This window comes from Myxine glutinosa, chromosome 2 (genome assembly GCF_964187855.1).
Source record: "Myxine glutinosa chromosome 2, kmMyxGlut1.1, whole genome shotgun sequence".
In the NCBI taxonomy this organism is placed as follows: domain Eukaryota; kingdom Metazoa; phylum Chordata; class Myxini; order Myxiniformes; family Myxinidae; genus Myxine; species Myxine glutinosa.
The window spans coordinates 90,218,578-90,290,666 of record NC_136262.1 but is presented as its reverse complement, the minus strand read 5'-3'; the positions used below and the strand labels follow the sequence as shown (position 1 = coordinate 90,290,666).

The window sequence follows — 72,089 nt, the reverse complement described above, 5'->3', positions numbered from 1 at the left end:
CTTTTTAAAAAAACAAGAGAACACTTTCAACCCAAATATCAACAAATCAGTATGGCTATCAATTTTCAGCAAAAAAAGTTTCCGAACTTTTTTCAGTTTGTGTCCCTATTCACCTTGCTGTTTGCCTATTCACCCCATTTCACGGTACTGGTAGTATGGGTCACCCAGAGTGTGATATGTGGCCAACAATGAATTAAGTGAAATGTCAATCGCTGTTCATTATTGCCAGGATAGCTTATGTGGACCTAATGCCGAGTATGTTAAGAAAGAAGATAACGCTGACTGACATCCTAAAGGTACTTCCGCAAGATGGAGGAAATGACGTAAAATCAGAAATGATTCAAAGTACATTTCATTCGATTTACTTTGAGGTCTTTGGAAAACTATTTAACAAGTAATAAAAACATTTAAAAATCGAAAAAGAATGTAGGGATATTACTGGAAAAAGTATGGAAACAAGAAGAAATTAAAACTGCTAGCAGTGATGCCCCGGGGACCAAGCCACCCCATTCTGATTGGACAATTGTGCAACAACGGCAGCCCGGACCCAATTATGCAAAGGTTGAACTGAATCGATCTGAAACATGGAGGAGGTCCATTTTACAGGTTTTTCATGAAATCCAATATGGCCACAATGCTATGTGACCTATGACGTCATCCAGAGGATATACATTAACTCCAGTGGCATATACTATAAGTGGTGCAAGTTTCAACTCTATCTCGAAAAATTAAGGCGGAGATGCATTTTAAAGGTTTTCATGAAATCCAATATAGCCGCTTGGTCACGTGACATATGACATCAATTTTGATCAATTTTGTTTTCTTTTTCATTGCCAGACCATGTGACCAATCAAAAAATTTTGGATATTCAAGTTCTTATTGATGAATAGTTGCCACAAAAATATTTTGTGCTAATCGGATATAAAAATTTTTTTTATCTCAACGTCGCTGCCAAACCGGTTCACCAATGACGTCATCTCATACAACTTTTTTGCACCATGGGTAGTCGATCATAACATGACAATATTCAAATCGATAGCATTTGCGGTTTCGGAGAAGAAGATCTTTAAAGTTTTCGCTAAAATACAAGCTAGTTGCCATGGTGATTGCAAAATCAAAATTCGGAAAAAAGATGGCATCAATTCCCATTGGCCCCAACATTCCTGGAAAGTTTCAACTTGATCGTTGATCAGAGCAACAGTGCCGACGCTGCAGCTTCCACAAAATTTGGCGCAAAGAATAATAAGAAGTCCAATAACAAAAGGAGACCAAGTCTCTTATAGACTTGGTCCCCTAATGATCGATTATACTTGTCTGTCAATGTCTGTTTTGTCAAAAAATCAATGTCTGTTTTAAACATAAAGATACAGGTTTCTATTTTAAAAGTCCGTCTATCTTTCTGAATTGGATGAAGAAGATGTTTAGTGTATGGTAACAGAAACCATTTAAGATTTTAAAATAAAGCATGATGGACACGGAAGGAGCACAAAAACAACAACAACAACAACAACAATCCCTCTGCCACGAAAGGTCCGGTTTTCGAGTGTTTCACTGTATTTTTCATCTTCTTTGAGATTTACAGATAGATATGCCATGTGGTTGTGAAGTGCAACATGATGTCTGATTAAATCCGTCAGTGAAGCGATTGGTAGCCGGTAGATATGCATGACTAGTGTTATTGGAAACATCTATGTTACACAACTGGACTTTCAATATGCTGTGGCTGATGTGAGAGGCCCCTCTTTGGTGGTGGCCCCCAGTGGCTGCTCGCTCCACGGGCGCCTAACGGAGGCTCCGATTTTACTGATAATCTCCTCTTTCTCTTCTCGCGTCTGCTTCTTGTTCTTGTTCTTCTTCTTCTGGTTTGTCTGCCTCTTTCAATCCTGAAGATTCTTGCAGAACATTTCTCTCTTTCATTGCTTCATTTTACTTGCTCCACTTTGTTTTTCACCGACTTCACCATCCTAATTAAAGTTAAAATATTATGAGTATCATGTTGTAATCAATAATTGTAATTATTTGGAATATGTCATCAGAGTAATAAACTAGAAGGGCACTTGGTAGAGCGCATACCCCCGTTAGGCTGAGTAGTTTACATTTTGTATCCCACGGAGGCGGATCCGTACTCGGACCTGAACTAAAATATAATCGCTTGTTCTCATCACCTAACCAACTCTTCCACCAAGTTTTGCCAAAACATTTTGAGATATCATACGACACATATATTGTTTTGGGTCCCATCTCTCAAATTATGGTGAAGAATCACTTCAAACATTTTTTTTAAAAATATCGTATCCCGATCCAGATTCAGATCTTCACCAAAATCGAATCGATTCATCCTTGTCACACACCCAACCTGACCACCACGTTTTGTCCGAATCTGTCCATAACTTTTTGAGATATCTTGCTATACATGGTTTTGAGCCCGATCACTCAAATGGTAAAGAATCACTTTAAAAATAGCAGATTCAGATCTTTACCAAAATTGAATTGATTCTACCTTGTACACACCCAACGTGTCCACCAAGTTTTGTCCGAACCCGTCCACAACTCTTTTGAGATATCATGCTTTATATCGTTTTTGGCCCTGTGTCTCAATGGTGAAGAATCACTAAAAAATGATCGTTGGATCTGCACCAACATCCAATCAATTCATCCTTGTCACACACCCAACCTGTCCCCCAAATGTCATCCGAATCCATCCATAGCTTTGTGAGATAACCTGCTTACAGACAGACAGACAAACACAGACACAACCTCCGTCCATCTCTCAAAATTAGGAGGTGGACATGCATTGATCACTTGTTACAAATGCATGATCAAGATGTATCGAAAAGAGCAATATGCTGGACACCTGACGGGAAGAGAAAGATTGGACGGCCAAGAGATACCTGGCGACACACCGTTGAGAAGGAAATGAAAGGAGTGAAGGTCACCTGGGATAAAATCGGAATGTGGGCCCAAGACTGACAAAAGTGGTGAAAGTTCATTGAAGAGGCTCCACATGCCAGGTGAAATGAATGGATAATAAGCAATTTAAATGCCACAGAATGAAAGATTTGGAATAATTACGCAGATTGAGCTGGAGATGTTTAACACAAGAGACTTCATCCAAATGCAGTTTATCTGCTATGCCACAAAAGCCATTCATTCGTTCTTTTCCTGCTCTTCAATGGTGAAACAAAACAAATAACATTTTCTTTCCAATGCCTTTTACTGTTGTTCCTACTGACGTCATGCACACCCTGATGTATGTTGCCTGATGCTTAAGGGTGGGCCTTATTTGATTGTGGTGCATGCAGCTTGGGAATCGCAACTTATGGACACCTTACCTCTTTTATTCAATTATTGTCAAAAATGGGGTTGGAAACCCTCAACTTCCATGTGAAAAACAAATTCTACAAATTTCATAAAATTAATTTAAAATACAAAACTATAATATTTTGGTTGGATAAGTGTCCACCCCCCTCAGTTAATACTTGGTGGAAGCACCTTTGACAGCAATTACAGCTGTGAGTGTGTTGGGATAGGTCTCTACCAACTTTGCACACCTTAATTGAGCAATATTTGCCCATTTTTCTATACAAAACTGTGCAAGATCAGTCAAGGTGCGTGGAGAGTGTTGATGGACAGCAATCTCCAAATCATGTAACAGATTTTTGATTGGATTTAGGTCGGGGCTCTGATTGAGCCACTCAAGGACATTTATCTTTTTGTTCCTTAGCCACTCCAGTGTAGCTTTGGCTATGTGCTTTTGGTCGTTGTCATGCTTAAAGGTGAACTTCCGTCCCAATTTCAGCTTCCTTGCAGAGGGCAGCAGGTTTTCCTCTATAATGTGCTTTTTTGGATTCTTATGTATTTTGCTCCATCCATTTTCCCTTCTATCCTGACAAGTGCCACAGTCCCTGCTGATGAGAAACATCCCCATAACATGATGATGCCACCACCATGCTTCACAGTTGGGATGGTGTTCTTTGGGTGATGTGCTGTGTTGGGTTTGCACCAAACGTAACGTTTTGTATTCAGGCCAAAATGTTCAATCTTAGTTTCGTCAGACCACAAAACATTTTGCCACATGGCTTCAGAATCTCCAGAGTAGTTTTTGCATACCTCAAACGAGACTCCAGGTGGGCTTTTTTGAGTAATGGCTCCCTTCTTGCCACCATACCGTACAGGCCAGACTTGTGGAGTGCTTGGGATATTGTTGTCACATGCACACAGTGAGCAGTCTTTGCCATTAAGGCCTGTTGCTCTTTCAAAGATGCCAGTGGCCTCTTGGTGGCCTCTCTGATCAGTCTCCTCTTTGCTTGGTCATCCAGTTTGGAGGGACGGCCTGATGTAGGCAGGGTCTTGGTGGTACCATACGCCTTCCACTTCTTAATGATTCTTTTGACTCCAAGGGATATTCAAGACCTTTGAAATATTTTTATACCCATCCCCTGATCTGTGCCTTTCCACAACTTTATCCCGGAGTTTTTTTGATAGCTCCTTGGTGCTCATGGTTGAGTCTTTGCTGTGAAATGCACGACCCAGCAGAGGAAACATACAGGAACAGCTGATTTTATTCGGAAATAATCGTAATAACTACAATTTAACACAGGTGGAGGCCAATTAACTTAGTGTGTGATTTTGAAAGTGATTGGTTACATCTGAGCTAATTTACAATTGGTATTATAAAGGGGGTGGACACTTATCCAGACAAGATATTCTAGTTTTGTATTTTTAATTAATTTTCTGAAATTTGTGGAATTTGTTTTTCACTTGAAAGTTGTTGGTTATGATGTGTAAATAAAGGTGGAAAAAGTTTGATTTAATGAAATTTAATTCCAGGCTATAAGGTAACAAAGGGTGAAAAAATTGAAAGCTTTCTATAGGCACTGTATGTATGTATGTATGTATGTATGTATGTATGTATGTATGTATGTATACACATACATACAGGGTTATTCAAATACAAGTAAACCTTTTCAAAAATTATTTTACTATTGAACATATGGCAATGTGCTTTATATAGACTGAAGGGAGACATTTAAAAGTTATTTTCACACCTTACAAGCTCTCGATATGACTTCCACGTGTGACGCGGCATACGTCGAGTCAATAATCCAGTTATTTCCACACTCTTCGCAGTATGTCACAGGTGACAGCAGCCACGGCCTCAGTCATGAGCGCTTCAGATCATCGATATATTTTGGCAATGGGAGTACATATACAGCATATCCGACAAAATCCCACAAAAACAAGTCACAGGGTGTCATATCCGACAATCTCGGTGGCCATCTGAACAAAGGCAGGTCTCTTGCCACAGCACGTACAATCCATCGACGTGATAGGTTGGAATTCAGGCAATGGGCGCACACCCGAATGGAAATGAGGGGGTGCACCATCTTGTTGGAAAATAAAGTAATGTGAATCAGCATGAAGCTGGGGGAGGCATCAGCCAGTTTATCAACATATCCAAAGAGGACATACCAGAAACTGTGTTTCCGATGAAGAAGAATGGTCCATAAACTGTTTTGTTGGAAATGTTGGAAAACATTAACTTTTGGTGAATTGCATTCATGTTTGATGACAACATGTGGATTTTGAGAGCCCTTCACACTGATAATGTGGCGGTTGACCTTTCCTCCTAAGTGGAAAATTGCTTCATCAGAGAAAATTAACCTTTCTGCAAACTCTTCATCCTCCAGTCTCTCTTGCATTTCACAGCATAAATCGTAACGAATGACTTTGTCACTGGCCTTCCAGGCTTACCGTAACTCCAGCTCGTAAGGTTTCATGATTAGGAGCTTCCACAGTACACGACAAACTGTCGTCTGTGGAATCTGTAGCTCACTGCTTGTTCTATTGGTTGACGTTTTTGGACTGTTGACTCCCGCATTCGCTGCACAGTCTTCTCTGAAGTCGCAGCACAGCGCCCGGTGCTCTTTCTCTCGCGGAGACAACCTGAGCCTTCGAACTGTTTGTACCAGTCGTAGATGGACTTCCTGGTTGGGTTTTTTTTTTCATAACCTGTCTGGAAATGTCGTTGCACAATTGTTTCTGATTTTATCTTGAATTCCATGATGCAGGAAGCTTTCTCCAGTTTGCTTGCCGCCATTTTGAACATAACCCATGGTGTCAATGTTGCACCACTGCATCGGTGACAAACACTCACGACACAGGACCAGGACATGAGAATGTATACACAAGAAGCCAAATAATTGGCATGGACAGCTGGACGTGGACAAATCCACGGTCACACTGACATGCACTTACTGCCTCTGAGGAAGGAAATGAGGTTGTTCTTGAAACATCAGGCAACAATAAAAAAATTTCATTCTTTACGGCTCGGCGTGCTGCTTTTTTTCCTGCAATTATGAATCCTGAGCGGCAGATGTTCCACCGTATACATATGTCTATGTATGTACATACATACATACATGCTCCTCTATAATCGGCCTTAACTCTTAGATGCAGGCATCAAAAATACTACATAAACACAGCCATTGGGCCTCGGAGGCCCAACGGATGTATTCGTGTCATTTTTTTTTTTTTTTATAGATTTATTTCTTTCATATCCTTTTTCAATCCAAGTCGAAGCTAATGGATGTCTATTTGCTCAGAAAATGTGAATCATTGATCCTATTAGTTGGAAGAATCCCATACAAGTCATAAATCTTTTTAAAAATATTTTTGCAAAAAATAATTTTTGTTCTTGGTTTTTCAACTTTTTTTTCTCGAAAACGTTGAGGCTCATGGAGGAGTATTTGCTCAAAAAATATGATTCACTGATCATTTTATTTAGAATGCATATGTCCACAACTGTCAAAAATCTTTCAGACCGAACTTTCAAAAAAAAATCAGACCGAACTCTCTTATCTGTCTCCCTCTTCCAAATCCTGGTGGCGTCTGGTCAAATCCGTTTCTGGTGTTTGTTCCCCCTCCATCCCCTCCCTTACCTCAAACGGCTACACAGCTGACTCCGCACGTGAAAAAGCTGAATGCCTCAACTCTGTGTTTGCCTCTAAATCTTGTGTCCCAAACCCATCCCTCTCTGTACCTACCATGCCCAGTCGTACCCTGCTGCTCCTGGACTCCGTGTCCTTTCCTCCTGACAAGGTGGAAAAGTTTCTGTCAACCCTCGACTCTGATTCTGCAACTGGACCCGACGGCATCAGCCCACGGGTCCTAAAATCCTGCTCTGCTGCTCTATCTCACCCTCTCTCTGTTCTCTTCACCCTCTCTTTTGCTCAAGGTCAACTGCCATCTGCTTGGAAATCAGCCAACATCACCGCTTTGCACAAAAAAGGTGCAAAAACAGATCCTAGCAACTACAGACCAATCAGCCTTCTCCCAATTATCAGCAAAGTCATGGAATCCATCATTGCTTCGGATATGAAATCTTTCCTCTTCTCCAATGGCTTGATCTCTGATCATCAATTTGGTTTCAGACCAGGTCACTCTACTCTGGACATGCTGCTTCTGCTGTCTCAACAATGGATGGAGGTCCTCAATGCCAAACAGGAAATTAGAGCTGTCTCCCTCGACATATCACGTGCCTTCGACACGGTCTGGCACCCCGCTCTGCTCACCAAACTCTCCTCCTTTGGTATCCATGGAAATCTCCACGCATGGCTGGCGGACTTCCTCTCTAGTCGTCGTCAACGTGTGGCCCTGAATGGGTTTCTCTCATCTCCTCTTCCTGTTCAGGCTGGAGTTCCCCAAGGCAGTGTTCTGGGCCCCGTGCTTTTTCTGGTCTTCATCAATGATCTCTCTGACTCTCTCGAAAATCCTCTCTATCTCTTTGCTGATGACTCCACTCTCTGCCGCTCCATTCCTCTTCCCTCAGATCGGCAGTCTGCTGCCTCCTCACTCTCTGAAGACCTGGACAAAATCACAGACTGGTCAAACAAGTGGAACATGTCTTTCAATCCTGACAAATCTCACACTCTTACTATGTCTCTCCGAAAAGATCGACTGGACAACCCTCCCATCTACTTTCTCAACAATCCTCTCCAAGAAGTTCTGTCGCTCAAGATTTTGGGTCTCACTATCTGCCATGATCTTTCTTGGGAAAACCACATTTCCAAGCTGGCCTCCAAAGCCAGTCGCCGACTGGGCATCCTCCGTCGTGCGAAGTCCTTCCTCGGCACACCTGAGCTCCTCACCACATACAAGGCTTTCATCCGCAGCTCAATGGAATACTGTTCTCCCCTATGGGCCGGTGCTCCTGCCTCACACCTAGCTCGGCTTCACGCTGTTGAAACCAAAGCTTTCAGAATTATTGGAATTTCCCGCGATGAAGCTATCTCTGAGGGCCTTTCACTCACTCACCGCAGGCAGGTAGGTGGTCTTTCTGTCTTCTACCGACTCCTCTCCGGCCTTGCACCCCCAGCTCTCTCTGTGCTCTGTCCCCCAAATATTCCTACAGGTCGCACAAGATCTGCCAGCAACCCTCTGATGGTTAAACTGCCGAAATCTCGGCTCTCTGCTCACCTTCACTCTTTCATTCCTCTTTTCTCCCGCCTCTGGAACAAACTCCCTCACTCCCTTCAATCCCACTCCTCCCTCCAGGTCTTTAAAACAGCTGTTCACCACCATCTCTTATCTTCCCCCATCCAAAACCTTGATCTTTTCTACCCCCGCTAATTCACCCCAGATCCACCTTGTTTGAAATTCCAACTTCTTTCCTGGAAGTCCTGGCAGTGTCCATATGTTTTATACCTCTCCCACCGCCCCCTTCCCATGCCCCCCCCCCCCAAAGCCCTCGCCCTCTCTCAGATCTCTCGATGTCTCCATGTCTCTCGGTCCCTGCTCTCAAATGTTGTGTTTGTGTCCTTCCCCCTCTCTCCCCATCTTGTCTACCGCTCCCGATGTTATATGTTTTATGTGTCGGTTTGTCTTTCTGTGTGATTAATGTTCGCTCTTTCACGAGCCTCGATCTTGTATACAAAAAAAAAAAAAAAAAAAAAAATCCGACACCTGTGCAGCCATTGGGCCTCTTAGGCCCCACGAATGTATTCGTGGAAAGTTTTTAAATTTTCACATTTTTGTCACTGAATTATTTGTAACCAAGTTATAGGAGCATATAATGAGGCTCATATCAAGAAAATAATGATATAACATAGTAGTACACCAACATTTATGAGGGGCCTCGAAGGCCCCAGGCCTGCATTCATTTCGAATTTTCGGGTTATAAGTGGAGAATGAAGATTTTCCCACGAGCCTGAATGAAATTTTTATTTATGTCACTGAATTTTGTGTAACAACATGAAAGTCGGTGAAAATGAGGCTCATTCCAAAAAAAAATTGTACAGCATAGTTTTTGCAACAAAAAAAACCATGTGGGCCTCTGAGGCCCAATCACTGCATCCAAGGGTTAAAATCGTATTATTTTTTAAAAACTTTTTCGGGAATTTGTATCACCGAATTTGTCTTGATCAGAGTGGTAATTATAAACGACGTGCTATTCATCTTGTCGAATATGTCTTTCAGAAAATATCCTTCCTAATGAGATTCTACCAGACAAAACTTATCAACAATTATCTTAGCCAATCAAAATAACAATCGCCATTGCTTGTGGGCATGCAGGTCGTGACGGGGAGCCTAGCACCTCATTTCCTGTCTGTGTGTCGTCCCAATCTGTCGGCTTTGGTTTGCCGCGACCCTCCTGCCTTCGCCCCTGGTCCTTCTGCCTGCTCCGGCCAGCCAGGGCCTGTGGCAATGGCCGCTCGATCTTTTCCCTGCAAGGAGGCTGCCATTGCCATGTATAGTGCACTGTTTACTGCGGTAAGGTTTGTTGGTGTTGAGAAGTAGATATGAGATTATGATTATTCTTGTTATTATTTTTACTGTTATTATATTATTACTTATATTGTTATACTATCAAGCCTGGTGTTGGCTTAGCGGTTAGGGTGCCAGCTTGGAATCCTAAGATCCTGGGTTCAGAATCCCGGTCAGCGGTTAGGGTGCCAGCTTGGGATCCTAGGATCCTGGGTTTGAATCCCAGTCAGCGGTTAGGGTGCCAGCTTGGGATCCTAGGATCCTGGGTTTGAATCCCGGTCAGCGGTTAGGGTGCCTGCTTGGGATCCTAGGATCCTGGGTTTGAATCCCAGTCAGCGGTTAGGGTGCCAGCTTGGGATCCTAGGATCCTGGGTTTGAATCCCAGTCAGCGGTTAGGGTGCCAGCTTGGGATCCTAGGATCCTGGGTTTGAATCCCGGTCAGCGGTTAGGGTGCCTGCTTGGGATCCTAGGATCCTGGGTTTGAATCCCGGTCGATCGCTGAATTAACACCAGGGGGGTTGACTCAGCCTGTCATCCTTCCGAGGTCGGCAAATTGAGTACCAGGTCACTGGTAATTCCCTGTGTGTCACAAGGGGCGACTAACAGGGTTGGCAGCAGGAAGGGCATCCGGCCATAAAACATTGCTTCAAAAAGGGGGCCACGGTGTCCGAAAAAGGCCAACCCCCGCCCTGCGGGGAAAAACGGCCTCTAAAGGTGGTTGGTGATGATGATTGTTATACTGTCACCATTGTGAGTACTAGGGCATGCCCGTACTATATATAAGCTAGGACGTGCCCGTACGTGGGTGCCCGTTCCTTGCCAAAAAAAAAAAAAAAAAAAATTTGTGTAGGGGTGTGTGTGTGTAAACATCCTAGGGCGTGCCCGTACGTGGGTGCAAAAAAACATGCGTGCAAACAACAACAACAAAAAAAAACTTTGAAACCACGTGGCAGTAACGACCACAGAACCCCCCCCCCCCTCTATTTACATGAATGGTTTGGTCCATTCGCAACGACCACAGAACCCCCCCCCTCTATTTACATGCAATGGTTTGGTCCAAAGCGAACGGTTTGGTCCATTCGATGTGATTCGATGATTCGATGTGAATGGTTTGGTCCATTCGCAACGACCACAGAACCCCCCCCCCCCCCTCTATTTACATGAATGGTTTGGTCCATTCGCAAAGCCAAAGCGAACGACCACAGAACCCCCCCCTCTATTTACATGAATGGTTTGGTCCATTCGCAAAGCCAAAGCGAACGACCACAGAACCCCCCCCCCCCCCCCCTCTATTTACATGAATGGTTTGGTCCATTCGCAACGCCAAAGCGAACGGCGAACGGCTAAATCGCCATAGCTCGGTAAGTACTTGTCCGATTAATTTCAAACCTTGAAAAGGCACATCCTCGGGTCCCCAGCAATATACCTGGCAAGTTTCAAGTATATCGGACCGGTAGTTGTCGAGAAACAGCGGTCACAGACAAACGTACAAACGTACAAACGTACAGAGATTACTGGAATTATAGATAGACTAGGGCATGCCCGTACTATATATATATCTAAAATTATATCCCCCCCCCTCTATTTACATGAAATGGTTTGGTCCAAAGCGAACGGCTTGCGAGTGGTGACAATCCCCCCCCCCCTCTATTTACATGCAATGGTTCGGTCCAAAGCGAACGGCTTCCGGAGTTTGGTAAAGAAATCGCCATCGCGTACACAAACGCGCAGGAAAGCGAATGAATCGCAAATTCGTTTTTATTAGTTGTAAAACATAGTTTAACGCCAACATAGTTTGCAAACGTGAAATAAATGAATACGCTCTCAAATGTGCCATCCGAGGCAGAGTGTGCCCGCCACGTTCGGCACACGCGATCGTTCGCTGCTCTCTGATTGGTTGAATCGTTTTTTGGACATAGCTCGGTAAGTAATTGTCCGATTAATATGAAACCTTGAAAAGGCACATCCTCGGGTCCCCAGCAATATACCTGGCAAGTTTCAAGTATATCGGACCGGTAGTTGTCGAGAAACAGCGGTCACAGACAAACAAACAAACGTACAGACAGACAGACAGAGATTACTGGAATTATAGATAGATATCTAAAATTATATCCCCCCCCTCTATTTACATGAAATGGTTTGGTCCAAAGCGAACGGCTTGCGAGTACGGTGACAATCCCCCCCCTCTATTTACATGCAATGGTTTGGTCCAAAGCGAACGGCTTCCGGAGTTTGGTAAAGAAATCGCCATCGCGTGCACAAACGCGCAGGAAAGCGAATGAATCGCAAATTCGGTTTTATTAGTTTTAAAACATAGTTTAACGCCAACATAGTTTGCAAACGTGAAATAAATGAATACGCTCTCAAATGTGCCATCCGAGGCAGAGTGTGTCCTCCACGTTCGGCACACGCGATCGTTCGCTGCTCTCTGATTGGTTGAATCGTTTTTTGGACATAGCTCGGTAAGTAATTGTCCGATTAATATGAAACCTTGAAAAGGCACATCCTCGGGTCCCCAGCAATATACCTGGCAAGTTAAAAGTATATCGGACCCGTGGTTGTCGAGAAACAGCGGTCACAGAGAAACAGACGTACAAACGTACAAACGTACAAACGTACAGAGATTACTGGAATTATAGATAGATGTCATATAAAAAATTAACAGTTGTGTGCAAAATGTAGGACCTTTAACATTACACAGCAGTCTGTACCAATATCCTGGAATAGCAGAAGTAGTATACAATTTATGAATTAAGGGATGGATTTATTTTTTATGTTGAAGGCTCCAGTCACGGACTATATAGTCCTCAACGAGCTCAGCCCTTAAATAAAAGAACTGCATTGATAGAAAAGTGAAGAAAGAGAGAATAGTCTGAAGAGTTTTTGAGGAAGTAAAAATACAGGAATTAAAAACTGTGTTTAAACCATAAAACTGTGTGAACAGGAAAAACAGGAAAACAAGAGTATCCATGATTCATAGTTTTGTCTTCACATGGGAAGCAAATCATAAAGCAAGACGCTCTGCTTGTCTCGACTCACTTCCTTAAACCAACCTCAGCTGTACATCACCGGGGTTGGTACGCCCAGGGGCTCTCGCCTGCTACGGCCAAGTTTGGGTTTGGTGGCACTTGGATTGGCAGCTGTATGCGGAGCCGCTCGTGTGGCCGAGTGTCGGAATCACTGGCAGGATGTTGCTGGTGGCTTTGTCATTGGAGTTGGAATCGCCATCTTCCTGGTCAGTAATATATATATATATATACCGGTATGCACATTTTCACGACCGCTGTTTTACCATTTCTCTCTTCTGTAAGGATGTTTACCAATTTTAAGTTATTGTCCAATATGTGCAGTCGAACAACTCATTAATTTAGCAAATGATCTTGGCTTCAAGTGCTATGCAGATAATAATAAAGTGTTAGGCTGCTTGTGTTGAGCAACTTGTGTTGAAGCCCATTCTGCAGCACTTCACTGTTGTGGATTTGAGTCCCATGGTCAGTTCAGGTTCAGATAATGGGGGAAGGTGTTATGTCAGTTATCTTGGGTCTGCTCTAATGTGCACATTAAAAGATCCCACTGTACTATTTGAACGCAAACCATATAAAAACCAACTATTTAACCATTTATGGAACTAAAGCAGCAGTTATTAGTCCCCTACCGGTGTACACCGGAGGGGACTATAGGTTTGCACGCCGTCCCTCCGTCTGTCAGTCTGTCCGTCCGTCACGCAAAGAACAGTTTTCCGGACTTTTTTTCTAAACTCTTAACGCTAATGATTTCAAACTTCGCACATGGTTTCCTCATGATAAGTTACAGGTCGAGTTCGAACTTCACGACGTTTCGATCATTTTTGACAAGGTTGTGACACTTTTAACTTTGGGAATTCTGATAATTCTGATTATCCTTAACTCAGTGCCATTTTAAGTTTTAATTTCCTTTAAAAAACATTTTCTCTGCAATAATTGGACCCATTGAGATCAAATTTTCACCATAGGGGGGACTCGGTCTGTGAAATATTTTAATGGTAATTATGACGTCACAGGTCACGTGATTCGGTCGCCATATTGTTTTTCGTGAAAACACGAAAACCCCTTTTTCTCTGCAACGGCTGAACAGATCGAGGCCAAACTTTGCAGCCGGAATCGCATACCCATGACGAACAGAAAAAGTCAGCGAGCATGACGTCATGCGTCACATGGTTTCAGAGTTATGACGTTTTTAAGCATGAACCTTTAAAACCGAGCCCGTCCCTCATTTTTGATCCAATCGAGGGGAAACTTCACAGATCTGTTCAGCATGTCAGTCTTGTGATGGGTCACGTGGTTTGGCAGATATCGTTAATTAAACGAAAATATTTAATAATAAAAAATGTATATCTCTTGAATCGCTAGTACCTCAGACCGTGAGTTGGTAATAATTTATATAATTCACACAGTGCAATACGTGCAGGCTGCTCCACGGAGCGACCTTGCGGGCTTATCAACGAGGCGAGGCGTGACATACGTGTCTCAGCATAGCTCAGATCAAGTTTGAAAACCAGCATCAACCGTGCATAAATTTGCATATTCGATCATTTTTGACAAAGTTATGGCACTTTGAACTTTGGTAGGGGACATGTATTACAGCGAAATACTCAGAATGCTTGTTAGTCTAGCCATGTTTACCTACCTTAAAGACCAATTGTTGTAAGGTGTGCCAACAGATATTGCCCGTGACATAATAAAACAATAAGGGCACCCGGTAGAGCGCACACCTCCACCAGGCTGAACAGTTTATGTTTTGTATCCCACTGATAGGCCGGATCTGCATCCGGTCCTGAACCAAAATCTAATCAGCTTGTTCTTGCTACTTATCCAACTCATCCACCAAGTTTTGTCTGAATCCATCCGTAAATTTTCTGAGATATCGTGCTATATATTGTTGTGGTTCTACATCTCGATGGTGAAGAATCACTGAAAAAATATAGTATCCAGATCTGGTTCTTTATCAAAATCGAATCAATTCGTCATTGTCACACACCCAACCTGTCCACCAAGTTTCGGCCGAATAAGTCCATAGCTTTTTGAGATATCCTGCTCACAGACAGACAAACAACCAGGGATGAAAGTGAAAACACAACCTCCATCCATCTTTGGTGGCGGAGATAATTAATGTAAATGAAATGGTGAATGTAACTTTTCTGCATAATATTAGCTTGATCTGACATTAGTTGGATGCTGTGTCATCTGCAGACATTAGTTGGATGCTGTGTCATCTGCAGACATTAGTTGGATGCTGTGTCATCTGCAGACATTAGGTGGATGCTGTGTCATCTGCAGACATTAGGTGGATGCTGTGTCATCTGCAGACATTAGGTGGATGCTGTGTCATCTGCAGACATTAGGTGGATGCTGTGTCATCTGCAGACATTAGGTGGATGCTGTGTCATCTGCAGAAATTAGGTGGATGCTGTGTCATCTGCAGACATTAGGTGGATGCTGTGTCATCTGCAGACATTAGGTGGATGCTGTGTCATCTGCAGACATTAGGTGGATGCTGTGTCATCTGCAGACATTAGGTGGATGCTGTGTCATCTGCAGACATTAGGTGGATGCTATCATCTGCAGACATTAGGTGGATGCTGTGTCATCTGCAGACATTAGGTGGATGCTGTGTCATCTGCAGACATTAGGTGGATGCTGTGTCATCTGCAGACATTAGGTGGATGCTGTGTCATCTGCAGACATTAGGTGGATGCTGTGTCATCTGCAGACATTAGGTGGATGCTGTGTCATCTGCAGACATTAGGTGGATGCTGTGTCATCTGCAGACATTAGGTGGATGCTGTGTCATCTGCAGACATTAGGTGGATGCTGTGTCATCTGCAGACATTAGGTGGATGCTGTCATCTGCAGACATTAGGTGGATGCTGTGTCATCTGCAGACATTAGGTGGATGCTGTGTCATCTGCAGACATTAGGTGGATGCTGTGTCATCTGCAGACATGAGGTAGATGCTGTGTCATCTGCAGACATTAGTTGGATGCTGTGTCATCTGCAGACATTAGGTGGATGCTGTGTCATCTGCAGACATTAGGTGGATGCTGTGTCATCTGCAGACATTAGTTGGATGCTGTGTCATCTGCAGACATTAGGTGGATGCTGTGTCATCTGCAGACATTAGGTGGATGCTGTGTCATCTGCAGACATTAGGTGGATGCTGTGTCATCTGCAGACATTAGGTGGATGCTGTGTCATCTGCAGACATTAGGTGGATGCTGTGTCATCTGCAGACAGGTGGATGCTGTGTCATCTGCAGACATTAGGTGGATGCTGTGTTGATCCTCACAAAATAAGAGAACTAGTTTATTTCATCAGAATTATTGCACATTTTAAATGTAGGGATTTCCACTGTCATTGGAAATCGTGCTGTCTGCAATACAAAATGGCGGCCACTTTCCGAATAGTCATTGTTTCTGCATTTCAGATCGTTGAAAATCATGTCTACGATGATCTAAAACCCTTCAGTTTTGAATTTCTGCTCGTCAGTCAGCACAGGCCGCTCAATATGCCTTCGTGCAATTAGTAACTACAACTCATTCAGTAGATGGCGCTGCACGTTTCCCATTTCTGCTGGGCCCCATACAGCATCAATGGTGATATTCTTAATTCATAACTCGTGTGTGTGTGTGTGGATGATGAATCTACCCACAATTCTTTGCGAAAAAGTGATTTCCCCAGGTTTCTTTCAGTTGCTTTGGTACCCTCTGGCTCGTGGGGCCTGTTGCAATTACAACAGTTGCAACATTGTTATTATGGCACTGATCGCACGACTGTTGTTGCACTATGTGATGTAATAACGTCACACCCTAATGCGACATCTTTGCACGACACCCTGACTTTACTCAACAAATAATGACGAAGTTTGTAGAGACTAAGTTAGACCATGTACAGGTGAATGTAGATGAAGGGGACAAGATGCACCTCCCAGGACTTTAAAATCATTTTCTGGAACTTCATCAATGGAGTTTTCATCATCATTCTCAGACTACGGGGCTTTACGGACTGCTTTTCATTATCTATTGTTTCACAGCTCTCTGCAAACAATCCTGTAAATTTTTAGTGAGTTATCCTCATATTACTGTGACAGTATTGTACTCCAGAGATTGGATAATAATCGCGTAACTAACTGGATTAGTGATAGTGTAGCGGTTACCGCTGGATGCACACAATCGCCTTGCACCGGCCAGAACACGGCCAGACGCGCCTCTCCCGGGCATGCCCGGACTCACTGTTCCCGGGCACGCCCGAACCTCCCGGTCACGCCCGGTCTCGTCTTTCCCGGGCATGCCCGCTCTCGCCTTTCCAGGGCTCGCCCAGAGCGTCCGGGCATGCCCGCTATCGCCTTTCCAGGGCTCGCCCAGAGCGTCCGGGCATGCCCGCTATCGCCTTTCCAGGGCTCGCCCAGAGCGTCCGGGCATGCCCGCTATCGCCTTTCCAGGGCTCGCCCAGAGCGTCCGGGCATGCCCGCTATCGCCTTTCCAGGGCTCGTCCAGAGCGCCCGGGCACGCCCAGCCTCGACTTGCCAGGCTGCAGCCAAACACGCCCGGGCAGGTCCAGACTCGCCTTTCCAAGGCTCGCCCTTGACACCCGGGCATGCCCGGTATAGCTTTTGCCGGGCAAACTTCCCGACATAAATGTGTATATATATTGCTGCCCGATAAACGGGCTTGTCAGAATACCTGAGCTGTTTTGTTTCAATAAAGCAACTCGGACGAATTCCGTCTTTGGTCGCGTCAATTCTTTCGACTCGCGTTGGAGCGCAGTTCCTTCATTGGTGACCTACCGACATGGATACGGCAGTGACGCTTAAACTGCCTACCTTCTGGGAGGCTCACGCGGCTGTTTGGTTCGCTCAGGCGGACTCTCAGTTCGCCCTGCGAGGCATCACCGCGGACGACACCCGCTTCCACCATGTTGTGGCGGCGCTCGGTTCCGCCACCGCGGCCCGCGCCTTGAGCCTCCTCGAGCACCCGCCGGCTGCTGACAAATACGACGCGCTGAAGACACTCCTCCTCGACGCTTTCGCTCTCTCACCGGCAGCACGCGCACGGCGCCTGCTCGCTCTGCCCGAGCTCGGCGACACGCGCCCGTCCGAGCGCATGGACTATATGCTCTCGTTGCTCGGTGAGCACTCTCCGGATTTTCTGTTCCGCGAGCTGTTCCTTCGCCAGCTGCCTCACCCAGTACGCCTCGCCCTGGCTAGCACGTTGATCACGACTTCCCGCGCCCTCGCCAGGGAAGCCGATAAGATCTCCTCGGCGGGCCAGCACATCGGCGCGGTTACCTGGAGCCCGCCGCCGTCCGAGGCGACGCCCATGACACCCGAGTGCCCTGCGCGGTTGGAGGCCGAACTGCCGGTGCAACTGGCGGCCGCCACGCCGCACCGCCCGCTTCCGACACGACGGCCGGGGCCTCCACCTGACCGGGCGTGGTGTTATTACCACGCCAGGTTCGGACACAAGGCTCGGACGTGCCGGCCCCCGTGCACTTTCGGCAGGTCGGGAAACGGCCGGGCCGGCGTTCATTCCCAGCCATGAGCACCGGCCACTCGGGCAACTTGCTGTTTATTCGGGACAAAGCGTCTGGGCGGCGTTTCCTGTGTGACACCGGCGCCCAACTGAGCGTCATACCCGCCTCCAAGCAGGACAGGCGGGACGCCGTTTGCGGCCCCTCTTTGGTCGCTGCTAATGGCTTGGCCATACGCACTTTCGGCCCACGCGTCGTCACCCTCTGCTTCGGCAGCCAGCGTTTTCAATGGACTTTTGTGACCGCCTGCGTCCCTATGGCTTTGCTGGGCGCCGACTTCCTCTGCGCGCACGGGCTGCTGGTCGACGTCAAACGTCGTCGCCTTGTCAACGCCGAGACCTTCAGCTCCCTGGTGTGCACGATGAGCAGCTCTGCGCCGACCGAACTGGCGTGCGCCCTCCCGGCAGCGAACGAGTTCGCTCGCCTGCTCGCGGAATTCCCGGCCCTCACGCGGCCGACGTTTTCGGCCGTCGCGGTGCGGCACGGGATCGAGCACCACATACCCACTACGGGCCCGCCAGTCTACGCCAGGGCCCGCCGCCTCGACCCGGCCAAGCTCGCCGTTGCGAAGGCCGAGTTCGACGCATTGGAGCACCATGGCATCGTGCGGCGCTCCGATAGCGCGTGGGCCTCGCCACTGCACATCGTGCCAAAGCCGGGGGGTGGATGGCGCTCGTGTGGCGACTACCGCCGTCTCAACGACGCTACCACCCCCGACAGGTACCCGATCCCGCATATTCAGGACTTTTCCGCCCGTTTGGCGGGACGGGTCATCTTTTCGAAAATTGACCTGATACGGGGCTACCACCAGGTACCTGTCCGGGCGGCCGACGTCCCGAAGACGGCCGTCATCACGCCGTTCGGCCTGTTCGAATTTTTGCGGATGCCGTTTGGCCTCAAGAACGCGGCCCAGGCGTTCCAGCGCTTGATGGACGGCGTGCTGCGTGACTTGCCGTTTCTTTTCGTCTATCTGGACGATATCCTCGTCGCCAGCACGTCCCGCGCCGAGCACCTCCTCCACCTCCGAACACTGTTCGGTCGCCTCAGCGAGCACGGCTTAATTGTCAACCCGGTCAAATGCCACTTCGGCGCGACGACCGTTGACTTTTTGGGCCACCGCATCACCAAGACCGGGGCCGTGCCGCTGCCGACCAAGGTCGAGGCCATCACCACGTTCCCGCATCCCCGTTCCATCAAGGCCCTCCAAGAGTTCCTCAGCATGGTGAATTTTTATCACCGATTCGTGCCCCGCGCTGCTCAGCTCATGCGGCCCCTTTACGAGGCCCTCCGGGGCAAGCCGGCCAAGCATGACATTGTTTGGTCCGCGGCCATGGACGCGGCCTTCGCCAGCGCCAAACGGGCCCTCGCCGACGCAACGCTGCTGGCTCACCCGGTGCTCAACGCGCCCATCGCCCTCACTACGGACGCCTCCAACTACGCGGTGGGCGCCGTCCATGAGCAATGGGTGGACGGGGTTTGGCAGCCACTCGCTTTTTTCAGCCGGCAACTCCGGCCGAACGAGTTAAACTACAGCACGTTCGACCGCGAGCTGCTCGGGCTATTCCTGGCCGTTCGCCATTTCCGACACCTCCTGGAGGGCCGCCCATTCACGGCTTTCGTCGACCACAAGCCGTTGGTCTACGCAATGGCTAAGGTCACGGAGCCGTGGTCGGCCCGCCAGCAGCGCCACCTCTCCGCCGTGTCGGAGTTCACCACGGACATCTGGCACGTCGCCGGCAAAGACAACGCCGTGGCCGACTGTCTTTCTCGGGCCAGCGCGAACGCGGTCCACCTCGGCGTGGACTTCGCGCTCATGGCGGCCGACCAGACCACCGACGCCTCGGTGCAGGCACTCCGTGCGGCGGACACGGGCCTCCGCCTGGCCGACATTCCCTTCGCGGGCACCGTCCTGCTCTGCGACGTCTCCCAGGGCCAGCCTCGCCCCATCGTGCCCGTTTCCTGGCAGCGCCGCATCTTCGCCTCCATCCACGGCCTTTCTCACCCGGGCCGGAAAGCTTCTCAGAAGCTGGTGTCGGCGCGTTTCGTCTGGCACGGCCTTCGACGAAACATCCGCGACTGGGCCAACGCCTGCGCGGCCTGCCAGCGGGTCAAGGTCCACCGCCACACCCAGGCCCCGCTGGCACTTTTCGCCGTGCCTGAACGGCGTTTCGACCACGTCCACGTGGACCTGGTGGGTCCCCTGCCCCCCTCACGGGGGTTCACCCACCTGCTCACCATGGTGGACAGGACCACCAGGTGGCCGGAGGCCGTGCCCCTCGCCTCCATCACCACCGCCGACGTGGCGCAGGCGTTCATCGCCACCTGGGTCGCACGCTTCGGCGCACCAGCGGACATCTCGTCCGACCGCGGCCCACAGTTCACGTCTGAGCTTTGGGGCACGGTCGCCCGTTCGTTGGGGGTCACGCTGCACCGCACCACGGCCTACCACCCCCAAGCCAACGGGTTGTGCGAGCGGTTTCACCGCTCCATGAAGGCCGCACTCATGGCCGGCCTTCAGGACGACGGTTGGGCCGACCGGCTGCCGTGGGTCCTTTTGGGCCTTCGCACGGCCCCCAAGGAAGACCTCCAGGCGTCCGCCGCCGAGCTCGTCTACGGCCAGCCGCTCCGCGTCCCAGGCGAATTCGTGCCCGACGCTACCAGTCCCTGGTCCGCCGCTCGCCAGCGCTCGGACCTCCAGGAGGCCGCCCGACGATTTGCCCCCGTGCCGACGTCCCGCCACGGTGGCCCCCAGTCCTACGTCCCCCCGGCGCTTCGCACAGTGGAGTACGTCTTTGTGCGTCATGACGCGCACCGGGGGCCACTCCGGCCGCCGTACGACGGGCCCTTCCGGGTCCTGCGACGGGGCGACAAGTCTTTCATCGTCGACTTCGGCGGCCGGCCGGACCGGATTTCTGTGGACCGCCTCAAACCGGCGCACATGGACGTCGACCGACCACCACGGTTGGCCCTTCCTCCGCGGCGAGGCCGCCCCCCGTCCACAGTTCCCCCCGCTCGACCACCCACCACCACGTCGGACCCCTCCCCACGACCCTCCAGGGGTCGCTTCGGCCGGGTCATCCGGACCCCCCTTAAATTGACCCTGCCGGTGCAGGTCGATTCTGGAGGGGCGTGTGTAGCGGTTACCGCTGGATGCACACAATCGCCTTGCACCGGCCAGAACACGGCCAGACGCGCCTCTCCCGGGCATGCCCGGACTCACTGTTCCCGGGCACGCCCGAACCTCCCGGGCACGCCCGGTCTCGTCTTTCCCGGGCATGCCCGCTCTCGCCTTTCCAGGGCTCGCCCAGAGCGTCCGGGCATGCCCGCTATCGCCTTTTCAGGGCTCGCCCAGAGCGTCCGGGCATGCCCGCTATCGCCTTTCCAGGGCTCGCCCAGAGCGTCCGGGCATGCCCGCTATCGCCTTTCCAGGGCTCGTCCAGAGCGCCCGGGCACGCCCAGCCTCGACTTGCCAGGCCGCAGCCAAACACGCCCGGGCAGTTCCAGACTCGCCTTTCCAAGGCTCGCCCTTGACACCCGGGCATGCCCGGTATAGCTTTTGCCGGGCAAACTTCCCGACATAAATGTGTATATATATTGCTGCCCGATAAACGGGCTTGTCAGAATACCTGAGCTGTTTTGTTTCAATAAAGCAACTCGGACGAATTCCGTCTTTGGTCGCGTCAATTCTTTCGACTCGCGTTGGAGCGCAGTTCCTTCAATAGGAAGAAAAGAGTGGCTGTGAGTGGGAGGATGTCTGGCATCGAGGGGCACTTCAGGGATCAGTACTGGGACCATTATTATTCATAATTTACATCGATGATTTGGATAATGGGGTTAGGAATCTGCTTTCTAAAATTCTAGATGACACAAAGGTTGGAAGTAAGGTACATAATAGAGAGGTGGTGGTGGGAGGGGGAGACCAGAGCCAGGAAAGTCTCGATACTTTTAATAGATTCAGGCAAAACATTGACGGATAAAATTTAACATAAATAAATGTAGAGTGCTGGGGATGGGTAATAGTAATGAAAATAGGGATTACATGATACAAGTAGCAATGTTGAAGTGTCATACAGGAGAAGGATCTGGGGGTGGTAATATATATGAGGGGTAAGCAGACAGGGCAGTGCCGGGCAGGTGAGGCAGTTCTAGGTATCGCTACCAGGGTTTAGGTTGTGTTCGTAGGGGGATAAATTATAAATCAAACGGGGTGCTTTTAACACAATACAGGAATTTCGTGAGGCCTCTTCTAGAATATTGTGTGCACTTTTGGTCACCACATCTCAAGAAGGATATAGCTGCCATAGAGAGGGTTCAGTGTAGGACTACTACATTGATTTTGGACCTCGATAGACTTGGCCGAGCTAGACAAGGTTGAAGTTGACAGAATTAGAAATACATTAGAAAGGAGATGATTCCAGGGGGATTTGAATGAGATGTTGAAGATGATGAAGGGTATAGGCAAATAAGGTAAGGGTCTTTTAATCAGAGACTAGTTGATGCATGCAATCATCTCCCAAGAAAGGTAGTGGCAGCAGAAACAGTAGATAGTGTTACGTGCTCCTCCCCGAACCCCGGTCAATGTGTACCTCCGAGCCTCGAGAGGAGTCACGGCAGAAAGATGTGTTATTCTGTGTGTCAAAGATCAATGGTGAAACCACACCAATTGTTACCAACAAACAAGTATTGTATTAAGGTCACATAAGAAGAATAACAGTACAATAACAATATTGTTGCAGGTCCGGGGGTCGGCGCTCCCCTTACCAAGGGGGTGGGGGGGGGGGTTCATCCCCTTGTCTTTTACACTGGCCGATTTCCCCCAGTCCTGGAAATTACACGCTCCTTTGCGGGGTGAGATTGGCCAGGGTGATTGGTCAATGGGTTCCCAGATACCTTTGCCAATCCCTCCGCAATGCAGGGATATAATTCCCTGCTCGGACCCGGACAAGATGGAAATTGCCGAGCGGTTTTAGCAATCCGAGGTCCGAGCCGTTAGCGGTTGACTAACCCGATTCAGAGCGGTTGGCCAAATCGTGCCACGTATATCAATATGGGGAAAACACGAAAGCGATCGGATGAGAAGAAATCAGATGGGTGAAGGAAGAACAAATATGATTTATTATACAATACTCAAGAGGAAATGAAAGGGGCAAGAATATACAGAAGAAGGAAATAAAAGGATGTAGGGAAAGCTTAGACACTTAATTATCACGCCCAGGACAATACAGACAGACTTACACGGGAGTTGGTAATGGTAGGAAGGAAGGAGGAGAAGGGTCCAAGCAGATGGTAGGCGTCGAGGTCCGGCCCCAGGTTCACGCTCCACTCCGGTCCACGCTTTGGTTCGCGGCGAAACCCGGCAGGCAGTGCGGTCAGTATTGTCGCGGTGGCGGACCGACCTTCTCACCGTCTCTCTCTCTGCTCTCGACCCTCGACTTCAATAGCGGTCTAGAGGGCCTCAGCCTATTGCAGCAATACGAGCACCCCCACTCTCCTCTCTCCACTTGTCACAGCGCGTCCTCCCTTCTCTCTCTCGTGGGGGCCTCGCGCAACGGGTTTTATTGCCACGCCCGGCGAACCCTCTGGAACCTCTAACCACACCCTGTCAGGCGATGTCGCCTCAGCTCTGATTGGCTGGTGGCCCTTACCGCCCCCCCCCCCCCCCCCTGCTGCCGATCCGATCTCAGCCTCGCTGCCGCTCCACCCCCTTTTTGGGCCTTACCTCGTGGCTGGGCTAGTTCCAGCAAACCAAGAGCAGCAAACGCTGCTGGCAGCCAAAGCGTAACAAACTGCGAGCATCCCAAACTGCGAGCATCGCAAGCGTAACAACTGCGAGTTGTCAAATGGGGCGCGGGATGGATTCTGCCCAACGAGGTGGAATTTGGAGGGTGGAGGCACAATGGAACGGGACCTACTCTTATTTATTTAATGCAACGCAGAGTCAAACTATTGGGAACACAGCCTTACCTGAAACATAGACTAAATAAATAACTATAGAAGGTCCTATGGTGTCCTACGTGTTGCTGTGGACTAACTCGGGTGCTCTCGTTTAACATTAGAAAATGGGGATATTTACAGGGGATTATTTATAAGGGATTATTACAAATATTTACAAAGTGGAGGGTTCTCAAAACCGCAACAATATTAATCAATTGTACAACCAATATATCATTCCTATGATGGTACCATCAGTTTCGTACAATGTAACTCACTGTGCTCCAAGTGAGCGAAAAGAACATTCCCAATGTCTCTATCCCGGCATCAAGCCAAAGTCGATCCACGCTTCAGTGATCATCAGAACGATGTCGTATCGAGACCAGAATCCCGTTCGGTTGACAGTCACACTGCCAAAGATAGGCAAAGGTGTCCTCAAGAGGCGACTGGGAAATCACCCCTTCGGGTATGGACATTCAACGGCTCCCAATCGACGAACCGCAAATTCCCACTCAAAATCCACGTTACACACACACACCCGGTTAACGGCTGGATGCGTTGAAATGGTTGAAGCGAGGTGAAAAACCTGGAGCGATGCGAAAATCCAGCGCGAGGCAAAATGGCCAACGGTCCGTTCTCGAGACGTAACAGCACTTCAATGATTCTCTTCGGAATCAACCGCAAAACCTGTCACGCAGGTTTATCTGTCACAGCAATAACAACTCTGTCGCAGGAATCCCTTTCCCAGGAAACCCCAAAGTTCACTCGTGACCCTCGTTCGCCAGCGTTTGCTCAAAACCTCAACGCAGCTCGGCTCCTTCTCCGACCTCCCTCGCTCCGCCTCCTTTTTCCTCTGCCTCTTCTTCTTCTTCTTCGTCCGGTTCCCGATCCGGTTTCCGGTTTCTTTTAAAACACTAACTTTTTTTTACCTTTTGAAAACAGCTATTTCCAATTCACTTAAACGATAACAATAATAGTACATGGAACCAAAAAATGTTTACAGTGGATGAGAACCACAACAACGGAAGTGACGAATCCGTAACAATAGTTTTACATTGGATTTAGATAGGTACCTAGAAGCATTGGAGATTGACAGAACTTGTAGGTAGTTGTCTGTCTGTGGATCGGTGTTGCTTTATTGGGTTAGTGCAGAGCTGAATGGCCTCCTCCTGTGCCAATGTTCTCCCTATAATTGGACTTTTGTGAGACGTATAGTCGAGCAGCAGGAAGTCCCTTGGCCTGGCTGAAAATTGAGGCCATGATAAGACCTGCTCAAGATTAGGTCCAAACCTACTGGATGGTGCTAATCAATCGTGCTTCCATTGTATGGAATAAAATTTAGCTTCAGGATCCTCGGTGTGAAGCCATGTTTCATCATCAGTTGCAAGACGAGCGATAAAGTCATCTGGATCTACATCGATCGGTTTGAGAATTTCACAACATAATGCTAGTCATTGCTGCAGTTGATGGTGAGCGCTGATGTTCCAAGGAACTGATCTTGCTGACAACTTAGACATAACTGAGTGTTCATGGATGATGGTGAAAAAGCTGCCTTAAGAAATTGTTCCACGTTCTGTGGATATTTTGTTATCTTGGTAAACTTAATGCGACAAGCCTCACAGGATGGCCTAGAGGTATGTACACTCGCCCCTAAGCTGTCTAGCCTGGCTTGAAATCCCGACTCAGCGATACACTGTCATCCCGGTGTTTCACAGGCAGGGTGATTCTTCAGTGTGTGTGCCGTCTCTTGGGTGGACATTAAACTGTCTGCAGACATTAGTTGGACGTTAAATTTCAAATTGTCCTTTGCGAAGACACAGCGAGCTATCACCGTCACCCGGGCCAAATTACAAATTCTTGCACCAACTACTGCTGGGATGAAAAACCACCCAGCATGACTGTTGCTAAGAAACTGCTTTGGCAGCAGAGACGCTCTATAACAGAGTATAGCTCATCGGATCGCAATGCAACAATCCTTCCTGATCTTGCACACATTTCTAATTTAGGCCAAGGACATGAGGAGACATCAGTGTACTATTACATGGAATACAAGTAGTAGACCATAGACGACTCAACATAATGCATGGCCTTTGAGTTTTGGGACATCGCAGCATCATGAGTTGGGCCCTCAGATTGGAATGCCAAACAGTTAAGCCAATATCATTTTGAAAATGAGATCCATACATTCATTTTGTAAAAACTGTTGGTAAAGTACTGTAGTCAACCGAAGTGCTATTTCAAAGCAGATAACATTGATGTAATAAGTCATCCACCTCTCCCTTGCCTACATTATCTGCAGGTGCGCTGTGTAGTGGATGGTTTCCAGGTACAAAGTGCAGCAGGTGATGGTCATGAGGGCCGACAGGGGAACCAAGGAAGTTCAGGCTTTCTCGGTCTGTCGAGGGGAGATAGCCCTTTGCGCGGTCGTCCAGGCCAGGTAACCCATCACTTAAGCTCTGAAGGTTGAAGCCGGTCCTACTTTCCTATAAATTTAACCTATTATATCTATTCGCTGTATATATTGCAAAGCAAATTAGTTCCGACTCGCACGATTCACAAGCTCATATCTAGTGAAGCGACTTAATATCTTCTGAGTCACATGATGCAGTACATTCTTTAAAGGTAATCTTACATCTTAAAATTCAATGCTTTTTTCCACCTGTCATCCTGGGATTTTTTTATTCCTGCCGTTCCACCTGAGTTCTAAAAAACGGTGCCTTGTATTTCCTCAGTCATTCTGTGAAGGGGTGATCAGGAAGTTTGTAGCCTGGCAAAAGCAATAAATGCCGAAAATAATTTAACCTATTAATTTAGCCAGTCCTTTTACAATAAGTGACTAAAATAATTAAACCTATTAATTTAGCCATACCTTTTACAATAAGTGACTAAAATAATTAAACCTATTAATTTAGCTATTCCTTTTACAATAAATGACTAAAATAATTAAACCTATTAATTTAGCCAGTCCTTTTACAATAAATGACTAAAATAATTTAACCTATTAATTTAGCCAGTCCTTTTACAATAAATGACTAAAATAATTTAACCTATTAATTTAGCCAGTCCTTTTACAATAAATGACTAAAATAATTTAACCTATTAATTTAGCCAGTCCTTTTACAATAAATGACTAAAATAATTTAACCTATTAATTTAGCCAGTCCTTTTACAATAAATGACTAAAATAATTTAACCTATTAATTTAACCAGTCCTTTTACAATAAATGACTAAAATAATTTAACCTATTAATTTAGCCAGTCCTTTTACAATAAATGACTAAAATAATTTAACCTATTAATTTTGCCAGTCCTTTTACAATAAATGACTAAAATAATTTAACCTATTAATTTAGCCAGCCCTTTTACAATAAATGACTAAAATAATTTAACCTATTAATTTAGCCAGTCCTTTTACAATAAATGACTAAAATAATTTAACCTATTAATTTAGCCAGTCCTTTTACAATAAATGACTAAAATATTTAACCTATTAATTTAGCCAGCCCTTTTACAATAAATGACTAAAATAATTTAACCTATTAATTTAGCCAGTCCTTTTACAATAAATGACTAAAATAATTTAACCTATTAATTTAGCCAGACCTTTTACAATAAATGACTAAAATAATTTAACCTATTAATTTAACCAGTCCTTTTACAATAAATGACTAAAATCATTTAACCTATTAATTTAGCCAGTCCTTTTACAATAAATGACTAAAATAAATTAACCTATTAATTTAACCAGTCCTTTTACAATAAATGACTAAAATAATTTAACCTATTAATTTAACCAGTCCTTTTACAATAAATGACTAAAATAATTTAACCTATTAATTTAGCCAGTCCTTTTACAATAAATGACTAAAATAAATTAACCTATTAATGTAACCAGTCCTTTTACAATAAATGACTAAAATAATTTATCCTATTAATTTAACCAGTCCTTTTACAGCAATTTTTAAAGGGCAGGCCAAATTAAATTATGAAATATCTTTCAACATCTCAGTACAAGATGAAATATCGTGCTTGTAATCTGCTATAAGTGTGTGTGTGTGTGTGTGTGTGTGGGTGTGTGCGTGTGTGTGCGTGTTCAAGTCTATCTATATATTTTCACTTTAATTTTTTTTTCTCGGCAACCGCCTCTCCGATCGAAGCAAAACTGTAAACATAGGAGAGGATATTTTACCAATAACCTGACATCATAGGTCATATGGTATGGCAGAAATGTTGTATTAAAGAGGAAAAAATTGAATATCATCTTCTCCAAAAGCACTCAACGAAAAAAAAATTAATCTTGGCATATGTCATCAACTCCCCATGGGGTATATAGTGTGATAACGATGACGTCTTCGGTGAAGTGGTATTGCATCCATAATTAATTGGTTGAATCAAAATCCTCATCCAAAATCTGTAACTTCGTATATCTGATCTACAACCCGATGTGAGCAAGTAATTACATTTATGACGTCATAACCAATGCCGATAAACGATGTGGCATAGTAGGGTGCATGAATGATATGGATATATGGGCTATAACAGCAGTGGGCCATAATAGTAGCGTGTTCAGTTAACGACGGTATTTTTGGTCAGAATGAGCGGGCGAGGCAAGACTCGCTCTATGCGCTCTACAGAGTGCAGTTGTAGTTATTTGTTGGAACTTTATTGATGTCATGGAGCAGTTTGCATTCTATCATTATTCTCAAGCATTTGCCACTTTGTCTTTGAAATGAACAGTAATGGCTTTTTTATCTTGCCTCTATATTAGGCCTCTGGCTTAATGACCATTTTTCATATTTCTTGAGGAGTTTGATAAAACAAAGTCTTCACCTTCACCTGAGTAAACATATCGCAATGATTCATTTAAGGCTGCTGGCTCAGATTGTTAGTTTAGCCTGATTTATATGTTGGATGAAGTCATGTTGACTTACAATCTGTTCACTTGGAATTACAAGTTTGATTCATAGGAATGTGTGGAATGACCTTTGGAGATGCCATCAGTTAGAAATTTACCTAAAGACGTCCATGAGAGTATCGATTGGTCTAATTTTCCAGCACGTTAAAAATTTCAGGATGGTTTCCTTGCTCGTAATCATTTTTCCTTACCATAAACTCAATACCCAAAGCCTAAGGTAACTTATTTGTAAGCAGAGCTTCTCGTGAGGCATAACTTTGTAGTGTGAAGAAGAAGAAGAAGAAGCCATATTAGGAAAGTCAAAAGCAGATGGAGAATGATGAGAAGCAGGTGGAAATGTAAACTAGAAAGCATAATCTATCTATACCTATGAAAAATGGAGGCACGTAATACATCAACTGTCAGTCTGGTGTGTGCGGTTATGATGCGATGTCTCTGCAGAATCATTCGACATCTATTACGGAGGTCACGTGAATAAGGACAGAACACTTGGGCCGACGAGGAGATGAGAAGAGGTGATTGATGGTTTAAGGGGGGGATGAGGTGAGGATAAAGAGAATGAAAGCCATCCCACTTGGAACTTTCACACCACGCCATCTTAACCACAACACGTAGCCAGTCTCATAACCCCACATCAACCACGACTCAGAAAACGAGAGCCATATTCATAGACCTGACTATATTCCTCACCACATTACCACAAACTCCCACTACTTGTGATTACACACACTGTTGCTGTTGTGGTTGGTGTTCTAATGTATTTTTTGCTGTCACTGCTCCTTTAAACCGTATGCCTGGAGCACGGGCATATTATGAGGGCCTTCTATTTATTGGTAGGCTAAAATGTTAGAATTTTAAATCTTCCCTCTTCCACCCCTTTCTTGTACTTCCCTCCTCACCCCTTAAACTATTTTTGCTATGTCCGACCCACCTCCAATTCCCTTTCCAACCCTCTCATTTATTTTCTATCCTAACTACTTTATCCTTTGTATCCCAACTAACCGAGTAACTTTGCCTAACCCCCTCAAATCCTTTTCCATCATTTATGTTTTCAATATACTGCCCTGCCTTCCCTTCACCCCAACCACCTTCCATGTGTGAGTACGAGGTCAATGGCTTTCTTCCCCTTTTGAGAGAGGAGGAATAAACCAGAACAGGCCTCTGGCTGCACAATGGTCAAGATTTATAGTCCAGCAATTTCAGTTACGATGTAATCGAGTTACAAGTTTGATGTCCTAATAATATTGAAAGTTGACGTAAGGATCATTTCTATTTTGTACCGTACTTCAGTTGACTTTAGTCGGGAAAGGCTGTATGGCAAATGCCATTATCAGTTCAGCTTTAAGCTCACAGCTTAAGCCATAATGATGGGGTTTTTGGGGTTTTCAGCTCGAGCAAATGACTTTTGCTTTTATAAGCATAAGCCGTCACCATAGTATAGTTTGGAATCGGAGTTCGGCTTGCGGATGGAAACCAGGCCAAAAACAACCAGAAAGTATCGTGGTTTTAGGTTATGCAGTGAAGAATAGGGTGATTGTATATGATAAGGATTTGAAAGTTGTCGGATATATTTACCCTTTTGTGGTGCTGTTACATATGCTGTGGCTTGGTTCTGTGCAACTTTTCCTACCAATAGCAGGATGAAGCAGCTTGGATCAGGAGAAGTTAATTGAACAATTCCGCATTATTTATTGTTGATTGCTCTTATTGTCGTGTTGATTGCTGGCGATGCGCATTTTTATGTCGGGAGATCAAATTTTGTGATCATTTCCAAGTCGGATGACATTTACCACTGCAACGGTCATTTTACCAATCCATGGCCGTTCCTGCCGGACTAATTCCGTCGAGAAATCCTGATTACTACAAACCATTGCTACTCCAGAGGAACAACGCAATTTGATATCTTCAGCAAAACTAACAGGGGTACAAGGGGAAGACAAAGTCCAACACGTGCAATGTATTTACCCAAGCAGTCTGGGGCTGAAGCTGGATTTTATAAAGACTCTAAAGACTTTTTTTTGGTATTTTTCCATTGTCTTCTCTTTCCCGTTCCTCTACCCTCATTGCCACTGATCATTGTGAGAAGAGTTTTAGTTTTTGACCAAAGCTGTGAGTATGCATGCTGCCAATTGTACTTGTCTGTGAGAATAAACATTATGAGCAATCTTGTCAAGTGACTTGATGAATCATTCTGAAAGAAATTTAGATATTGTAAGTCAAGTTCGATACTAGCTTGGAAAGAAAGATGGGGTGCTCCGTGTGGCATTGCCCCATGCCAACCCTGCGTTATACTGCAGTTTACTAGCATGATCCTATTCCACTGGTAATACAAATTGCAGGCCAGATCAGACAGCTCATAGGTGACTACAGGTACCACAGCACCTGCTACTCGGCTACGGTAATCGCGGAAATGCGACTGATTCTGGTATAAACTGCCGTTGATTGGGAGGTTTGTGGTCATCGCTTATACTTTCCCACCCCTCTTTCCTACCCCTGTTAATTCACCCCAGATCCACCTTTTTGAAATTCCGACTTCTTTCCTGGAAGTCCGAGCAGTGTCCATGTGTTTTTTTTTTTAACCTCTCCCACCCCTCCCCCTGCCCTGCCTTCCCATGCCTCCTCCTCCCAAGCCCTCTCCCTCCCACAGATCTTCCGTGGTCCCTGTTCTCTGCTGTTGTACTTGTGTGCTTCCCTCTCTCTGCCCATTTTGTCTCCCGCTCCCTTTTTTGTATGTTTTGTGCGTCCGTTTTTTTTTTGTGATTGATGTTAGTTAGCTCTTACACGAGCCTCGATCTTGTATCCAAAAAAAAAAAAAATCGCTTATCCATGTGCATTCTCAGAGCCTGATGTTGGCTTAGCGGTTAGGGTGCCGGCTTGGGATCCTAGGATCCTGGGTTCGAATCCCGGTCGATCGCGAAATTAACACCAGGGGGGTTGACTCAGCGTGTCATTCCTTCCGAGGTCGGCAAATTGCGTACCAGCTTGCTGGGATGAATGATCCCGGTGTGTACCCCGGTTTAGAATAGGTACACTGTATCGCTGCACATCGTAAGAGGCGACTAAGGGTTGGCGTCAGGAAGGGCATCTGGCCATAAAAACATTGCCTCAAACAGGGAACCATGATTGTCATGGGGCCCGCAAGGCTAACCCCTGCTCCAGTGGGGAAAATGGCCTTAAAACGATCATTCATTCATTCATATTTATGTGCATACTCAACTTTTTTGGATATAAAATCAAGGCAATGTCTTCTACCGACTCCTATCCGGCCAAGCTCCCCCAGCTCTATCTGTGCTCTGTCCCCCAAATATTCCTACAGGTTGCACAAGATCTGCCAGCAACCCTCTTATGGTGAAACTGCCAAAATGAAGACTCTCTGCTCACCTTCACTCCTTCATTCCTATTTTCTCCCACCTCTGGAACAAACTCCCACACTCTCTTTAATCCCACTCCTCCTTCCAGGTCTTTAAAACAGCTGTTCACCACCATCTCTTATCTTCCCCCATCCAAAACTTTGATCTTTTCTACCCCCATTAATTCACCCCAGATCCACTTTTTTGAAATAACAACTTCTTTCTTGAAAGTCCTAGCTGTGTCCATGTGTTTTATACCTCTACCCATGCCTCCTCCCCCCAAGCTCTGTACCTCCCACAGATCTCCCGATGTCCCTGCTCTGCATCTTGTTCTCCCGCTCCCTTTATCATATGTTTTATGTGTCAGTTTGGCTTTTCGTGATCAATGTTAGCTCTTACACGAGCCTCGATCTTGTATACGAAAAAAAAAAGAGGCTCATTGGAAGAACACATTCAATTTATTACTTCTGCCACAGAAGGTGGGCGGATGTTATGTCCCCCCCCCCCCCCCCTGTCTGTTTGTTTGTCTGTCTGTGAACAGGATATCTCAAGAGGTTATAGATGGATTCAGACGAAACCTGATGGACAGGGTGGGTATGTGACAAGGATGAAATGATTAGATTTTGGTGAAGTTCTGGATACTAATAAAAATTTAAGTGAGTTTTCACCATTGAGTGATGGGGCTGAAAACGATATATAGCACGCCATCTCAAAACGTTGTGAATGGACTCGGACGGAACTTGGTGGACAGGTCGTGTGTGTGACAAGGACAAATCGATTCGATTTTAGTGAAGATCCGAATACGGCTCCAGATAAGAGATTTTTTTTAATTTCCAAGTGATTCTTCACCATTGAGACATTATAGGGCCAAAGACGATATATAGCATCACTATAAACGTAACTATAAACATAACATAACTATAATATAGCATGATTTTTCAAAACGTTGTGGACAACTTATGGCAAAACTAGGTGGATGAGTTGGTTAGATCACAAGAACAAGCCGATTACATCTTGGTTCAGGTCCGGTTCCAGATCCGGCCTATCAGTGGGATAGAAAACGTAAAACTGTTCAGCCTGGCGGAGGTATGCGCTCTAACAAGGTACCATGCTAGTTTTGTAAGTTATTTAAATGAATAATTCAGGTATGTACCGATAATCAACCTTTTTGAGCCTTGTATTTCAAATGATAGTTGTCTTTCTGGTGACTCTGATGTACAGAGCGTCTGTGCTGCCAAAGCAGTTTGTTGGCAAGGGTTATGCTGGGTGATTTGCTGTTGCCTTTCCAGCAGTAGTTAGGAAAGGATTTGGAACTTGACCAGGGTGCCGGTGGTACCTCGACGACTCATCATGAAGGACATCATGTGATCAATAACGTCCACCAACTAATGCTGACAGACCCAGACACCCATTTAACGTCCATCCGATGGACGGAACACACATTGATGAATCGTCCTGCCTGTGAAACACAAGGATGACAGTTTATAGCTGGGTCGGGATTCAAACCCAGGCTTAGAGAATAGTGTCTCTAGTTCATCCTGCCAACCTACACTTGTCGTTACAGGAGCTTTTACTTATAAAAGGTCAGCATGAGGAGTCCCACTCTTTGTTTCCCATTGCTGCTATCCTGGTCCCACTATTCATATGTCACACTGCTGATCACTCTGATCTTGGTAAAATAATTATGCGACAGAAAGTCTGAAAAAGTTTCAGTGTTACTCCAGAAAAGTTTGAAGGAGTTGGCATCTTGGTGAGTATTCTTCCGCTCAGCTACGTGACAACCAGGAAAATTGAATACAAATCCTTTGTGCTCATAAATATTTATTACAATATGGTATAAAATGTACAGTACCACAAACAACTATTTACAATCAAGTAGTTTTGGCAAGAAGTTCTGGGGTGTTGGTTTGGCGTTGGTAAGGGGAGCTGATCAGGGAAAAAAAACCTGCAGTTTTAGAATAGACGAGGAAACATGACAAGGATAAGATAGGGAAGGAATGTCCAGGTCTACATCTTGTGACCAGTCACACAAGGCCCTCCAAACTGTACGCTGGAAAATGACCTGTTGGAGAAAGTTGGGATGAAGCTGAAGGTCCGTGCAGGAATGGAGAGTGTGTGGTTTGGAGAGGGCCAACTGTGGTAAGGGATGGGCTCTGTGGGTGCTTCGAGTGCAAAGGTGCGACAGTGTTTCGCTTGCGGAAGAATTGTCGCAGTGCGACACCAAAGCAGGTGAGAAGAACCCCCAGGATGACCAGACTGCCTGCCACGAGCGCTGCCAAAATGAGGAAATCTGACGGAGAATAAAAACAATGGATGGTAAGAAAAGTTAACTTCGGAAACCTTTTTTGCAATGACTATGACAAACTATGACTGTGTTTTCTTTTTCTCTGTCCATTTCATCTTGCAATTCCTCTACATTCTGTTTTTGCTTACCAGGGCTGTGTGTGCCACCTTGTGTTTCAACACAGGTTATACGGCTGGGTTCTCCCAGCTGCTCCCACCCATCCGGACTAATCTGCACCTTCAGGCAATAGGTACTGCCAGGTTCAAGATCCAGCAGCTCAAACTGAGACTTCTCAAACACCAGGAAATCCTGTAGATAGAGGTCAAAACAGTTAGCATAGTGGTAACAAAATCAGTCATTTGTAATATCGTATCGGGTGTTTTGCAATCATAGACAATGCTTTATCAGCTTCTAGTGATTGCTCGATGCATCAGTTGTACTTTTTTAGATTGCATTTAGGTTTCAGGCTCTTGGCCTTCAATCAGCAATGAAAACTGCTAGGTCAACTGATTTTACAGTCTGTACGTAAAACTGGTATGTAGCCAATATGCAATCGGCACAATATGTATATTGTACCTTGGCTGCTTGTATGGTCCAAGTCATTGACAATAAGTAAATATATATATATATATATATATATATATATATATATATATATAGTTCCCTGTCGAGGAGCTTCAAGGCAAGAAGAGGCCATTAGGCCCATCAAGGCCTGTGCTAGTATTGCCAACTTATGTTTGGTTTGTCTGTGCTCTATCCTCTAAATGCTGAATATCAAGCAAAGAAGCAACAAGTGTGTCCTCAAAATTTATTGATTACAGATTATTGGGAGATGCCCAATCTGAACAAACTCTTTATGAGCGCTTCAAACTGATGACATTATCAGTGATCTGTAATGCCATTGCTATTGGGAGTAAGGTTACTTGGCGGAGTTAATCCAAGGCTCATGTGACTTCAAACTAATTGTACATCATCCTTTTTTCTCTCCTTATAGAAGTTAAAGCTTGTGGAAGAGCTAAACAACAGAGGGTGGAAGGTCAACAGAGAGGTGAAGAACAGGTAAAAAAAGTAAAGTGAAGGGGAATGGCAGGTAGGGAATGGAGTTGAGGGTAAGTAATTGTAGAGAAGTTCAGGAGTGCAGGGCGTGGGAGACACCAGGAGTTGGCAATGGGCAACATCACTTTTGGAGAGCCAGATTCACTTTCGAGTGAAGCTTGCAGGATGGCAGACAAGGATTCACTTTAACAGATAAGGGTAAAGTGTTTTCAATATATATTAAAGCTAAAAACCATGGCATTTTGTACATCTTGTTCAACAGAGGAATGTAAAAGACAGTTTAGTCGACAATGCACTGAATTATTAGGCCTTTGAGTCAAATCCTTTGTTAGTGATTATTCCCAGCAGTGAATATGATTTTGAGGTTGCGGTATTGTGCCTATAATTGCACATTGCTTTGTTTGTTGAAGATTATGACCCATGACATAATACTTTAGAATCTAGATTGTCGACTCAAGAGGCGAGAATTGCAATTAAAAAACATCCTCTCTCTTTGCCGACAAAAATTGAAATTAAAAAACATCCTCTCTCTTTGCCGACAAAAATTGCAATTAAAAAAACAACCTCTCTTTGCCGACAAAAATTGCAATAAAAAAACATCCTCTCTCTTTGCCGACAAAAATTGCAAATAAAAAACATCCTCTCTCTTTGCCGACAAAAATTGCAATTAAAAAACATCCTCTCTCTTTGCTGACAAAAAATTGCAATTAAAAAACATCCTCTCTGCCCACAAAAATTGCAATTAAAAAACATCCTCTTTCTTTGCCGACAAAAATTGCAATTAAAAAACATCCTCTCTGCCGACAAAAATTGCAATTAAAAAACATCCTCTCTCTATGCCGACAAAAATTGCAATTAAAAAACGTCCTCTCTCTTTGCCGACAAAAATTGCAAATAAAAAACATCCTCGCTCTTTGCCGACAAAAATTGCAATTAAAAAACATCCTCTCTTTGTCGACAAAAATTGCAATTAAAAAACATCCTCTTTCTTAGCCGACAAAAATTGCAATTAAAAAACATCCTCTTTCTTTGCCGACAAAAATTGCAAACAAAAAACATCCTCTCTTTGCCGACAAAAATTGCAAATAAAAAACATCCTCTCTCTGCTGACAAAAATTGCAATTAAAAAACATCCTTTCTCTTTGGCCGACAAAAATTGCAATAAAAAAACCCTCTCTGCCGACAAAATGCAAATAAAAAACACCCTCTTTCTTTGCCGACAAAAATTGCAATTAAAAAATATCCTCTCTTTGCTGACAAAAATTGCAATTAAAAAACATCCTTTCTCTTTGCTGACAAAAATTGCAATTAAATAACATCCTCTCTCTTTGCCGACAAAAATTGCAATTAAAAAACATCCAGGCCGACATGCTATGGCTCCGGTTTCTGCCATCCGTCCTACAGTCAGTCATGTTCACTTTCCTACCAGAAAGCCAAACTTCTTTCAGGAATCTAACCTTCGAGTGTGAAACTTAACCTCCACATCCAACTTCCACCGCATTACAGTCTACTGCTCAATCCTCATGGCTGTTCACATTATATCATGCACATAGCGCTTCAAAACACAGTTTCTTTCTTTCTCTGGACAAGATCAATCCCTTCTTCACAAGATAGTCAACTTGACCATAATTACCTTTTTACGGAGCTCAATGATAGCAACAGATCAGTCTGCAGGTTGGTTGCAACTATAGCCAGGAGAAAATCTATTCTGGATCCAAACTAGCGTGAACCTTCGACCTTGCAGGCCCAAGACTTGTTCATTTGTTCTCAGGATGATGAATCGATGCAGACTTTCTCCCCCCCCCCCCCCCCTTTCCCCTCACCCCCCTCCCCAGGTCTCTCTCCCTCTTTCACGAATCAAATCTTTCCCGACTCTGACCCAATTCTCTCTGCTGCAGTAGGACTTCCAAAATCTTATTTCAGTGAAAAGTGTAACATCCTCTTTAGTCTAGTAGGAAGACTAGGTCCCTCTGCACCCCCCGGAGATATACTTCTAATCAGTGTTTCTAGATTGGAAAAAATGTGTAGAAAATGACTAGCTATGGCCCCAAGCTGAAAAAATGTCCCACATACCATTTTTATGCAAATTACTGCTGCAAATTTTATGCAAAATTATGCAAATTTTATGCAAATTTTTGATGAGGAGTAGAGTTGAGGGGTCTTTGAGGGCTTCATCGAGGTGCTCTCGGTTGCAAGACTGGGTCATTCTGAGAAGCACAGCAGGGTCAGAGATCATGATGTTCTCCTCCTCAGTGAATCTCTCCATCAACAGCCTCTCCATTGCCTCACACACTGTTTTGAGGCAAAAGAGGGACTTTGCGTAGGCCTTTCCACTGAGAACACCTTTGAGAGATCCACTTGTTACTAGTTGTGCCTCAAAGAGAATCTCTGCATATCCAGAACCACGCATCTTGTGTCCAGTGAGCATCCCGATGTAGTTCATGGATGTGTGGAAGGGTCCAATCGTTACTACATGACTAGCAAATTCATTTGGCCAGCGCCAGATGATGGGAAGGGCTTTCATGCAGACACCCAGATCAAATGTATTCAGGACCCATCTCTGACCCACCTCAGCAGTTGCTGCCTCGGAACGCTTCAGTAGCTCACGAACAACTGCGTTGTCTGTGATCGGTCTGTGCCTGGTGCCTGCATGGCATGGCAATGGCCTGCAGCCTGTGCCTGGGCTAGGGGGTTTCACCTCTGCAACTGGTTCTCCCCCACCCAGCAAATCAACAGTCGACTACTGCACGCCTATCCACCAACCGATCACAGACAACGCAGTTGTTCGTGAGCTACTGAAGCGTTCCGAGGCAGCAACTGCTGAGGTGGGTCAGAGATGGGTCCTGAATACATTTGATCTGGGTGTCTGCATGAAAGCCCTTCCCATCATCTGGCGCTGGCCAAATGAATTTGCTAGTCATGTAGTAACGATTGGACCCTTCCACACATCCATGAACTACATCGGGATGCTCACTGGACACAAGATGCGTGGTTCTGGATATGCAGAGATTCTCTTTGAGGCACAACTAGTAACAAGTGGATCTCTCAAAGGTGTTCTCAGTGGAAAGGCCTACGCAAAGTCCCTCTTTTGCCTCAAAACAGTGTGTGAGGCAATGGAGAGGCTGTTGATGGAGAGATTCACTGAGGAGGAGAACATCATGATCTCTGACCCTGCTGTGCTTCTCAGAATGACCCAGTCTTGCAACCGAGAGCACCTCGATGAAGCCCTCAAAGACCCCTCAACTCTACTCCTCATCAAAAATTTGCATAAAATTTGCATAATTTTGCATAAAATTTGCAGCAGTAATTTGCATAAAAATGGTATGTGGGACATTTTTTCAGCTTGGGGCCATAGCTAGTCATTTTCTACACATTTTTTCCAATCTAGAAACACTGATTAGAAGTATATCTCCGGGGGGTGCAGAGGGACCTAGTCTTCCTACTAGACTTGTAATTAAAACCAAGCTGGCTACAGGTTGCGGCAGACTTCGCTCGGTCTCTGACAAACCCAACCTGTAGCGACGGGTGTCTCCCCAACTGGCAAGGCACAGGTGTAATTTGGTATCGCGATAGAGGCGCGTAACCCGAGATCTGTGTCGAACCAGCCGGCGTTGCACCCGTGGGACGGCCGTGCCGGGAGGCGCGACCCGTCACCTACAACACTGGTGTCAGGAGTCAGGATTTGGACCTGGGGTGCATTTCGCACCCCGAACATCGATTGTGAGAGGCGCGTAAAGAAAAAAAAAAAAAAAAACACGTCGCTCGCAAATTCCAAATTTGGTTTCATTTTTATTTTGAGTGGATTGGGTGTCAAACTTCGTAATTTATAAAGGAAGATGGAGTCGCAAAATGGCTGCGCGGCTCAGCAGCGTGACACGAGGTGGGAGAGAATCGGTATTAAGAGTGCAACGAGCCGCACATCACGAAGAAAACGCTCCCACCCACCGATCCAAACCACGTGGTCACAGCATGCGTCATGGCAAAATAAGCAGGACGACAATGCGTACATTAACGAGCTTCATGCACGATTGGGGGATGCCTGGGAGCAGGTGGAGTGTAAGGAGGATTATATTGGGGAGTTACACACGAAATTGCATGAGGCACTACAGCAGGCAAGTGAGGTTCAGGAAAATGAGGAGCAAAGGGAGTCACAACAATTGGTCGATGCACAGGAACGAATTCACTGGACGGAAATGGCCTTGGCCGGCGCATTGCGAGACAACACAGATTCCAGATGGGAACGAGCACGGATTCTCGAATTGAAAGGCATAGGGAATCAATTGGTGGAAAAAGTCCAGGTACTACAGGGAGAAAAGAGGAAAGTAGAGGGGAGTACCCATGAGTTGGAACAACTGAAGGAAAAGGTAAGATCCGGTGATCAGACAAGGGAAAGCCTAGAACAGAAGATAAAAAGAGGGGAAGAATACATGGAACAAGAGAAGAGCAAACTGAACAAGAGAATAGAGAAAGAACAAAGCAGAAACTCCCGGGATCGGGAGAACTTGGAAAAGGAAAGCGAGGAACACGATTTGGAATTGGAACAACTGAAGGAAGAATTGTCTGAGAAATCAAGCCAGTTTCGGGAATCAGAGTACAGAGGAAATGAACTGGCACGTCAAATGGAAAGTAGCAAGGAATACGGGAAGAGGATGGACAAAAGGAGAGAGGAAGCATGCGAAAGAGTAGAGGAGATAAGTGAGGAAAAAGAGAGGATGGAGAGTGAAATGTTAAGGAAACACACTGGGCAGATTGAGCAGATAGAAGGTAAAGCAAGACTAAAAAATGAGATGGAGTTACAGAAACACCAAAACAAAGAAAGGGAATTACAAAACAAGCTGAGGATGTTAAGTGAGGAAAGAGAGAGGACGGAGAAGGAAACGTTAAGGAACCACACTGTGCAGATTGAACAGATGGAAGCCAAAGCCAGGTTAAAGAATGACATGGATGAAAGGGTAATGAAAGAACAACGAATGAAGCAGGAGAAGGAAATCAATCAATTGAGAGAAACGACGAGATTGGAGAATGAAGAACAAAAGAGACGATGGGATACGAAACAAAAAGAATATGAATTTGAAATTGATCAACTAAAAAGGAACTACACTGTGCAGATCGAACAGGCAGAAGCCAAAGCAAGGTCAAAGAATGAGATGGATGAACGTATAATGAAAGAACAACGAATGAAGCAGGAAAAGGAAATCAATCAATTGAGAGAAACGACGAGGTTGGAGAATGAAGCACAAGAGGGACGGTGGCATAAGAAACAAGAGGAATATGAATCGGAAATTGACCAATTAAAGGAGAAAGCAAGGGTGGAGTCCGCAGAGATGGAAAGACTCCGGAAAGGTAACGAACAACTAAAAAGGCTCAGAGAGGAAGAACGACTCAACTGGGAAAGAAAATGGAGCCAGGAAGTAGGGCAGCACAATAATGTGGGATGTGTGACGTCATCACAGGGAGGAATGTTAGTGGTGCAGGACTTGATTGGCATCACTCGTCGAATGAAACAACAATTGGAGCAAACCCTGGTGATGGAGACATGGAGGGAGTATATGGGGTTGTTGACTCATGAAACACATTTTGAGCAGGTCCAGCAAGTGAAGCTGACAGCCCCAGAGGAGTGTGGCGAACCAATGATGAGCGACCGGACCGATGTGACTTTGGAACGAAGCAGGTACGTGGGCATCTGCATACATGGTGCGGACGATGAGCTTAAGTTCGCAATTGGATTTGATGTTAATCAAGAGACTCCGTCCGATGGGGTGCACGTATGCGTGACACCTGAATGTGTGGATGGAATGCCTGTGGATGAATGCTGTGAGCCCATAGTCCAGTTTACAGCACCGGGGTGTGCTGTCAAGGCCGAAACGTGTGTGAGTGCGGAGCATGGAATGAGTGGTGACGTAGGAAATAGGTTCGAGGTGCAAGGGGAAATAGAAATTCCACCAGGAGCAGGCTTTAGAAAGGGGATTGTAATTTCTCCCTCAGCTTCACAGGAACTTCGAGGTAGAGCACAGATGCGTAGCAGGCGGCGTTGGCATGCGTCACATACTCCCTGGACCCATTTTCGAACAAGAGGGGCCCAGCAACGACACCGCCAGGTGTCCCTTGGTCATCGGACCTCTCTGAGGACACGAGGGGTTCGGCTAGCTAAATGGGATTTACCTGTCTTCAGGGAATTAAAGAAAAGAGGGGGAGGCCGCTCCCCCAAGTGGGGTCTACCTGACTTCCGCGAACCCTGGAGAAAAGGAGGGGGTGGACCACGACCCCAATTGAGACGTGACCCTTATGAGCCGTGGCGGAAAGGCGGCGGGGCCATGTAAGGGGTAATGAGGGATTCCTTCCCTCACTCCTTTTCCAATGAGCCACAGAAGCAGGCCAGATTGGAAAGAAAAAAAAAAAAAAGGGAATTCTTGACTGAAAATAATATCGAGAGAGATTGCAAATTGAGAGACTGACAGAAGAGACAAGAGTGGCACAAGTGGATGTGCGTGACTATTTAAAAAAAAAAAAAAAAAAAAAAGTGAGAGAAATAGTGGGGACATGACAGACAGGGCGTTAAACACCCCTGCAAAAAGTGGAAGGTGTTGGATGGTGTTGTGGACTGGGTGTGTGGCACTGTGGAATGAATGACGAAGGTGTTTGGGATGAATGGCGTGATTGTGTGAATGAGGAGAGTGAGTGCGAACAATGTACCCTGTTGGTAGGAGTCTCCTAACCAAGTGAGTGTAGGTTAGGGGGACTTAGTGGATTTGACGTGGATTCTGGCTGCTGTTCCATTGTGCAGGCGGACTGCTAGGGGTAGGTGCAGCCAAGGTATGGTGGTACTGGCTGGGAGTGTGACATGGTATTGGAAGTTGGTGAGTCGGGAGGGGACACCAGACAGTAGGGTTTAGAGTGCTAAGAGAGCACAGTGCGGGGGCTAGAGAGCCACCCGGTTAGAGTGCTTGGAGAGCACAGTGTGGGGGCTAGAGAGCCACCCCTTATTTAGGAGCGCCAGAGGCGCGCTCAGGTGAACCCCGAGGTCGCTAGGTGTCCCTCACCACCTATTGGAAGCAGGCAAAGAGGCCTAGTTGTAGTCACACTCCCCAGCCAATGAGTTATGCCTGGCACCACCAAGTGAAGAAAAAGAGACAAATAAGGGCCTTGCCCAGGTTTAAAAGAATGGAACAGTGTGCCAGGTTGGGAAAAATGGGTCATTAGGATCATTGTGGCAATGGCAGGGTTTGTGCCATTGGTTAGAGCTTTAAGTAAAAGGTTAGGTTCGATGAACTCTCCTCCGCACCATTCATGTGTGACACCTGGTACGAGTCGTGTTGATGGGAAAGTTGTGAACAAGGGCCAGGTTCGGTCGCCCTCTCCAAGTGCCAGAGAAGCCACCAGTGTGTCATGAGCACACAGATAACAATTGATTAAGAAGCACACCATCCTGTCAGCTAAAAAGTGAAAGGACTTTTTTAAGAAGACCATACTAAAACAAGTCGTACCAAGATAAGTCAGGCAAGGAAGGTTAAGGGTACTCTTCATTTTGCCTGGGCTGAGGTCATCACCCCCACTTGCACCCTCAAGAATGCCTCCAGACTGCATTTGCTTACCATCGGTAGAACTGTGCCACCTGCTGTCCAAGGCAGGGCTTGTTGCCTGCTGCTGCTCGGTTGTGTGCCATGTGGGCCGAAGCATTTTTGTGGGCCATGGAGGCCAAAGTGCTTTTGCGGGCTGTTGCAGCCGAAGATTCATGCCGTCTTGTGGGCTCAGTGGGCCGAAGGACTCTTTGTGAGATTAGGCCACTGGGCCGACTGAACTCACCTGGTGAGAGGCCAATAAGGCCACGAAGTAAGGAAACCCCTCTGGGGTGAAGACACAACACTGCCGGGAGGAGGCGTGAAGGAGTGAGCACGTCAAGAAGCTTTGAAACTCTGAATGTCTTGCTCCGATGTGAATATTGGTGTTGAAAGTAACATTGAATGCCCTCCTGCGCAAATGCATAATTAGAATGTTAAGTATTGTGCATAGAGTGTGGATGTGTTTGTTAGATTAGTGATCCGACACACTAGGATAGGGACATGCCAATCTTACTGATACTTTGCTTCTTGGAGTTAAGTGCTTGCAATGTTGTGGGTTAGAGTAAATGGGAGATTTGTGCTGTACGTTAGACAGGGCCATCCCCGCGGGCTGCCCCTAGTGGAGGCTCGGGAGAGCCTCGGGAGAAAGGTGGGGGTAGTGTTGCGGAAATGGCCCTTAGTGGTTTATTAAATATAGAATTAGTTCAGGTCCCCTCTTAGATGTATGTTTACCATAGATCGTCTGTACTGGGATGGTAGTTTTGTGTCGGAAGGTGTAGCAGGCTGTTTTGTGTGGTGCATTGGTGGTGTACAAGAGACGGTTCCCTTTTAATTACATCTTGACAATCAAACAAGGTGCAAGTTCCATTAAGACCGGCCTCGGTTGCAATGCCATGATCGAGGCAATGGATTGACGTGAGAAAGCGCGATTGAGCGGGCAAAAACGACAAGCGCCGTCAAAAACCGGAAGCGGTGCTTCGAGGTAGTCGCTGAGCATGGGCGAGGGAGGAGGTGGAAAAAAGACGCATGCGCGGATGGCGTGTGGACAGGCCTTCGCGGCGGGTTCCCGCCGGAGAGCTCTCTCCGCGCGTGGTTGAGCGGGAGAAACGGAAAATCGTGCTGATCGCGTGGCCGATAAGGAGAGCGGGTGGCCGCCATTTCGCGACGCTTGATGCGTGGCCGATAAGAGGGCGGGCCGCCATTTGGCAGACTGCAGGCCCAAGCGGGGCCTTCGAATCCGGCGACATCGGCTTGTTACGAGCTGCATTCGCCCTTTTCACATCTTCACCTCTCGTCCATCAACACCACCAAGTACCCCCCTGTCTTGTATGAATGTTGTCCAGGCCTAAGGTTTATCTCGTTAGGGTCACCCCGCGAAACCCTTAATTATAGCTCCCTAGATAAGAGCGGGTTATTACTCATAGTTGAATTATAATGTTATCATGAACGCCTTGCTTGTTTTGTGTACCCTAATGTTCCCCCATTAAATCTGGTTGATTCGTATGGAAGTTGCCGCACTGCATTCATCTGTGTCGCATTGAAGAGCAATCCGCTCGATTTGTAATTAAAACCAAGCTGGCTACAGGTTGCGGCAGACTTCGCTCGGTCTCTGACAAACCCAACCTGTAGCGACGGGTGTCTCCCCAACTGGCAAGGCACAGGTGTAATTTGGTATCGCGATAGAGGCGCGTAACCCGAGATCTGTGTCGAACCAGCCGGCGTTGCACCCGTGGGACGGCCGTGCCGGGAGGCGCGACCCGTCACCTACAACACACTTACTTGGTAAACCAATGAACATGCACCCAAAATGTGCTCGAGCGTCCCTCTTTTCCCAAATAAAATGCAATTGCCACTTTCCTCAGTTTCCACCAACACAGAACATATGTTGCCTGGCGATGGTACAATGTTGCAAAAACTTGACACAAAATTGTCGGTGCCTTTCAGAGATCTACCCCAGACAACCTCATCCTCCAAATGTACGCAAGCACCTTCCTGCTTCTGCATTGCATCTGCTTTCCATCATTCTCTCAGCTTCCATCAAACACTGTTTATAGTTATTGTTAAATTGTGACCAAAATCTGTTCATTTTCTAACCAAGGCCTTGCTTTCCTGTCTGCCCTGCATACACACTATCTGTGTGCTTGGTTCCACACACCACCTAAATAACTGACTGGATGGAATGCCACTTGAGGCCCTGAATGGAAGAGTGCGATTGAACTTTCACTGGAATGCAGTTCCAAAAGGGGGGAAAAGACGCACAAATAAGTAGTGGTATGCACTAAGCCTGGATATGGGGAATTTAATCAAGAATGGACTATTGGAAGAATGCATGTATCCTGGAGGAGCTGGGGAGTGTCGGAAGGCTGAGAGAACAGAAGGAGCGAGACTGAAAGAGAGGTGGGAAAGAAAAACAGAGAGACCCCTGACCGGCCTCCAATGTGAGAGCAACAGACCTTGTGCTTTGGTCTCATTTTAATGAGATGCCAATAATGTTGAGAAGAAGAAGAAGAAGAAGCCTCAAGCACACGATTGCTTCATATGATGAGGAATCATTAGTTACAACTGTCCTCAAAATTATTTTATTGCAAACTTTTATGACGTGTTGATACTTTCCAGTGCACTTTAAACAGAATTTATTTTCTCTTGTGATATGAGGTTCAAGGAGGAGGTTGTACAAGGCATTATAAGATATCAAGGCACTTTTACAGGTGTTACACCTTTACAAGGCATTAGTAAGCAATGAACATATATATATATATATATATATATATATATATATATAATATAAAAACAATGAACCGGTATGCACTTCAAAATTCACCTCACTGTTTGTTCCATGGTGCCAGAGAGTAACAAGGTAGGCCAGGCCCGGTAGCGCATGGCCGAGAAGTTGAGGGGCGAGACCTGGCGATGGTCCTGGGCTGAGGGGGTCCTTTACTGCAACAAGAAGGCCTCTCTGAGTTGCCCAAGCTTTCACTGATGGTGCACTGATGAGAGCTGGGGAGAGAAATTGATGGAAGGTGAATTAAGTAAAATACAAGAGACTTTCAACACAAGAATTCTGTTGACCTTGAATCCTCGTTAATCTCTGTTGCTTTTGGGAAGACTTGCCATGCTGAGCTGGTGCTTCATTGACGGATGTAATCAAAAAAACAGCATATTGTACGTCACACACATAATGCATGTCTATCTGTGAGTCTCAATGAGGATGGAAAATTAAGTGAAACATTTCACAAAAAGGATCCTTTTATAACAAATAGTTGTTGTTACTGCTGTCGTTGTAGCTGTGGTTGTTGCTGATGGGGATGCCAGTTTAACGTGACACACACGCACTCATGCCTCACCCAGCCTGTGCAACACCAGGATGACAGTTTATAGGTGGTCAGGATTCGAACCCAGGAGAGAGAACTCAGATGTGAGTGAGCATACCCCTTGGGCCTAAGCTTTGCAATAATAACAATTCTTTAATTTAGCTCCCTTACCTCACCCCCTTCCCCACCCTCCCCCCCCCCCCCCGCCCCCCACTCCTATTCTGTCTGTTTTCAATCTCATGTTGCTGAATACTTGTTTAAGTGTCGTTTTGATGACTTCTTATCCTAAAAGGTGTGAGGGAGTTCTTCATGGAATGCGTTGGAGGCTGCATTTACCTAATAGCCTTTTACTGTGTGCCTTAGTACAGTATTCTTTGTATTTCATGTGACTGGAGCTCAGTTCACCTGTGGATGTTAAAGCTTCTACTGTTCATTTCAAAAATGTTCTCTCTTCTGACAATCCGTTGTATATATTTGAGCTTTAGGCTTATTTGAATGTGTCTTCAGTTACTATAGGCATATACTGTAGCTCTGCTGTGCTGCTCATGTTTCTAAGGATGAAATCAATTCAAATGAGGATAAAACAACCACAAGATCAAAAACAAAGGGGTTGATTCACAAGGAGAGGGAAGGGTGGGGAAAAAGCAATTGGGGGGAGGAAGGAGTAAAGAGCATGAGAGTGGATCTGGCTTGTCTTTGACTGCCAGACAAGGGACGCCATTTGCAAGGGAATGCTCAATGCATTTCTGGAATTCCAGGATGATAGCCGGAGTAGGATGGACTAGTTGAGAAAGGCGAGTGCTGGTGGAAGTGACATCAGGAGAGATAATTGATGGTGGATGAGAGTGAAAGTTGAAGGTGGTGATGAAAGCAGGAAACTAATTTAAAATTAAATAAAGTTTCAATTGGCGAGGGTTGAAAGGGCTGGGGAAGTTTCTGTAAGGTTTGTGGTCAATGTTTGCAGGCATTCTTTTATAGAACAAAAGTGATTCGATTTTTAAAAGTCTTCAGCTAATTTATACACAACCCCAAGTGATGCCCAATACACGTTGGCCAGTGATGCCCCTCCTGCCCCCATTAAGCTGAAGACTTCAAGTCAAACATCTTAAACATCTTAAGTTTTGACACAAAGGAAACTAATCACATCATGGTTCAAACAAGCCAAAGCTATATGTGAATCATATAATGTGATCCATGGGTGCCATGCCTTCAACTCCAGGTACTACGTCCACAATCGTTAAATAATGGGCAAATGTAAATAAAATTTATAACTCACTGTCTCTTGATGCGATAAAGTCTCGTGAGTATGTCCAGATGTTTGGCTCTCCCCCTCCCAAGTCCATGGACCCTGCTTTTGGATCGACCCCAACACGGGCCCAACATGGTTGCCAAGGTTTACCCAGGATGTACGAGGCGTCGCAAGATGGACCAGGAATCCCGACACATGCGGCAGTCCTTTTCCACTCTGACCTACCCTCACTATGCAACACACACCAACGGTTGTGTTAGCCCAGAAAACAATTGTACAAGTTGCTATTTGATGAATCAATTTGCTCAATCTCTACTAATCAATCTCACCAAAACACCTCCACTGTGTACAAATTCTGTCCACCAGGAACTGGGGTCCATTCAACCACATGCTTCAGGTCTAACGATGTTATCCGAACATCCAGTGGTCCTTCTGTCAACTGTGTTGTCTCCTTGGCCTTGGCAGACAATTGGTTGAAGGCCAAAGTTGAATCCATAAGACGATGGTTGAGTAATGATTTTCTTGACATTGGGCTTGCATGCTGAACTGCAAACATATACATTGGACATCAATATACAAACTGATTAGGATACCTAAAAGGTGTTCCTGTTTTAAACCCTATGAGAAACATTTTAAAAGTTCCAAAATATGTGAGATACAATAGTGCAAGACGTATGTTAACATTTTTCATTTTGCGATATATATTAGTAAAGATTATAATTGGATGAGAAAATATATGAATTATTGACATTTATTTATTTATTTATTTATTTATTACAATTTAGAGCACCGTTACAGTTCACCAGAGGACCTGGGTTCGATTTCTGGTCTGGGCATATAATTTTCGCACATATATCCATTTAATTATTTATTACAGTTGAAATAGCTACTCTGGCCCTAAGTTGCAGTCTGTGAAAGACATAACTGCCCACTGTAAATAAGCAGTGTGTTGGCTGCTGCACTGATACCTGCAGTATCAGTCAGTCAACCTTTATCTCAGCAATGCCAATCCACCCATTGGGAGGGGAATCGACCCATGGATGCTTTTATGGCTCACTGGCCTTATGAGACCGCCTTTTTTTTTCAATAAAAATGTTAAAAATCAAACATAACAGAGTGAAGGGTGTGTACTTGAACCCAAGGTCCAAAGTATATAGTCTGACACACACTGTCAAACGAATATTTGCATGCACTTATAATAACAGAAGAATGTGTGTGTCTGTGTCAGTTAGTGTGTGTCTCCTCCATAACTCCAAAACCATGAAATCTAGTGGCACGAAACTTTGCATGCAGGCTAAGGGAACTCCAAGGGAGTGCATCAATGAAAACTGGGTGCTTGGGTAAATTTAAACACCTCTTTTAAAGATAAATAATTTATGCCATTATTAAATTAATACAAAAACAGGCTTTATCTTTGGTCAGCCTGCTTTCACCTCTCAGTGGTCTTAATTCGTCATTTTGTTTTCACCAAATAACAGATGCCTTGCCTTGGAATCACGATGACCTCTCATGGACTAATTAAAGTATATAATCAAAATCTGTCTTCAGATTTCAGGAGCAGAGCTGGTGAACTAAATAAGTGTCGAAATCCAGAGTGAAATCTGAAAATTTAAAGAAATTACAGATTCTTATAACTAAGCGTATGTCTTGTAATAAGCAAGGTTATACTCCCTCCTTATCCATATTTACAGAAGAAAATGTTAAATTGCCAAAGCATTAAATAACTTTTTCTGCTGTTCTCTTTTTCTACTGTTATTTCCAAAGTGTAACTTAATTGAGTGCCACGAAAATAATTAAGCAGGTGAAGGCTCCCGTGGCAGTGTGTGTGGCAATCGCGGCTCAGTTCTCCATGGGGACATCCCTGGAGTTTGGAAGGCTAAATTAATTTGAAGATTAGAATGAGTAAAACAATGGGACAAGTGAACGACGAGTTCAAGAGAGAATTGAAAAATATTTTCAGTGGCTACAAAGCAATGAATCCCCACACTACGGCAGGATGGCCGAGAGGTACACACAGTCGATATAAGTCTAGCCTGGGTTCCAATTGTTTCACTTTTTTGTGCAATCTGCTTTCATCGAGGATGTTTTCCCAATAGGAGCTTGGAGCAACGTAATCATCTAAATTAAAAGACAATTAGATGTTGTTTGTTTGTTTGTGACGCTACTTATATGAGCTGCCAAACCCCCTCAGACTTCAATTTTCTTAGTGCCGTGAACAATCTTCGTTAAATCACAGGTGATGAAGTTTGTGGTAAAGTTTCATCGAAATAGTGTGTTTGGGATTGATTGTTGTCCCTACCAGCTCTCGGCTGATTAGTGGAGCGACAACCCGAAAGAATGGCCTCGTAAAGTAAACCACATGAAGAGACACCTCGTAAAGTAAACCACATGAAGAGACATCTCGTAATATGGTGTAGTCTAATGATTCACCCTTTTTTTTATCGAAACTAAGCAAATTTTCTTTTTATAAAAAACAAAGGAATACATGTCAAGTTTTTAGGAGCATACAGGCATGCAAATGCAAATCATGCAAATCGACATTTTTATAAATAAGTTATTCAAAAACGAAAAGCTGCCCGGGCCTCCCAGACCCGTACGTGCACAGTCGGGTTAAGCTTTGCAGCATTAATTTGTTTTCTGGGTGGACAGCACTATTAATACAATGGAAGTATATCGCACAAAGATGTAGGCTCTGTCTACTGTAACGTCATGGCTTGCAAAAGCAGCCTGAATAAAAACAAAAAGGGAGCTCTGTCTACTGTAACGCCATGGCTTGCAAAAGCAGCGTTTACCAATCGCTAGATATAGTACATTTTGTCAGATTTCACTCCAGATTTGGAGATTTGTAGTCTACAGCATCCAATCCTCATATCCGAATCCAGATTTTCATGATATGCTTCAATTATGTAATGATAATCGAACGGAAGGCATGTCTGAATAGGCGAAAACAAAATGGCGGCTTAATAACCCAGCAAGGTGCATTGGGCTGACCAAGATGGCTGGCCGCCATATTGGTACACCACCACATCGGGTTTTTTTCTTATGACCACCTGGTTAATCATCTTCAAAAAGGATGTTATAATATAACACACCCAAACACCCAGTTTTCATCCTTGCAATCTGGGGAGGTCCAGGTGTATACGTTTACATGCAAAGTTTGGGGCCGCTAGATTTCATGGTTTTGGAGTTATGAAGGAGACAGACGGACGGACGGACACTGCCTTTTATTATTATAGAAAGAAGATTGATATATGCATATATATATATATATATATATATATATATATATATATATATATATATATATATATATATATACAGTATATATATATATATATATATATATATATACAGTATATATATATATATATATATATACAGTATATATATATATATATATATATATATATATATATATATATATATATATATATATATATATATATATATATACAGTCACGTGAAAAAGTAAGTACACCCCATGTAAAGTTTTGACTTATTGAAACGTATTTGAAACAGTTGAAAACATATTTCAACATCCAGCTATTTGATCTTCATTTCAACAATATTGATAGATAAAGGTGATATAATATAACAAATATCATGAAACTTTTACATTTTGTAGTCCATTGTATAATTTAAATAAACATAAATGCAAATTTCGCATGTGGAAAAAGTAAGTGCACCCTTGGCTCAAATAGGTGGTATTGCCCCCTTTGGCAGAAACAACGTCAAGAAGGCGTTTCTTATAACTGTCTACCAGTCTCTGACATCGACTGGGAGAAATTTTTGCCGACTCCTCCATGCAGAATTCTTTCAGCTGTGCGATGTTTGAGGCGTTTCTTGCATGCACAGCTCGTTTCAAATCCCCCCACAACATCTCGATGGGATTTATATCCGGGCTTTGACTTGGCCATTCCAGAACCCTCCATTTCTTTCTTTTCAGCCATTCCTTGGTGGATTTACTGGCATGTTTAAGGTCATTGTCATGTTGCAAGGTCCACCTTCGGTTGAGCTTCAACTTTCCGACAGATGGCCTCACATTATCCTCAAGCACTGTCTCGTACAATGAAGAATTCATAGTGGCTTCTATGATGGTGAGCTGCCCAGGCCCTGATGCAGCAAAGCTGCCCCAAACCATAATATTTCCACCACCATACTTTACAGTTGGTATCAGGTTCTTGTGGTCAAATGCTGTCTTTGGTTTTTGCCAAAAATGTCTTCTGGTACTGTGGCCAAATAGCTCTACCTTTGACTCATCTGTCCAGAGCACATTGTTACAGAAGTGCTGGTCTTTGCCAAGGTGTTCATTGGCAAACTTTAGTCTTGCCCTGATGTTCTTTCTGGACAGCAAAGGTTTCCTGCTGGCACACCTCCCATGTAGATCAAATTTGTGCAGCCTCTTTCTAATGGTAGACTCGTGCACTTTGACATCAACCGTGGCAAGAGCTACCTGTAGGTCCCGTGATGACATTCTGGGGTTCTTAGAGACTTCTTTCAGCATCTTGCGGTCTGCTCTCGGGCTGAACTTGCTGGGGCGGCCTGGCCTGAACAAGTTGGCAGTTGTTTGGAATCTTCTCCACTTGTAGATGATCTTCCAGACAGTCGAATGATTAATTTCAAATTGTTTGGAGATCTTTTTAAAATCCCTTCCCATACTCGTAGGCATCTATAACCTTCTTTCTGAAGGCCTCAGAGAGCTCTTTTGATCTCGGCATGGTGACGCCGCACACTTCAACAACAAAGAGCAAACCAAACGAAATGTCTGAGGTTTAAATAAGACAGGTTCCTCCAAGATCCTCTCTAACGATGTTCTAATCATTTGCACCTGAGCTGGTGCACCTGATTCTAATTTTTGGTATTTGAAGTAGTGATAAATGTAGTGGTGTACTTACTTTTTCCACATGCGAAATTTGCATTTATGTTTATTTAAATTATACAATGGACTACAAAATGTAAATGTTTCATGATATTTGTTATATTATATCACCTTTATCTATCAATATTGTTGAAATGAAGATCAAATAGCTGTATGTTGAAATATGTTGAAAAAGTCAAAACTTTACATGGGGTGTACTTACTTTTTCACATGACTGTATATATATATATATATATATATTTCGTCTCCCATGTGGATCAGATTTGTTATATATATATATACTAGCAAAAGTACTGTGTGTGTGTGTGTGTGTGTGTGTGTGTGTGTGTGTGTGTGTGTGTGTGTGTGTGTGTATTTATATATCTATATATATATATATGTCTCTCTGTCTGTTTGTGGGTCTGTTCCTAATGCACGGCCACATCTTTAAAGCTACAAACTCCATACTTGGGGAAGAGATACAACTTTGTGCAGGAAGTACCATGGGCTATGTAGCCGCGGCCTCAAAGACAAATCGAGGCCAAAGTGACCAATATAGCAGTTTTTGGCAAACAGGATGACCAATTGGTCTCAAATCGAAAAGGTTGGATTTTATGAGCACAACAACAACAACAACAACATGCATTTTAAGGCCATTTTCCCTGCTTGAGCGGGGGTTAGCCTTGCGGTCCCCATGACAATCTTCTCCATGTTGCCCTATTTTCTGCATCTCTCCTTGTTAACCCCCTTGCCCGCATTTCTTCTTCCACCATCTTTGGCCAAGTCTTTTTCGATCTTCCCCGTCCTCTACTTCCTTCTACATTCATTTCCATCACTCTTTCCACCAGTCACTTTCATCCTTCCTCAACACATGACCAAACCATCTCAACCTGGTCCTCTTCACAGCATCAAGCACAAGCTCTATTCCCATCATGATTGGATTTCATCAATCATCATCAGCATGGATTTTATGAGTGCAACACAATTAACCTTTTTAAGGTCCATGAAACAATTTAAATTGAAAGATGAACATAAAGTTTTCCCGGAACTTTTACTTGCTTTTATCCCGTTACTGGAGACGGATTATTTTGCTAGTTTACTACATGCCAGAACCCCAAGATCCAAATCGCTAAAAAAAAACATCCAAGCCGAATCATTGTATAGCTATAGCTATATGAGCAGAATTGCTGTTGTACTTAACATCCTCAACGGCTGATCATTGGCTGCACCCTTCTCTGGCAATTCTGTACAGCTACCAGGGGTGTGTCCCACTACCAAACAGCCAGCTATCGTTTTCCAACTCAGCCGTTCCTTATCAACCGTTCCGTTGGAGTACTTGCTTGAGTGCTTAAGCCTCTTGGGGAGTGCTCTACAAGCTTATTGGTAATGGAACATACCCGTGGAGTCAGGAGTACCAAGTTGACTGGGTGTCTTGGAGTAATATGCTTGTGACTGGTCAAGGTTGTAGCACAATAAGCTATGAATTAATGTTGTGATGGCGAGCCTTACTCGATACTTATTTGGTAGTTAAAAGAAAGAAAGAAAAAGAGAGATTCATGCAGACCCTTAAATGTGAATAAATGGATTTTTTTTTTTTTAACTATGTTCTTTATGGAAGTCCTAAGACATGGGGCTGCCACTGGCACTGAGCACGACTCCTCACTGACGTCATCAAAACGTTCTCACATTCGCTGCTACGCCCTTGCATCACGTTGTATGCCTCTGCAATTCGGCGTTTTTCCACCTGCGATCAGGAAAAACAGGTAATTTTTTTTAACCTGATGTGCTGTATCACGTTTCAGGGACCGTGACCTGGGATGGCTGCTTCAAACATGTTTGGTTCCACAATGACTTTATGATCAGTGTCATAAAACTGAATGATGTAAGCCATGATAAAACAGAGTGCATGGATGTAAAAAGTAATTGCTATACTACTGTAGAGACACCTGAGCAGAAGTGAATTGTTTTCCCCTCCCACTGTATATCGTTTTTCTTCGTTCCAAGTCTAGCCACTGAATGTTGAAATACACTTAAGACGCCCTGGCAGCAGCTGTACAGACTTGCCAGAAACGAGTGCAGCCAATTGGTTGTTGAGTGTGTTAAGTAGCAATTGGCATCATCCGTTCTTGTAGTTTTACAGTGACTTGGTTTTTAGTGATTTTTAGTTTTTAGTGATTTTTACAGTGAATTATTTTATTATTTTTTATTAATTATTGTTTTATTAATTAATTGTTTATTAATTAAATTTATTTATTTATTTAATTTATTTATTTATTTATTTATTTAAGTTTTATTTATTTAATTTATTTAATTTAAATTTAATTTATTTATTTAATTTTAATTTTAATTTATTTTTTAATTTTTCATTAAATTTTTTATTAAATTTTTCAATTATTATAAATTATTATATATTTAAAATTATTATTACATTTATTATTAAAATTATTATTAAAATTATTATTATAAATTATTATATATTAAAAAAATTTTATTAAATTAAAATTTTTATTAACTTTTAATTAAAATTAAATAATATTTTAATTTTTTAATTTTAATTTATTTAATTTATTTAATTTTTTATTTTTCTTTATTTATTTATTTAATTTTAATATTATTAATTGATGATTTGTTTTATTAATTATTGTTTCATTAATTTTTTATTTTCTATTAATTTTATTTTATTAATTGTTTTTTAATTATTTTTTGCAGTAATTATTTTTAGTGAATTTTAGTGATTTTTACAGTGACTTGGTTTTTAGTGATTTGGATCTTAGCGTCATCAAGCAAATGATTTCTTGAAACGAGATCAGTTGTCTTCTCTACTTTCTGCTGAAACTCTCAAAATCCAAGACCACTGCTCACCTGCACTCATCCGTTCCTTTTTCCACGCCTGTGGAACCAACTTCCTCAGTCGCTTCAATCCCATTCTTCCTTCCAGGTCTCCAAGACGGTTGCTCACCACCAACTCACGTCGTCGTCCATCCACAACCATGATCTTTTCTACCCTTGTTACCCCCCACCAAACCAACCTCTTTCCAAGTTTTTAGTTTTCCCTTCCTGAGATTTTGCTCCTGTATCCATCTTGTCCACTCCGACGTCCTCTCCGACCACTCATTCTTCCCCATATCCATTTTTGTCCAAGTCTCTGTCTATCTTGTTGGTGTTGGCTTAGCGGTTAGGGTGCCGGCTTAGGATCCTAGGACCCTGGGTTCGAATCTCGGTCGATCGCTGAATTAACGCCAGGGGGGTTGACTCAGTCATACCTTCAGAGGTTGACTCATCATGTCATCTTTCCGAGGTCGGCAAATTGAGTACCTGCTTGCTGGGATGAATGATCACGGTGTGCAAATTGAGTACCAGCTTGCTGGGATGAATGATCACGGTGTGCACCCCGATTTAGAATAGGTACACCGTATTCCTGCGCATCGTAAGAGCGTGGCCAAGGGTAGGCGTCAGGAAGGGCATCCGGCCATAAAAACATGCCTCAAACAGGGAACCATGATTGTCATGGGGCCCGCAAGGCTAACCCCTGCTCTAGCGGGGAAAAATGGCCTTAAAACGATCATTCATTCATTCATTCATTCATTCATTCTCTGTCTATCTTGTCCCTCAACCCTGCTGTTGTTGTGTCCCCCACCCCTTCTCCTTCTACTCATACTTTTCTTCCGTTACATCCTGATCCGTTCTATGTCCCAGCTCCTCCATGAGCCTTGAATATGTATCCATAAGATCCCCCCTCTATTATGCTTACACAATGAGGAGATAACAAGGCCCTGTCAATCTGTCATCCTTCCAGTGAACTGAAGTGCTTATGCTTGGAACATAATGTTCTCACGTTTTGATATCCTTCCTCCAAAGCTGTAAGTACTGTACAAATCTAGGAAAACTTTTCCAACATGGCCTAAGTGGATATGTCATCATCAGGGTCAGCTTTAATCAACAGCCATCTATATTTAGGAATGGTATCGTGGAACATTACCGCAGGTGCAAGTGTCTTTGTAAATCACTCATAGAATGTGCGATGTATTTTAATACTGTTTTATTTTTATTATTATTCCGATTGATGGAAAGCTCTTGGAGTAGCTTGTACACATATCACGTGCAGCATAAACACGTTAGTTGACATCCGTGTACTTATGCATAATTTATAAGGATACTAGCAGGTGTGCCTCGCTTTTCCCAGTGATGTTCTAATCCTGTTGGCATTTTCAAGAAATCAATTTGGGTTTTTTTCTGTTTCTTTGTGGGTTCCGAAAACATTCTTTTCCAAAAACACTTCCATACACCCACTAAGGAAAAGTCATATTTAATGTTACATGCACACACTCACACTAATCGGAGATCATTTAATATTACCTTTCACATAGCTATAAAGGCTCAGACATTATAAAGCAATTTTTATAAATCCCCTAAAAAAAATCGAACCTTTTATTTTTTTAAAAAAAAAAATTTTTTTTTTTTTAAAAAATTTTTAAATAAAAAAGAAAACAAACATTTTTCCGAAAAACATTATTTTTTGCCAAAAACACCCCAGGCACTCACTGATGAACCTCTGAAAGTTTGACAAAGATCCGTTCAGACATCTCTGAGAAAATGGCGACAGACAAACACAGACATATCTATCTTATAGTATAATAAGCATATGGTCGGTGTGTGGATTTGAACACTACATTGTTTTTTGCTTTGTACTCGCTAAAGTACACACTATTTGATGAAACACGCATGGTGAATCATCCATACCTTCTGCTGAAGGAAGTATGACATCAGAATTGCGTCATCTCCATCATGAGCCAGCAGTTGAGTTGGGAACACTTTCAGGTAAACCCAACTCTGATGTCATACTACTACTACTACTACTACTACTACTACTACTACTACTACTACTACTACTACTACTACTACTACTACAACTCCTACTACTACTTACAAGGCGGCAGAATATAGTAACTCTGTTCAAAAGTTTAAGGAAACCTGGACTGTAAATGATGCACTTTGTACGGTTTCCCCACAAGATACTTTGCTCTTATTTGTATAAATGTGTTATTTGGCGTTCTTTTTTTTTGGTGTTCTTTGGCGTTCTTTTACCTTCCCCTTATCTGTCTTGGTAGTGCTTTCTCTTCAAAATGCTCTACCTTGTCTACTGTAGTTCAAACCATGGACTTGCAGGGATGAGGAATTGAGCGACATTAAACTGGGAACATATGTTTGCCTGAGCTTGCATGAGCTCTGAACGCAAATCGCTGTAGCCTTTCCAACAAAAGCACTACTACTACTACTACTACTACTACTACTACAACTACTACTACTACTACTACTACTATGATTACTTCGAGTACTACTACTACTACTACTACCATGACTACTACTACTACTACTACTCCTACTATGACTACTACTACTACTACTACTCCTACTATGACTACTACTACGACTCCTTCGAGTACGACTACAACTACTACTACTACTACTACTACTATGACTACTACTACGATTACTACTACTACTATGACTACTACTATGACTACTACTACTACTACTACTATGACTACTACTACTACTACTATTACTACTTCTACTACTACTACTACTACTACTACTACTACTATGACTGCTACTATGACTACTACTACTACTACTATGACTGCTACTATGACTACTACTACTACTACTACTACTACTATGACTACTACTACTACTACTACTACTATGACTACTACTACTACTACTACTACTACTACGACTACTACTACTACTACTACTACTATGACTGCTACTATGACTACTATTATGACTACTACTATAACTACTTCGAGTACTACTACTACTACTAATATGACTACTACTAATATGACTACTACTACTATTACTACTACTACTATTACTACAACTACTACTACGACTATGACTACTACTATGACTACTACGACTACTACTACTACTATGACTACTACTATGACTACAACTACTACTATTACTACTATGACTACTACTATGACTACTACTACTACTACTAATGCGTTCAGGATACCGACGATCGCTGTTCACAAAAGACCCCATGGGATATTTGATGTCTACCAACTAATCCAAGCAGACTGGACAGCCAGTTTTACGTCCAACCCAAGAGACTGCTCACTTCATGATGCTAATACGTCCCGGATGGGAAGTACCAATCGGAAATCGGACCTGAGTTACACAGTTCACAAGTATGTGCACTACCTTTGCACCATCCTGTCGGACCCAACTGTGCTGTCAAAGCTGCTGCACCTTTGTGCACCGGTAATAAAACGAAAAGTTCCTTATCTCCACATTCCGATGGTTAAACTTCAACTTTATTGCCATTGAGTATATATATATATATGTATGCACTGCTATGCAAACAGGTGTGACTTCCTCCAATGGCATGCTAGGTAACATATTCTCCACTTGCTATGGCAATGTAGCCTGCTCATGAACTTTGAGTCAAAACCACTCAACCTATTACCTGGTGACATTATTTACCTTGTGATGTTTACCAAGGAATGACAATTTGCGAATGGGGTAATCCGAAATTTCAGTAAGATATGTACTATAGGTATTTAATGTTACCTGCGCACACACTCACACTAATCGGAGATCATTTCATATTACCTTTCACCTAGCTACAAAGGCTCACACATTACAGAGCGATTTTTTAAAATCCCCTTAAAAAATCTAACCTTATTTTTTCAAAAAAATATTTGACGTTGAGTATTTAAATCGCACGAAGGGGATGAAGGACACCGAAGCTGTCCTTCCATCTTCCAAGTGTCTTTTCAATCTACATACCCATTGATTATGGCATTGATTGAAAACTGACAAGATTACTGTTTCATGAAAAGATTGTTAATTGAATATACAACGGGCCTTACGTCATCAAGCAAATGATCTCCAGGAAAAGAGAGCCTCCAGGAAACCAAGTTTTAGTTGATATAATTATTTTATTTATTTTAGTTGATATAATTATTTTATTTATTTCAGTTGATATAATTATTTTATTTATTTTAGTTGATATAATTATTTTATTTATTTTAGTTGATATAATTATTTTATTTATTTTAGTTGATATAATTATTTTATTTATTTTAGTTGATACAATTATTTTATTTATTTTAGTTGTTATAATTATTTTATTTATTTTAGTTGATATAATTATTTTATTTATTTTAGTTGATAAAATTATTTTATTTCTTTTAGTTGATATAATTATTTTATTTATTTTAGTTGATATAATTATTTTATTTATTTCAGTTGATATAATTATTTTATTTATTTTAGTTGATATAATTATTTTATTTATTTTAGTTGTTATAATTATTTTATTTATTTTAGTTGTTATAATTATTTTATTTATTTTAGTTGATATAATTATTTTATTTATTTTAGTTTTTTTTTTTTTGTTTTTTTTTTTTTTTTTTGTATACAAGATCGAGGCTCGTGAAAGAGCGAACATTAATCACACAGAAAGACAAACCGACACATAAAACATATAACATCGGGAGCGGTAGACAAGATGGGGAGAGAGGGGGAAGGACACAAACACAACATTTGAGAGCAGGGACCGAGAGACATGGAGACATCGAGAGATCTGAGAGAGGGCGAGGGCTTTGGGGGGGGGGGGCATGGGAAGGGGGCGGTGGGAGAGGTATAAAACATATGGACACTGCCAGGACTTCCAGGAAAGAAGTTGGAATTTCAAACAAGGTGGATCTGGGGTGAATTAGCGGGGGTAGAAAAGATCAAGGTTTTGGATGGGGGAAGATAAGAGATGGTGGTGAACAGCTGTTTTAAAGACCTGGAGGGAGGAGTGGGATTGAAGGGAGTGAGGGAGTTTGTTCCAGAGGCGGGAGAAAAGAGGAATGAAAGAGTGAAGGTGAGCAGAGAGCCGAGATTTCGGCAGTTTAACCATCAGAGGGTTGCTGGCAGATCTTGTGCGACCTGTAGGAATATTTGGGGGACAGAGCACAGAGAGAGCTGGGGGTGCAAGGCCGGAGAGGAGTCGGTAGAAGACAGAAAGACCACCTACCTGCCTGCGGTGAGTGAGTGAAAGGCCCTCAGAGATAGCTTCATCGCGGGAGATTCCAATAATTCTGAAAGCTTTGGTTTCAGGTTGATATAATTATTTTATTTCTTTTAGTTGATATAATTATTTTATTTATTTTAGTTGATATAATTATTTTATTTATTTCAGTTGATATAATTATTTTATTTATTTTAGTTGATATAATTATTTTATTTATTTTAGTTGTTATAATTATTTTATTTATTTTAGTTGATATAATTATTTTATTTATTTTAGTTGATATAATTATTTTATTTATTTTAGTTGATATAATTATTTTATTTATTTTAGTTGATATAATTATTTTATTTATTTTAGTTGATATAATTATTTTATTTATTTTAGTTGATATAATTATTTTATTTATTGTAATTGATATAATTATTTTATTTATTTTAGTTGAAGATGTTGGCCTTGCTGCGTCATTGCCATTTGGATTGGAGCCTCCAGGAAACCAAGTTTTAGTTGATACAACAACAACAACACAACATGCATTTTAAGGCCATTTTCTCTACTAGAGCGGGGGTTAGCCTTGCGGGCCCCATGACAATCTTCCCCAGTTTACCCTATTTTCTGCATCTCCCCTTGTTAACCCCCTTGCCCGCATTTCTTCTTCCACCACCGTTAGCCAAGTCTTTCTCGGTCTTCCCCGTCCTCTACTTCCTTCTACATTCATTTCCATCACTCTTCTCCACCAGTCACTTTCATCCTTCCTCAACACATGACCAAACCATCTCAACCTGTTTCTCTTCACAGCATCCATCACAGGCTCTATTCCCATCATCTTTCGCAATTCATCATTTGTCTTCCTCTCTCTCAATGATACTCCGCACATCCAACGAACCATTCACATTTCCACCCTTTCCAGCCTTCGTTGCTGCTCTACGTTCATTACCCATGTCTCGCTCCCATAAATCATAACACCTCTCACACATGCAGCATACACCTTTCCCTTCAGCTTCAACGACACTCCCCTCCTCATCAGCACGCCACTCAGTTCCCGAAACTTCTTCCATGCACATCTCACTCGAGCAACCGTTGCCGAGTCTGATCCACCTTCTCCATTCAGCATGTCTCCGAGGTAGCAAAATGTTTTCACACCTTCCAGCTTCACGCCGTCTCCAAGATCCAACTCAACATTTCCTCCATTGGCAGCTCCCTTTGTGCACACCTTACACTTGAATGTAGCTGCCACACTGGTTAATGACCCTCTCAGACCACTACATTTTTGATGAACCCACTCAGCGCACATTGTACACTGAATGGAGTTCACTCCGACACCCTTCCTACACACAGCACAGGGCCACTTCCCAATTCTTTCCACCTCACCACATGCTTTACCACTTGCCATCACCTTCGTTTTTCCGATATTTGTTTTAGTTTAGTTGATAGTTATTTTATTTATTTTAGTTGAAGATGTTGGCCTAGCTGCTTCACTGCCATTTGGATTGGAGCCTCCAGCAACAGCAGTTGAATGGAAAGCCGAACGCAAACAATAGAAACAATTCCGTTCTTACCCACAGTTGCGACAATCCATGCCAGCTGCCATACTGTTGTTGCCATGCCAGGTATGAGCAGAGTTTAGCCTGAAAATGAACAGAGCAACAAGTCAGAATATGCTAAAAAATGACATATAGTATCATTTAAGATGTGTTGGGTTTACACCTTAGCAAGTCGACATCTCGAATAGGAAATGTCTGAATCCGAACTTGAATATCTCGCACGATTACGCGACACAGCACCCAAAGTGTAGGGAAGAAAGAGGTTTGAGAGGATTAAGGGAAGGGAGAAGGTGCACGTAGGGCGGCATCGGGGAAAAAGGAAGAGTTGGATTTAAAAAAGTAAATCTATCACTACCAAAAAAAAATTGTATAACCATTACCTGTCAAGTATTCCGCACCTGGAGTCTGCACAGCAATGCCCGTCTTATATATATGGCACAATGCCTCTAGCTTCATCATTCAATCACCCTTACTCCCCTTTCTACCCACCCCATGCCACTCCCCAATCTCACCCTCCCTTCCTCCCGCTCATTCCCTTTCCTCACTTTCATGGCTTTGTGACAGCAGTAGAGGTAGCAGTGGATGCATTACTGTGAACAGCCAGAGAGGGTGGCCTGACGCAGCCAATGCCTTGAACGGGCTAGAGACGTCACAGCAGATTCATAAACGGTCCATAACCGGGGTGAGCCCAAGAAGCAGATTTGGGGACAATGGGCATGGGGTTTTGTGGGATCTTTCAGTAAGGGAAGTACGTCATTTGCTTGAGAAGTCAGGGTTGTACAGGAACTGAGACAGATTTACTAGATGGATCATCCTTGGATATGAGTACTTGTCCGCCTTGAATACCGAGTCCACATTTCCCTCGATGTCTATTAAATGATTTCATAATGTCGTTGTAATGTGTGAATGTGCTGGAGAGCCTTCATTTGCTCCCAGGCTGGAGAGCTCACCATTTTTATGGCCCTGCACTGTATCTCCTGGCCTTTCTCAGTATGCTTTATGGAGCTCTTGGCTTCTTGCAATCGCGCAGTTGCTTGTATTGTGCTGAGTGCTTCCTTTCCTGTGTTTGGCTTTCACTGCCCTTCCCTTGTAAATTTATTACGCACCTTATTATATCTATATTTATATTTGATAACGTCTGTGTGTTTTGTTGTTTCTTTGCATGACTTGTGTTTGCATGCCTGCTCGTATGGAAGAAATAAAATATATTTATTCTTTGAGTAAGTCCTAGGAGGAAGCCAGATGCATGGAGTGAGTAAGTGCAATGTAATGTCAAAAATGAAGTTAGTCTAAAAAGGTAAAAGGAGGGTGTGTGTGTGTGTGTGTGTGTGTGTGTGTGTGTGTGTGTGTGTGTGTGTGTGTGTGTGTGTGTGTGTGTGTGTGTGTATGTGTGTGTGTGTGTGTGACAGAGACAGAATGAATTTGCATTCCCCAAACATCCCCCACATAGTATTATTTATTTATTTATTTTTGGCTGTAGTCTCAGTAGAGTTCCTGTGCCACTGTTGAGGAAACATCAGCATCCAGCTCCCAAGGCCGACTTCTATTGTGCTTTAGGAGATGTCCTGATCGTGCCTGGCGTACGCAACCGAATACCCCGGTGGATGCCACGGACATACCCCGGTGGATGCCACGGACATACCCCGGTGGATGCCACGGACAACGTTCATGCGATTAGTCCACACCTGCCATGACAGGGCTTTCAATCCTCTTGGTTGTTTCCTAACACGTCGTTGTTTGTGGCTACTCACTCTCCCTCTCCTCCTGTTGTGGAGTGAAATCTTCATGCAGGGAAAGGCACAAAGTATTTACCAAAGAGTAGTAAAGAAAAGAAGTTGTTTTTCAATCCTGAAGACAATCTGCATTTTAATTTTGATTCATAAAATAAAATCTTTCCTTCACTCTGTTTCCTTTGTCACCTGTTTTTGTCCTTCCTTGTCTGACAGGCATTCCTGTTCTACTGTTTCTCATTGTATTAAAATGCTCAAACACCAGGTAAACCACTCAAGTGAGTAATAAGATCTAACGTGGCAGGGAAAGCAAAATGTAATCAGGTTTGGTGGAAACAGTTCACCCCTATTATTATACTATACCCAATACACATTCCACATTCATGACATCACTGGGTTGGTAAATCTGAAATGAGGAATTGCAATCTTTATTTCCCACTTTCTTTCAAGTCTCCAGTTCAATTGGTATTCATAATGATATTCCTCTATCGTGAAGTAAGAAATTGATACTAATTTATTTCTATGGTTACAGACACATTGTAACAAACATGCTTTAAAAGATGATGGTTAAGTGAAATGATTAAGCGTTCACTTTGTTTTTAGACTGACTCTGTACCAACGTCATTGTTGGTTAGGGGCTGGCAGGATATGTCACCTCTGACCTGTCTAATATGAGGTTCAAATATCGGCTCAACTATCAACTGCCACCCTGGTGTTGCGCATGCAACTGTGGTTTTCCAGACTTTTCCCCAAACTCTTTAACAGATTCAACCGAAACTTGGTACATGGCTTTATGATGATAAGTTACAGAACAAGTTTGAGTTTCAGGACGTTTTGTCGAGTTTTCGCAAAGTTATTCCCTTTTTGGATTTAGAGAAAATATCACATCGGCAGGGGAAATGTATGGTAAAGCAATTCTCACTCTTGTTTTACATGTCTTTCCAAATGCTAACAACACAAGGTGAGCGTTACTGTTGATTCCCCCAAATAATAAGAATTTTTTTTTTTTTTCAGAATACACAATTTTGGAAATCATAGTGTGTACTAGCCAATCACCTGATCCTAATATGAAAGTTTCAGTAATAATCTCATGGACTGCTTTACTTAAAAGAAACCGAAATGACGATGACATCAGGTGGAGAACATCAGATATCAGGAACAGGAGATTGTATTTCCTGAAAATCTTTTTCTGTTTGTTTCTTTACAACGATTGTAAAACCATAACGAAATTGGAAATTCACTCATCATTTATGTTTGTGAACTCACACAATTGTATTTCTAACACATCCTTATGATTTCAGGAATATATATATATATATATATTGTTATAAATTTTGGGGTAGAGTGATATATAGATCAGGTAGATCTGTGTAGGTATCATGCTCCGACTATCGTGAAGAAGAAGAACCATCTCGATGTACATAAGTAGAGGACCTGTCTAGCCTGGATGTCGGATTAAGTATGTATATTTATGGTCATACGAGGATGGCCTTGTGATAACTAGAGTAGGGATTATGCTAATTCCCCTGTTCGTGAGACCTGTGATTTATCCTTCATCCCGTATGGCAACACCTTAGACAGGTAGGGTAGGAAAGGCTCAATAGCACACACACACTAATTAAATCCCCCCCCCCCGCCCCACCCCCCCACCACAACAAAACTCACCGGAAGAAGAGTAGTGCAGGCAGGAAGTGCCCATGCATTGCGCCAGCATGGTGATAAACATTGCTCAGGCAGGCTGAGGCCATGCCCACCTCGGGACAGATTGGTCGAGGGAGTTTGACGGGGAGATCACACCATTAGGCCAGGTGTCGACCAACGGGAAGGCAGAGTAAGGAAGGACTCGTGATTGACCAGGGGCAGAGCAAAGAGCGACCAGCTGATTGGTAGGAAGAAGCGACGAACTGATTGGCCACCGACCGATGGCATGAGAGAGAAGTGACGCGGCCATTGGTGGAGAATTGAGCCTGTGATGTTGGCCAGCAGGGATTGGCAGAAAGAGAGAGATGACGTCACGAGGAGTTGATAAAAAGTGGAGTGAGACCAACATTTTCCCTCTTGCGCTGGACCCTCCCTTGTTCTGGACCTTCTCCCATGCTTGACGTTGCCCCTTGCGTTCTTGACCCTGGACCCTTGCTTGTTGGGCGAGGACAGACGGCGGAGTGCTGACGAATCTCCTCCCCTGCGTTCACGTGCGGGACCTCACAAGCGATCGCGCGGGTGCGCGAGGCTTGCCGCTGCAGTGTGCGCTGGCCTGGCAGCATGGAGCGAGAGGTTTGCGCCAACGACGGAGTGGTTCCTGCCAACACCGGAGCCGCGTCCGGACTGCGTGCTCGAGCCTGACGATCCCTGACACACCAGCCAGTTGAGCTAATTGTAATAAATGGCACACCCATTCCTTCCCACGTTATTTTATCCCTTCGTCCGTGTGCACGTCTGGTGTAGGAGCGCTCCACTTTAGGAGATTTATTTAACTGGAGCGTTTCATTGTTCCCGGGTTCCGTTTAATAAACCTGTTATGTTGGTACATTTTAATTCCGTTTTCGTGTGAGTTCATTTCCTGCAGGATCAGTGCTGCCGCGCGGGACCGACATTTAAAAGCTTCCAGCTTCTTCTTCTTCGATCTTCCTCCAACGCGTAGATATAACATCCGCGAATGAACAACGCCTTGAAGTAACGCTTGATTGCTATCCGTGATTTCCCGGTCTTCACCGAGGGGAATCACACAACAATATATATATATATATATATTGTTACGGATTCGTCACTTCCATTGTGGTGGTTTTCATCCACTGTAAATATTTCTGATTCCATGTACTATTATTGTTTTCAAAAGGTTTATTGTTCATGAACTGTTTTCAAAAGGTAAAAAAGTTAATGTTAAAAGAAACAGGAAACCGGATCAGGAACCAGACGATGAAGAGGAAGAAGAGGGAAAAAAGAAGGTGGAGCGAGTGAGTCGGACAAGAAGGAGCCGAGCTATTTGCGGTCTGGAGCGAACGTTGGCGAACAACAGTCACTAGCGAACTTTTGGGTTTCCCAGGAAAGGGATTCCTGCGACAGAGTGGTTATCGCTGTGACAGATTAACCTGCGTGTCAGGTTTTGTGATCGATTCAGGAGAGAATCATCGTCGTGCCGTTGTGCCACGAGACCGGGCCGTCGGCCATTTTGACTTGCGCAGCACTTGCGCTTCGCTCATGATTTCGTCTCGTTTCGACCATTTTCACCGCCTTCAGACGTCGATCTGGGGTGTGTGTGTGTGACGTGGCTTTTGAGTGGAAAGTCTGCGTGTCGCCGACTGTGAGCTGTGGAACGTCCATACACAAGGGTGTGATCTCACAGTCGCCTGGAGGGCGCCTTTGGATTTCCCAGGCGCCTTGAGGGCGCCTTTGCCCCGCTTTGGCAGCGGGACTGTTCTTGCCATCCCAACGGGATTCTGGTCTCGATTGCACATCGTTCTGGCGATCGCTGGAGCGAAACAACTTTGGCTTGAAGCCGGGAATCAGAGACATTGGGGATGTTCTTGTTTCACTCACTTGGAGCACAGTGAGTTATATATTACAAAACTGATGGTACCATCATAGGACATATTGATTGTACTTTTGATTACTGTTATTGTTGTACTGTTATTCTTGTGTGATCTTAATACAATATTTGTTTGTGAGTAACAATTGGGGTGGCTTCTCCATTGATCTTTGACATACAGAATAACACATTTTTCTGCCGTGACTCCTCTCGGGGCTCGGAGGTACACCGTGACCAGGGGGTCGGGGAGGAGCACGTAACAACATATATATATATATGTATGTATATATATATATATATATATATATATATATAGATAGATAGATAGATAGATATATACAGTCACGTGAAAAAGTAAGTACACCCCATGTAAAGTTTTTGACTTTTTCAACATATTTCAACATACAGCTATTTGATCTTCATTTCAACAATATTGATCGATAAAGGTGATATAATATCACAAATATCATGAAACATTTACATTTTGTAGTCCATTGGAAACATTTAAATAAACATAAATGCAAATTTTGCATGTGGAAAAAGTAAGTACACCCTTGGCTCTAATAGGTGGCATTGCCCCCTTTGGCAGAAACAACCTCAAGTAGGCGTTTCTAAAAACTGTCTACCAGTCTCTGACATCGACTGGGAGAAATTTTTGCCCACTCCTCCATGCAGAATTCTTTCAGCTGTGCGATGTTTGAAGGGTTTCTTGCATGCACAGCTCGTTTCAAATCCCCCCACAACATCTGGATGGGATTTAGATCCGGGCTTTGACTTGGCCATTACAGAACCCTCCATTTCTTTCTTTTCAGCCATTCCTTGGTGGATTTACTGGTATGTTTAGGGTCATTGTCATGTTGCAAGGTTCACCTTCGGTTGAGCTTCAACTTTCCGACAGATGGCCTCACATTATCCTCAAGCACGCTCTGGTACAATGAAGAATTCATAGTGGATTCTATAATGGTGAGCTGGCCAGGCCCTGATGCAGAAAAGCTGCCCCAAACCATAATATTTCCACCACCATGCTTTACAGTTGGTATCAGGTTCTTGTGGTCAAATGCTGTCTTTGGTTTTCGCCAAACATGTCTTCTGGTACTGTGGCCAAATAGCTCTACCTTTGACTCATCTGTCCAGAGCACATTGTTCCAGAAGTGCTGGTCTTTGCCTCGGTGTTCATTGGCAAACTTTAGTCTTGCCCTGATGTTCCTTCAGGACAGCTAAGGTTTCCTCCTGGCACACCTCCCATGTAGAACAAATTTGTGCAGCCTCTTTCTAATGGTAGACTCGTGCACTTTGACATCAACAGTGGCAAGAGCTACCTGTAGGTCGCGTGATGACATTCTGGGGTCCTTAGAGACTTCTTTCAGCATCTTGCGGTCTGCTCTCGGGCTCAACTTGCTGGGGTGGCCTGGCCTGAACAAGTTGGCAGTTGTTTGGAATCTTCTCCACTTGTAGATGATCTTCCGGACAGTCGAATGATTGATTTCAAATTGTTTGGAGATCTTTTAAAATCCCTTCCCAGACTCGTAGGCATCGATAACCTTCTTTCTGAAGGTCTCAGAGAGCTCTTTTGATCTAGGCACGGTGATGCCACACACTTCAACAACAAAGAGCAAACCAAACTAAATGTCTGAGGTTTAAATAAGCCAGGTTCCTCCAAGATCCTCTCTAACGATGTTCTAATCATTTGCACCTGAGCTGGTGCACATGATTCTAATTTTAGGTATTTGAAGTAGCGATAAATGTAGGGGTGTACTTACTTTTTCCACATGCGAAATTTGCATTTATGTTTATTTAAATTATACAATGGACTACAAAATGTAAATGTTTCATGATATTTGTTATATTATATCACCTTTATCTGTCAATATTGTTGAAATGAAGATCAAATAGCTGTATGTTGAAATATGTTGAAAGAGTCAAAACTTTACATGGGGTGCACTTACTTTTTCACATGACTGTATATATAATATATACTGACACACTTTGAAAACGCAACTTTGTATAATCCTAACCCTAACAACTAACCCTAACCCTAACAGGTTCTTTTTGAATGAATTTACTACTATAATTCAGCTTTTACTCGCGGCCGTAGAAGATTGACTACTATAATTCAGCTTTTACTCGCGGGCGTAGAAGATTGACTACTATAATTCAGCTCAGCTTTTAATTGAGAAATGGGCCCAGCCCGGCCGATGCAGCCTCAACCGGCTTCGCCACCTAGCCTATAACCTTCCCGGGGCCCGTCCCGACATTTTTGGTTCTTTCTGAATGAATTTACTACCATAATTCAGCTTTTACTCGTGGCCGTAGAAGATTGACTACTATAATTCAGCTCAGCTTTTAATTGTGAAATGGGCCCAGCCCGGCAGAAGCGGCCTCGACCCGTCTCGCCACCTTGCCTAAAACCTTCCCGGGGCCCGTCCCGACATTTTTTGTATTGGAGGTTTCCTCCTATCTTTCACCCTTCAGGAGATTAGCTTGCGCAGACAAACAAACAAAAACTTTCTTTTATATATATAGATAGAAGAAGATAGAAGAAGTAGTTAAGATAGAAGAAGAAGATAAGATAGAAGAAGAAGAAGAAGATATATATATATATATATATATATATATATATATATGTATGTATGTATATATATACATATGTACATAATATATACCATACCTTCAATAATTTTGACATCATTCCAAAGTTATGTTTACTATGCTTCGTGTACGTATACATGAACAAGCACATCACCATTGCAGTGTTGAGACATATGTACACATCGGAGAGAAATGAAAGGGTTAATATTTGTGATGTGGAAGCATTTCCGCAATCTCTTGCGGTGCTTCGATCGTCATTGTCATTGTTCCTCCTCTTTCCGCATTATTATGAGCAGGGTCAGGCATATATAATTTAACACCGCACTCAGCACTCCCACCTCATGGCCTATAAACCGGAGCTTACTCATTGGCTTGGTGTCTAACTTACCACCATGATGAGCACATTCATTGATGCTGGAATTCATAAAGACATTCCACTGTGTGAGGTTCCCGGTACATGTGTTGAAAATGCGCAGAAGCAATGATATGATCACATATATAACTCCACCAGCCTTAAAACTCTTAAAAAGAGTAAATATTATCGAGTGTACAGTCCTATTTCTGACGCACCTTCAAAAAGATGCTCCGTGTAAGCTTGTTAACTAATGGTACCAACTTGGACAAATTGTGCCATCACTGCCATTGTGGCGGCCACAAAAGCCCACTGGCGTGGTGACATCATTCCGCGCACCAAGTGGGCGGTGGCCACGCCCGAGGGGTAGGCGTGGCCTCATGATATACACCGGGCGCGCAGCCCGGAGCGCGCCAGTGTTACAGTGAGCTCCTGAAATAAAGACGCTTATAAGTTACCGCTTGTCCGCTTCCTCCTTGCTCGCAAGCAGCGCGCGTAACGCCGCGCTTTACTGGTGACCCCCTTGACGTTGGATCTGCCGGAGCGATCCTTCCACACGCGACGCCATTGCCATGGCCAACTTCATCAAACTTCCCGAATTTTGGGAGGCTCAGGCCGAAGTCTGGTTCGTCCAGGCCGAAGTCCAATTTCAGCTTCGGCGCCTCACCGGCGATGACACGCACTATTGCCACGTCGTCGCCTCCCTCGGGCCCGGCACGGCCGCTCGAGTTGTGTCCGTCCTTCGCCACCCACCGGACGGCCACAAGTACGAGGCACTCAAGCGGCTACTCCTAGCCACGTTCGGCCTCACGGACGACGCACGGGCCGACCGCCTCCTGGATCTCCCCGAGCTCGGCGACACGCGCCCGTCGGTCCGAATGGACCATATGCTGTCACTGTTGGGCGACGAAGCCCCCGGTTCTCTATTCCGGGTGCTTTTCTGTCGCCAACTTCCAGCGCAGGTTCGCCTCGCGTTGGCCGGGACCGGGCTAACGGAACCCCGAGCATTGGCAGCCGAGGCGGACAAGTACTTCGCCGCTTCGGACACGCGGGCGAGAGTCGGCGTGGCCGTCACGGCCCTCGTGGCTGATGCTGCTGATGCTGCTGCTGATGCTGCTGATCCACAGCATCAGCTTATACAGCATACGCAGCATGCTGATACGCACCTCGTGACCGCCGCCACGCCCCGCCCACCGCCGCGGCGAAAACCGCCACCGCGGGGAAACCCGCCAACTCCACCGGCCTGGCGGAGCCAGCCGCGCTCCTCCAGCTCCACCACCTGGTGCTGGTTCCACGCCAAGTTCGGCCACGAAGCTCGGCAGTGTCATCCGCCATGCTCCTTCAACAGGTCGGGAAACGCCTGGGCCGGCACTCAATAGTGGCGATGAGCACCGGCCGTTCGAGCAGCCTGCTGTTCATAACGGACACCTTCTCCGGGCGCCGTTACCTGTGCGACACGGGAGCGCAGGTG

General features: G+C 44.3%; 2 protein-coding genes across 3 annotated transcripts in view; one reads left to right on the top strand and one right to left on the bottom strand.

Annotated features, from left to right (window-relative positions):
• The window catches only part of LOC137421586 (phospholipid phosphatase-related protein type 5), a 98,509-nt gene extending 67,165 nt beyond the window's left edge, over nucleotides 1–31,344 (top strand). Inside the window, exons 6-9 of the mRNA XM_068107790.2 lie at nucleotides 9,574–9,771; nucleotides 12,824–13,000; nucleotides 26,560–26,697; nucleotides 29,617–31,344. Coding sequence (XP_067963891.1) covers nucleotides 9,574–9,771; nucleotides 12,824–13,000; nucleotides 26,560–26,697; nucleotides 29,617–29,649 — 546 coding nt within the window. The 3' untranslated portion in view covers nucleotides 29,650–31,344. The remainder of the gene's footprint in view (nucleotides 1–9,573; nucleotides 9,772–12,823; nucleotides 13,001–26,559; nucleotides 26,698–29,616) is intronic.
• A 2,984-nt stretch (nucleotides 31,345–34,328) lies between these two features.
• LOC137421588 (interleukin-20 receptor subunit alpha) lies at nucleotides 34,329–62,927 on the bottom strand. 2 transcript variants are annotated; one of them, XM_068107791.2, is made up of 7 exons: nucleotides 62,802–62,927; nucleotides 62,437–62,505; nucleotides 48,314–48,530; nucleotides 48,012–48,214; nucleotides 46,246–46,421; nucleotides 34,959–35,118; nucleotides 34,329–34,815 (listed from the first exon to the last, which is right to left on the bottom strand). In XM_068107791.2, the coding sequence occupies exons 2-7, from the start codon at nucleotides 62,480–62,482 to the stop codon at nucleotides 34,550–34,552; spliced, it is 1,068 nt and encodes a 355-aa protein (XP_067963892.2). In that variant the 5' UTR covers nucleotides 62,483–62,505; nucleotides 62,802–62,927; the 3' UTR covers nucleotides 34,329–34,549. The 2 variants fall into 2 exon arrangements, with proteins under 2 accessions (XP_067963892.2, XP_067963894.2); XM_068107793.2 differs by having other exon boundaries at nucleotides 62,820–62,839.
• Between the last annotated feature and the right edge of the window lie 9,162 nt (nucleotides 62,928–72,089).

What these genes read in the sequence shown, in the direction of transcription:
- LOC137421588 (XM_068107791.2), bottom strand. Translation starts at nt 62,482, where the DNA reads ATGGCAACAACAGTATGGCAGCTGGCATGGATTGTCGCAACTGTGG. An exon ending in CTTTATCGCATCAAGAGACA is followed by an intron (nt 46,422 to 48,011) that starts GTGAGTTATAAA and finishes TTCTCTCCCCAG; the next exon opens with CTCTCATCAGTGCACCATCA. An exon ending in ACCATGGAACAAACAGTGAG is followed by an intron (nt 35,119 to 46,245) that starts GTGAATTTTGAA and finishes CTCTATCTACAG; the next exon opens with GATTTCCTGGTGTTTGAGAA.